Here is a 72089-nt window from a genome sequence, read left to right as displayed (position 1 = left end):
ATATTTAAAGCCCAGTTAAAGTGGTTGTAAACCCGTAAAAAAAAAAACATAAAAAAAACCCAAACCCTGTAAGACAAAGGCATAATGAGCTAGTATGCATGGCATACTAGCTCATTATGAAATATTTACCTTAGATCAAAGCTGTCGCAGTGGTCCCTGCACACCGCTGTGACCGGCAACATGTCTCCTGGCATTATTTCTGGGTTTGCAGGCTCTGGCGCTGTGATTGGCCAGAGCCGCGATGACGTCCCTCCCACGAATGTGTGCGGGAGCCGCTGGTCATGGCACAGCTGCTGAAGAAATGGCACGAGTGGGCCATTTCTTCAGTGCATATCCGCCGATGACGTTGGCACAAGCGTATATGGTAAATATCTCCTAAACGGTCCAGGTTTAGGAGATATTTACAGTACCTACAGGTAAGCCTTATTATAGGCTTACCTGTAGGTACAAGTGGTGTAACAGGGTTTACAACCACTTGAAAGGCTCAAACCTTTGCCATTGCTTTATAGCCCTGTAATGCCACATTATGATGTGTCGCTGATGTTTTCCCAGTGAAAATACTGCTTCCTCCTATACTGCAGTGTTCTGAGTAACAACCACAACATCCCTTACAACAAGCCCTCTCACTTGGGTTCACGAGAAACAAAGCAGAATGCTTGACAAGGTTGGCTACATTCTTGAAATGTATTTGGAAGTCACAGTCATTTTTAACAGCCACTCTAATGAAAAAGTGATGGTGAGACTAGTAAAAATGAGGGTTGTTACTGTAAAGTCTATCTGACTCTATATCTATTTAGGTGATTTCAATTGGGCTTTAAAAACACTGGTGCTTTAAAACAAGACAAATGAAGGATAAGGATATGTTTATTGTCATTTCAAAAAACATGTTATACATGAAAGGAATTTTATAAGGTACTTAATTCAATAATAACAATAATCAAATCAAGACAAACAATGATCAATATGTAAACCTAGGAAATAAGATACAAGTATAAATAATATTTAGATCTTGCCTTGATGAAAAAGCAAGCTCACCTGGATCATGCTGAATGAAAAGATTACGAGTGTCTTATAATACAAGCAATTGCGCTTTGAAAAAATTTGGTCCCTCTGGCTTAGTTATTTACAGGTAGCAGACACGAGGAGAGCCTGATCCCCCGGGCGGAACCACTTTCTTCCCTTTCTTTCTCTTCTTCTTAGATCTACTATTCTTTTTTCTATACTTTCTCAGTACTTCTCTTCTCTTGAATTTCTTTTTTTCCTTTTATTTGTATATGGCCCTCCCGGTATTGATAGAGGGGTCCATGGACCCAAATACATGGTCAAACAGATGCCTGGACCTGGCCCTGGGGGGGGGTACTGGATATAGGATTATTGTTGTTGTATAGAGTTTTCATTGATGTTCAGCTTTAATGATGCCCTAGGTTTTAAGGGTTTTTACATTTCCTACCTTCCTCGTTTTCCTCCCAATTAGTGAACTTCACATCATGGACTTTTAACCGAACTATGGAGCAGTTGAATTTTGTTCCTTATGTATACCAATACTGCCGTGTATGTTACCTGAGCAATTTACTGTTGTTGCTCTATTTTGTATTTCTTTTATATTTTGGAAAGTAAAACTTAATAAAAACTACTGAAACAGAAAAGTGTAAATAACAATAATATTAGTTTAACACCAAATTCCTGTTTTTTATGTGAACAACAACTACACATAAAAAGCAGCAGAATGTCCAATATGACTGCAATATTATCAATTATAACATGTGGTATTATCAATTTCAAATTACAGCAATAACCAGAAAAGAAATTATAATAATATTTGTTGCGATATTGCAGTATGTTGCAGAATTAGTCAATCCCATGGCATCTGTGAAAAAGCTGTTCCTCAGCCTAGTAGTTCTAGTTTTATTGCTACATAACCTCCAACCTGGAAGCAAGGGAACAAACAGACCATAAGCAGGATGGGAAGAATCCCTGATAATATTGAGGGACAGCTTTCTAGACCTGCTGTTTTAATAATATTACTGATGGTGGACATATTGCTGCCAACAATTCTTTTAGGTAGTCTTTACCACCCACTCAAGTGCCTGTTTATCTGTAAGAATGAGAATGACTGTGGCTGAGAAGCCTCCTACTAATGGTATCAGTTTTCATCACCACAAACTGTATGTAATCATATATGTGAAAAATAAAGACTGGATAGAGACACCACTTAAAGGAGAAGTAGAGTCAAAGCTCTTCTGGCTCTACTTCTCCTGTGGGTCACAGGAGTGCACTTTGTTCTTTACTCCCGTGACCCATATTCAGCTGAAAGTAGGCTAAAGTCTGCTGTCAGCAAACATCACTAAGCCAGTCCAAGCTCTGGAGCAATCCCGACTTTAATGTTGGAATTCACCCAGATGCTTGGGTCAGTAGCTGGCTCAGTCCTCTCCTGAGAGACTGAGCCTGCTGCTCCTGCTCCCTCCACTGCCTGGCGCTCTAGTGAGCACTGGAGGGGCAGAGCAGAGAGCCTTTGATTGGCTATCACTGCTTTCTGCTCAGTAAAGATCGAGAACTGAGCGATCGGTCTTTGATTGCACGGTTCTTGGTCTTAGAGGCAGCAGGGAACAGATGCTGCATCAGACCGATGCTGCGCCCACCTAGGTGAGTATGAACGTTTAGTTTTTTAAATTCCTAAACTTCTCTTTTTAAAGGCTACTGGACTACTTAAGTAAAAAAGAGTTTTTTTCAATCATGCATTATACAAAATTAGACAAATTAGGAAAAAGCATAGCACTATATATCCCACCAGTATCCAACACCCCTCACCCCTAAAACAAACAATGCTGTTCAAAAACATATACCCTGCCTTAAAAAATATGGTTCCTCCAAACTGGGAACAGGCAAGGGGACAGAAGAAAAATAATTAGTGCAGAAAATGAAACCACAGTGTAGTACACAAATAAGGTTAAATATTTGCACATTAAATGCCCCTAGCAAGAGGAAGCCAGATATAGAAGCTGTCCATAAATGTAGGCATATTGTTGCCAGACTCGTGCAAGACTTTGTGCTGTATGGCTTTGCAACAACATGAGGGTGTTGGATAGTTGGATACTGGTGAGATATATAGTGCTATGTCTAATTTTGTATTATGCATGATAAAAAAAGAAATCTTTTTTTTAAGTGGTCAAGTAGCTTTTAAGTGGTGTCTTTTTCCACTATTTATTTTCTATGTTTATGATTGAGTTCCTGTTTATCTGCAATTATTTTATGAAACGGTAAGGCAAGAAGTAGGAATGCTTTCCATCACAAACCTTTAAAATGAGATGAAGACTGAAGTACAAAGGCCAGCACACTTCAATCTCCCCAAAAAGTAAAGGTGTTGATAGGCCTTCTTCACTCTCGAACAACATACTTAAAAAGGTGCTGGGAACTTTTAGTCTTGCAAGAATAGTCAGATGAAGGAAAACTTCAAATAATCTGAATAGCTCTGGTGAGAAGGCTCCCAAATTGCTGCTCAACAACTGCTGTCAGGTTGTCATGGGGTCTATCCACGTTTTGTCCTGTGTTGAACACTGATAAAGGGGAAATGGCGTTGCCCCTTAAATGCGTTGTTTGTTTTTATATGACTTTTTTTTCAACATTTAAAATTATCTTGATCTCTGTTACCCAACCTTTCTGTAATTTTATGGTTTGAGTTCTTCACTATGCTGGCTGCATTATTGCTCTAGGTAAGGTTATCAAAGATGTTCACCCCAAATATTTAAAACAGGAGACTATCTCAACAGCTTCACCTCCAATTTATAGAGGTGGGAGAGTGGTGTCAGTCTTTCCAAAGTCTGCAATTGTCTCCTTTGAAATATGTAGGTTGAATGTACATAGGACACCAGGTCCTCATAAATTCATACATCTTAGAACAAAACCAGGAATTACAAATTTGAGTAAATTAAAAAATAAACACCAAATTTTAGTTAAAGTAGAACTTAAGGCAATTTGTTTTCATTTTGGAGGGAGGCTTATAACCCCCTGTCAGTCTTCTGTGTTCCATTAGGGAGATTTCCCTTCACTTTCTCTCCAATAGCAAAAACAGAGCTGGTTTCCACTTTGGAAGATTTCCCCTCTATTCCTGTTCTGGTGACAACTAAAAATGTGGGATTTTCTTCCACTTTCACTTTTTTGATAACAGTAAACAGGACAAAGAGAGCAAGAGTCATGCCCCGTACACACGGTCGGATTTTCCGATGGAAAATGTCCGATCGGAGTGTGTTGTCGGAAATTCCAACCGTGTGTGGGCTCCATCGGACATTTTCCATCGGATTTTCCGACACACAAAGTTGGAGAGCAGGAGATAAAATTTTCCGACAACAAAATCCGTTGTCGGAAATTCCGATCGTGTGTACACAAATCCGATGGACAAAGTGCCACGCATGCTCAGAATAAATAAAGAGATGAAAGCTATTGGCCACTGCCCCGTTTATAGTCCCGACGTACATGTTTTACGTCACCGCGTTTAAAACGATCGGATTTTCCGACAACTTTGTGTGACCGTGTGTATGCAAGACAAGTTTGAGCCAACATCCGTCGGAAAAAATCCTAGGATTTTGTTGTCGGAATGTCCGAACACAGTCCGACCGTGTGTACGGGGCATCAGTCTTCCTGACAGGGCGCAGCAAACCTCATAGGTTTTAATCCCTCTCCATTCTATCGAAAACTAAAAAAAAAAAGTTTTGTTTTTAGTTATACTTAAAATTTTAATGGTATATTGCAGCCATCATTAAATGGCAGCCCGTGGTCCGAACATGGCTAGTGTCAGGCCGCCGGTGTAAAGTGCCACATCTCCACTCCTCCGCTCAGCAGTCATTGGTTGCTGGGACCGTGGGCGTCCTTGCAACCTATGACATCACATGTGCGCCCTGCTGCTGACTATCTTGCGGCTCCCAGCCAGGCCATGACGTAAGACGTGACGTCACATGCGCGCCCCTGCTGCTCGTTATCTCACGGATCCCAGCTCTCACTCGGCCAGCCATGAGGCATGATTTGATGTCATATGCGCCACCCTTCAGCAATACCCCCAACGCAGCTCTTGCCCCCTGCAGCTTGCTAGCTCTGCTGGCACCCGCTTCCTGCCTGCCTGGCTTTCTTGTGCATCATCTTTAGAAGAGGCTTCCTTCTGGGATAACAGCCATGCAGACCAATTTGATGCAGTGTGCGGCGTATGGTCTGAGCACTGACAGATCCTCAGAGAGTTCTATGTCATGAGGTGCCATGTTGTACTTCCAGTGACGAGTATGAGAGACTGAGAGCGATAACACCAAATTTAACTACAAAATCATACTTGGGGGGCACACCCTAAAAATGCGTTTACATTAAAAATGGTGCTGCTATAAGACCAACAAACAGTACAAAATAGATTACAGAGAACACATACAAAAATTCAATTTAAATCCTGCAAGGCTATTTAAAAACACCTGAACGTGTTCAAGAAATATGGGGATTTGGTCACACTATATGGTCATACAGTGCTAAGCCCACTTACTTTGTCAAAGTACCCCATTATCAGCTGGTCCTACACTGGTAATAGAACGAAAGATCCTGCATCTCAACCATGGGAGACAAACTCCTCTTTATAGGAGAACTGAAGGGACTCCTCCTATGAACTGATGGACACTAATAAGAGGTAATGAAGGGGGAAAGGGTGCTCTGGCTCAAGGAACCTGATCAGAGTCCATACAAAATACATACCAAATCATACTTGGGAGGCACACCCTAAAAATGCATTTACATTCAATATTGTGCAGCTATAAGACCAACAAACAGTACAAATTAGATTACAGCACATACATACAAAAATGACATTTAAATCCACCAGTGTCCACCAGTTCTTAGGAGTCCCTTCAGTGTGGTATCGCCATACTCTGGAAGAGTAGCAGAATGTATTTTGGGGTGAAATTTGTTGTATGCATATGCTGTGTGTGAGAAATAACCTGATAATATGACAATTTTGTAAAAAAAAAAAAAATCTTCATTTTGCAAAGAATCGTGGGAAAAAATTACAACTTAAAAAAACTCACCATGCTACTTACTTAATATATTGGAATGTCTACTTTCTAAAAAGGGGTCATTTGAGGGGTATGTGTACTTTCCTGACTTGTTAATGTCTCAAGAAATGAGATACACCTAATGTACTGAAGGCCTGATCAGATGTGATCAATTTTTAGTGATTGGCACCATTGTTTGTAGACTCTATAACTTTCACAAAGACCAAATAATATACACCAATTTGGGTTATTTTTACCAAAGATATGTAGCAGTATAAATTTTGGCCAAAATTTATGAAGAAAAATTACTAATTAGCAAAATTTTATGACAGAAACAAAGAAAAAGGCATTTTTTTCACAAAATGTACTGTCTTTTTTTATTTATAGCACAAAAAATAAAAAACCCACTAGTGATTAAATAACACCAAAAGAAAGCTCTATTTGTGTGAAAAAAAGGACGCAAGTTTCATATGGGCACAGTGTTGCATGACTGAGTAATTGTCATTCAAACTGTGAGAGCGCTGAAAGCTGAAAATTGGTCTGGGCAGGAAGGGGGTGTAAGTGCACTGTATTGAGATGGTTAAACAGGGGCAGAAAAATTGGGCCTTTGGTTTTGGTGGCACCAGAACACTGTAAGCCCTCACAGTTACTCTTGTTGGGCGAAGGAACAAATAAAAACAAGCTTGTTCTTTAGATAGGTAAAAGCGATTGTGAATAAAAGTGTTAAGGTACTCAAGCGCTAAAGTGAATATATGAAACTGTAAAATGTTGTACAAAGTAGACTTTTCAACACATTGTATTTATATTTATTTATATTATGCTAATCACTGTTCAAGTTTTTGTATAGTTTGTAACAAAGTATCCACAAGTAGAATGTGACCTGTCAGCACATTGAATAGTAGGATATCCTATAGATATTACGAGCGCATCACTTTATCTATTTAAAAAGCGATTGCACAAACGTCACCTGATGTGCTTCGTCCACACGGACATCATCTAGGATGTGAATATCATGTGCAATCGCTAGGTATTTATAGAAAGACTCACCAATAAGTGATCTGTCTTCAAATTGGTCACAGGGGACACCTGGGACCATTACCACAGTAGACCAAGATGGCGTCGGCGTGCGTTCCACTCCTCGCTGACAAAGTCCGCCGTTACTGGATAAACAGACTGAAGTGGCATCAGCGTGCATTCCACGCCTGCTCACATGATCCGTCAATGTTAGATAAAGGGCGGAACTGACGTCATGCGCTCTGCACTTCCCACAACGGCACAACGTAGAGCAGATGTACGGCAATGCGCTCCACGCTTTGCTCTCACGATCGCCTGTTGACAAGTTGAAGTACAGAAGTGAGGTAGAGCGCTCCACGTCTCACACTCAATCTCCTATCAATGAATGAAAGGCTGAAACATCACAGATATGCTCAGGAATGCCATTCAAGTCTCATTGGTCTATATCATAAGTTTAGGAGGGTGGATGCACATAACATCAACCGCTCACCACGCGGTGAACCATAGACGTACACTGTTCAACCCCTCGATCCACCGCACATCTGCCCCATGAATTAAACATGGGAACCAATATCAGCAGAACGACGGGGCGAAAGGCTAAGAGGATGATAATCTCTGAATATAAAAATATGTTTAAAATTAAACAACTAACTAGAGTGTACCAAAAGACATTTATCAATGAATGGGTCATTGGACTTGGAAGGTAAATATAGAATAGTGTAAATACATAGCAGCATTGAATGTAATTGAATACAGATGAAATGTTCGTATATGGTCAAATGGTCATGATATATGAAATTAATCATGATAAATGAAATTAAAATTAAAAACCTTAAAGCAAAATTGGATAAAGTGAGAGAATAATGGAGGGACATCAAGCTTTATTGGTAAAAGCATTGATGACCCATTCTACATTCATACCGTATGGAAAATATGATTTGATTTCATATATGCAATACGTTTCATGTTTGGACACCCCACATTTAGCTGAACCTCCCCTCCATGGAGAGATCAACCGGTCTATTGCTAGAAACTGAGTACCAGTTGGGTCCTTATGATGAAAACATGCATAGTGTTTAAAAACGCTGTGTTTCTTTTTTCCCAATCCTATATTGGAAATATACTCGCTAACCCTGATTGAAAAACTGTCTGTGGTCCTCCCCATGTAGTGTTTACCACATGAGCAAATGATCAGATACACGACGTGGGTAGTGGCACACGTGATAAATGGTTTGATGGGATAAGATCTATGAGTAACATTTGATATAAAGGAGGTAGTTTTCTTTCTCCCAAGTTTATTATGGAGACAGAAGTTATATTTTTTTACATGGAAAGTAGCCCTTCAGATCACGAAAAAACGTAGGTCGAGAAGGGGGGTTAATAATATTGGGAGCAATCTGCATTTGGAGTGATGGAGCCCCCCTGTAGATTACATCAGCCTTATCTGGTAACAACGGCCCAATAATATGGTCATTCTTCAGTACCTTCCAGTGTTTACTGAAGATGTGTTTAATTTCTTGATGTTGAATGGAGAAGGACGTGAAGAGTGACCATTTAAAATCCCTTGATTGCCTATTGATTCTAGACTGGGCATTGTTGTGAAATAATTCTCCTCTGTCCAAATTTCATACTCTATGTATTTCTTGGTCAAGATCACATTGGAGCTAACCTTTTTCAAAGAATTTATCCCTAACCAAGGCTGCCTGTGTCTCAAAATCTTGGACATTGGTACAGTTGCATTGCAGCCTTAAAAACTGGCTCTGTGGGACTGAACGTAACCAGTTCCAATGGTGGCAGCTGTCGACAGGAATATACGAGTTCCTATCTGTTGGTTTGAAGTAGGTGCTCGTAATTAGTTGGTTACCCGCTACTTTGATGTCCAGATCCAGAAAATGAATATCTGTAAGGCTGGCTTCAATTGTTAATACAATACCTCTATCATTATTATTAAGAGTGGCCATATATGATGCCAGGGACTCCAAACTGCCATTCCACAGGAAGAGGATGTCGTCTATATAATGTGCCCAGAGAACTAACTCAGATCTCTTGTGGACATAGACGTCATCCTCCTCCCACATGGCCATAAATATAGATGGGCCAAACTGTGGGAAAACTTAGCCCCCATAGCCACACCCTTCTCTTGAAGATAAAATTGGCCATTAAACCAAAAATAACTGTGGCTTGTGGCGAAGAACAACAATTCCATGATAAATGATTTCTGGCTAGGAGGAAGAAGTGTATCTTGTAATAGATAACAATGAACTGCTTCAAATCCAAGTTGATCTGAGATACACATGTACAAAGACGCCACGTCAGCCGTAACCAACAGGCAACCTTCAGGAAACTCAATATAGGACAGCAATTGGATGGTGTCATACGTGTCCCTCAAATAAGAGGGTACCTGTTTGACCAGAGGCTGTAGAAAAAAATCTAAATATCGGTTGCATTGAGGAGGAAATGGGACTTTAAAATGAAGCGGTTGAAATGCGGAGGTGATGGTAAAAATATAAAGTTTTATTTATATCAAGATAAGTAATTTCGTATATTACATATATGCACAAGATATGGACATGGTGATACAAAGGTATAAAAGAACACATAAATAAATGAGGGTTAATTCATGGAAATCAAATAGATAGTATGTAACAGCAAAATGGCCTAAAAAGGCCAGCCACAGCATGCCCGGCACCTGTGTAGATAATCGCATAATAGGAATCTAAGATTGCTGGGTTCATATTAATAACATCATCGAAATGTAATATGTGTCTCTGTAGCATCCTGTAGCTCTACGCGTTTCATGGATAAGTTTCCACTCGTCAAGAGCAGATGCGACAGATTCCTGTAAATATGATAAATATGGTAAACCACACTCTGAAGGTAAAAGGTAATATTAAAAAGGGGTTAACTCAGTACACTCACCAACCCAGCAGTAAGTGCAGTAGGGGGCGAGCGAGACACGGCGAACCGGGAGCATGAACCACATCACGGGAGCTGAGGCGGTGTAGTAATACACAACCAGCTTGGGAGATGTTGGGGTACCTGAGGTCACCATGTACAAAAGTGTACAAAAGTGCTGGCATGTGAATCTGCAATTGGGGATATCTGGGAACAAATGAAAAATGTATATATATATATATATATATATATCTGCCTATTCTGGAAGTGACTGAATCTATCCCGCTGATGATGGGATGTCCAGGGGGTTTTGTGGCATGTTTATGTATCTTTGGAAGATAATAGATAGTGAGTATGTGGGGAGCTAATGGAACTAGGAAGGCATACTCTTTTTTGTTTAGAATCAAATCGAGGAAACCTCGTTTAACTTAATCCCTAAATCCCTAAATCTTTTTTGAAATGATTAGTAGGGTCACAGGGTAATGGACTGTATGTTTCGTGATCATTTAGGTTTGTTTAACATGTCATTTTCATAATCACATTTATCTAAAATGACGATGGCACCACCCTTATCTGCTGGGCGTACTACTAACTATTTTCTCTCACATAGTTATTTTAACCCAGCTTTGACAGCTCTGTAAGTGTGAACCCCTCTTTTTTTTAAATAAAAGACCTTACGGTATTAAAAGACCTTACAGTAATAAAAGACCTTCCGGTATTACACTATGTAAATCCATTTGTTTTTCATGACTAATGCTGCTGGAATGGTTTAACATTTACCACATGCTTTGGAGTTCGTTCGTTTGAAAGTGGAACTATACATCATTCATCCTGGAGGTCCACCTCCAACTTTACCGCTTCATACCCCATTGAGGCAGTCTTCTCCATGCCTGTTTGACCCATGTGCTGTAGGGTACATGCGTCCACTGCATTCGGTAAGCGTGCCAACCTTACTTTAGTCCATGATCAAGCACTTTCAAGATTCAACATTTTCATCTATGCACATGTGTTGATATTCATTCACTTCAGTTGATGATTCTTACAAAGATGGATTAATATGTTGTGTATTTGCACATGGTTTAGCTTATTACATTTTTTTTCAGCATTTTTTCCACCAAAATGGACTAAAATGTTGGGTTATTTTCTGTTTTCCATTTCACATATGGTTTAGTTTATTTTATCTCAATATTTGTTTATTCATTCACTGCCTTGAGCGCTACATTATAGTTTTATTTTTCGTCATTTCACTTTATGTCTAGTGGAGTGTTGGCTGCTCACCTATATAAAGTTTTTCCCTTGCACATTTATTCTCCCATTTTATTTATCCATCTTTAGAAACTACCCGCATTCTCCACTACGTGTGGGAGATTAGCTAGTAGGGATCACCTTTTCTGGAAAACAAGGTCAGCGTGCAGGCATTTTCTTTAAAATCTGGCGGGTTGCCAGGTTCATTTAGCAGAGGTTTGCAAAATAATGAAAACAAACAAAAAAATTAGTAAAACAAATCCTTGCTGTCCGGCGCTAAACTATACAATAGTCTCCTCTCTATATGGTGTGGGGCTGGTCCCCGTCACCCACAAAACGTGTGGTAAAGCAAACCTTCTTTTTTTAAATCCAAACAGAGCTCTCTCTCAGATTCCCTTCTGAGTCTTAGGCCAGAGCTATCCTGTGCTCTCTTCCTGCTCATTTAAAGTCCACCAGAGCGTGGACTCAAGTGGACCACAACATCCTGACTGGAACCAAGCCTGCCACAGAGGCTGGAAAAACTCGGGCCGGATTCAGCATCAGTCTCTTACAACAGAACGCATGCGAGGTGAAAATATATAGATTGTCCTCCATTACCTCACCTCGTATACCATCACAATATATATATATATATATATATATATATATATATATATATATATATATATATATATATAATATATATATATATAACTGTATCTCACAAAAGTGAGTACACCCCTCACATTTTTGTAAATATTTTATTATATCTTTTCATGTGACAACACTGAAGAAGATATAATAGTTCAGTAATCCATGTCCTTAGGCTACTTGTCTTCAGCAAACTGTTTGCAGGCTTTCTTGTGCATCATCTTTAGAAGAGGCTTCCTTCTGGGACAACAGCCATGCAGACTAATTTGATGCAGTGTGCGGTGTATGGTCTGAGCACTGACAGACTGACCCCCTACCCCTTCAACCTCTGCAGTAATGCTGGCAGCACTCATACATCTATTTCTCAAAGACAACCTCTGGATATGATGCTGAGCACTTGCACTCAACTTCTTTGGTCGACCATGGCGAGGCCTGTTCTGAGTTGAACATGTCCTGGTAAACCGCTGTATGGTCTTGGCCACCATGCTGCAGCTCAGTTTCAGGGTCTTGTGAATCTTCTTATAGCCTAGGTAATCTTTATGTAGAGCAACAATTCTTTTTTTCAGATCCTCAGAGAGTTCTTTGCCATGAGGTGCCAAGTTGAACTTCCAGTGACCAGTGCCCAATATGGACATTTTCACTTAGGGTTGTACTCACTTTTGTTGCCAGCGGTTTAGACATTAATGGCTGTGTGTTGAGTTATTTTGAGGGGACAGCAAATTTGCACTGTTATACAAGCTGTACACTCACTACATTGTAGCAAGGGGGGTAATTTACAATAGCGCCGGGAAGTGCTGGGCACTATTGCATGTAATAGCGCCCATTTTAGGCAATTAAGATTTCAACAGGCGAACGTGTGAATGAAAAAGAGCACTATTAGCAGCGAACATACGTTAACAAATTCTGAAATCAGTGCCAATTAGCGATTCTGCGGATATGCAAATGCCAATTTCTACTAAGTTATTATATAGCACTGCACGTCAACCATGATCCATGTAGGTGAAAGAAACATTTCAATGTGAGATGTGCTCTACCTCGTGTGCATCTATTGAAGTATATTGCAATTAGTATTCCTAGTTTTTTTCCTTCTTTTGCTAACGAATGCAGTTATGAATGATTATTACAGAATAATGTCTGATATTCTGTAAAGTTACAGGTATTAAACATTTAGGTTACCTATTTGTTGTTTTTTTAATTTTTTTATTTTTTTATTTAGGTGACTATAAAGCGGTAACTATTTATGTTAATTCCTTAATCATACTACACTATTATGCAGGTCTCAGCGTACTTAGCACAAGGGCTTGGTGGTCTGCTCAGATGTCCCCACGGCACTCAAGGTACGAGTTCAAATTCCAGCCAACCTACCATCCACCAGCTGTGTTTATTTTTTCAGTGCACAAGCAAATTAAAATAAGCAAACAAAGAAATGTAAACTGCCAGTTAACTAGTGTGAGATGTTTGGAATTCCGCACCATAATACTTTTGAATACTTACATAATACCACTGCATGCATTTGAAGAGTTAATATAATAGATTTAGCCAAACTAAAGTGCTTTGGCTAATTGGCATTCGCCTATTTTCAGCATATGCTGCTCTGGCTAATAGTCATTCACCTTTTTTTCACCAATGCAATCTTTTAGTATCCCTCTGTGGGATTTGAACCCATGACTCCATCAAGGCCTGAGTTTTTCAAGGTAGAAGCACTGACTACTAGGCTATTGGGCATTTACATTTAATAGTGTTTGATGTTTCTTCTCCCCAAGCTGTCTTCTCTCCGAGCCGTCTCTCCTGCCACCTCCGTCTTCTCCCGCTGCTGTGTTCCTCCATGCAGCCGGTTACCCGCTAATAATAAAAAAGCCATTCTTCTTCTGTGGCAGTCTTCCGTGGCCATCCGATGATGTCACCCAGAAAGCTCGCCCCATGGCTATGTAAGAGACGCCACCAATATGAAAATTCTATTGCAGAGAATACCAGAGGTTTTGCAGGCCATATATGGGTCGAACACTGAACAAATTTTTTTTTGGAAATTAGAAATTTTGTGCGTTTTGTAATCCAATGGTGCCACCATTGATTTCAAAATTCAACTAACTAAGCCTTCAATTTCCCCTCATGTTGCTACAGAAAAGAAATTTAGTAGCCAGGAATCTTCTTTCCTTTCCAGGTCACAGCTCATGCACATTTCTTTTTCGATTATATTTCTTGCACAATTCTCCTATCATTGATTAGCAATAGGGATGGGCTGTCTGTTCGAGTCCACATTGAGTTCAACTCGAACATTGGCTGTTCGCCGTATAACGAACAATTTGGGGTGTTCGTGGCAAATTCAAAAGCCACGGAACACCTTTTAAAAGTCTATGGGAGAAATCAAAAGTGCTAATTTTAAAGGCTACTATGCAAGTTATTGTCATAAAAAGTGTTTGGGGACCTGGGTCCTGCCCCAGGAGACATGTATCAATGCAAAAAAAGTTTTAAAAACGGCTGTTTTTTCGGGAGCAGTGATTTTAATAATGCTTAAAGTGAAACAATAAAAGTGAAATATTTCTTTAAATTTCGTACCTGGGGGTGTCTATAGTATGCCTGTAAAGTAGCGCATGTTTCTTGCGTTTACAACAGTCCGAGAGCAAAATGATATTTCTAAAGGAAAAAAAGTCATTTAAAAGTGCTAGCGCTAATGTCGGCTATTAAGGAATTGTCGGTCCCGACAATACACATAAAAGTCATTGAAAGTCATTGAAAAATTTTTAAAAAATGCGTGGGGATCCCCCAAAATTCCATTACCAGGCCCTTCAGGTCTGGTATGGATTTTAAGGGGAACTCCGCGCCAAAATTTAAAAAAAAATGGCGTGGGGTTCCCCCAAAAATCCACACTAGACCCTTATCCGAGCACGCAACCTGGCAGGCCGCAGGAAAAGAGGGGGGAAAGAGAGCGGCCCCCCTCCTGAACCGTACCAGGCCACATGCCCTCAACAATGGGAGGGTGCTTTGGGGTAGCCCCCCCAAAGCATCTTGTCCCCATGTTGATGGGGAGAAGAGCCTCATCCCCACAACCCTTGCCCAGGGGTTGTGGGGGTCTGCGAGCGGGGGGCTTATCGGAATCTGGAAGCCCCCTTTAACAAAAGGGACTCCCAGATCCCAGCCCCCCCGTGTGAAATGGTAATGGGGTACATTGTACTCCTACCATTTCACCCAAAAAAGTGACAAAAAAGATAAAAAAAACACACACACAGCTTGGCACAAGTCCTTTAATAAAAAAAAAAAAATCCAGCGATGTAATCCTTCTACGATCAACGAACGATACAGCCTCCTCCATAGTAGGCACCCGGCAGAATGACGCGCTACTCAGATGACAGTTCTTAAATAACTGAGGGCGGGGCCACCCGTCATGTGGATGGGTAACCCCGCCCCCCTCTGACGCAAGGGGAAATGCCGGGGTTACCCAGTGACATGTACGGGTGACCCCGCCCCCTCTGACGCATCACGAGAAACCCCCGTTGCGTCAGAGGGGGCGGGGTCACCCGTACATGTCACTGGGTAACCCTGGCATTTCCCCTTGGGTCAGAGGGGGGCGGGGTCACCCGTACATGTCACTGGGTAACCCCAGCATTTCCCCTTGCGTCAGAGGGGGGTGGGGTCACCTGTACATGTCACTGAGTAACCCCGGCATTTCCCCTTGCGACAGAGGGGGCGGTGTCACCCGTCCACATCATGGGTGGCCCCGCCCTCGGTTATTTAAGAACTGTCATCCGAGTCCTACGTCATTCTGCCGGCCGCCTCCTATGGAGGAGGCTGTATCGTTCGTGGATCGAAGAAGGATTACATCGCTGGAATTTTTTTTTTTAATTAAAGGACTTGTGCCAAGCTGTGTGTTTGTTTTTTTACCTTTTTTTGCCACTTTTTTGAGTGAAATGGTAGGAGTACAATGTACCCCATTACCATTTCACACGGGGGGGTGGGATCTATGAGTCCCCTTTGTTAGAAGAAGACATTTTTAATAAAGGGATTATGAAAAAACGGCTATTGTCTTTTGTCACATTTCACTGCTTTTTTTTGGTGAATGGGTACAATGTACCCGATACCCATTCACATAGGGGGAGGTCCAGGATCTGGGGGCCCTTTTGTTAAAGAGAGCTTCCAGATTCCAATAAGCCCCCCCGCCCGCAGACCCCCACAACCACCGGGCAAGGGTTGTGGGGATGATGCCCTTCCCCCCATCAACATGGGGACAAGGTGCTTTGGGGGGGCTACCCCAAAGCACCCTCCCAATGTTGAGGGCATGTGGCCTGGTATGGTTCAGGAGGGGGCCGCTCTCTCGCCCTTCCTCTTTTCCTGCGGCCTGCCAGGTTGCGTGCTCGGATAAGGGTCTGGTGTGGATTTTTGGGGGAACCCCACGCCATTTTTTAAAAAATTTTGGCGTGGTGTTCCCCTTAATATGCATACCAGACCTGAAGGTCCTGGTAATGGAATTTTGGGGGACCTCCACGCATTTTATTGTTCAATGACTTTTAATGACTTTTATGTGTATTGTTGGGACCGACAATTCATTAATAGCCGACACTAGCGCTAGTACTTTTAAATGACTTTTTTTTCCCTTTAGAAATGACATTTTGCTCTCAGACTGTTATAAACACGGGAAACATGCGCTACTTTACAGGCTTACTATAGACACCCCCCAAGTACAAAATTTAAAGGAATATTTCACTTTTATTGTTTCACTTTAAGCATTATTAAAATCACTGCTCCCAAAAAAACGGCTGTTTTTATAACTTGTTTTTGCATTGATACATGTCCCCTGGGGCAGGACCCAGGTCCCCAAATACTTTTTATGACAATAACTTGCATATTAGCCTTTAAAATTATCACTATTGATTTTTCACGTTCGAGTCCCATAGACTTTAACGGTGTCCGCGTGTTCGAACAAATTTTTTGCCTGTCCGCATGTTCTGGATGCGAACCGAACCAGGGGGTGTTCGGCCCATCCCTAATTAGCAATTCATTAATTTTTCAAAAAAAATTTCCAAACATGCTGATCACTAAAATTTGATGGGCGCACAAAAATGGTACCAAATTTGAACAAAAATTTTTGATTTTTGGAAAAAAAATTTTGTTATTTGACCCATGTATGGTTGGCTTTTGACTTGTATCTCAGCGTAGATTCCCAAGAAAGGCAGTAAGCCAATCGCACAAACAGTTAGTAAGATTTCCGGAGTCATTCTGTACAAGACATGTATATAGTGCATTCCCAGCTTGCAATAAATAAAGGAAGCAGTATCTCGGCTTTTTTCACAGTTTTAGAAAATAACAACTGAGTGAAATAAAAAGGACATTCATTTGACCATTAAATGACGCTATTACTTGCATAGGATTTATATGTTACACTATCTAAAAAAAAAAACTTTTACAATGTCTCACAACAATCTCTGAAAGGGGCTCATCAGTTGGTTTAACACCTTTTTCATCTTGAATGTAGGAAATCTTGTTATTAGTACGAATCTCACACTTCAAACATGAAAGAGGAACTCCACCCTACCTGGCTAAAATAAATGTTTCCTCCTCTAATAATTATCCCTATAAACTACAAAAAAATTATAATTACTAGTTCATGGGGTCCAGCATTGTTTTCCTGGTAGCTGAAGTTCTCCTTGTGTTTCTGTTCCATGCTGCCATCATGGAGTTCCTATTTGGGGGCACCTACTGCTTTTAAAGCACATGCATGCCCAATGTGCACAGACATTTCACAGATCCTTGACAGGTATTTGAAAACCGACAGAAACCTGCAATATGTCTGCACATGCGTGGGACCCTATGTGCATGCACAGACAATCCACGGGTCACTGCTAAGTATTTGGGGCCTGGCATAAAACTGGGGTATGTCTGAACATGCAGGTTCTCTCAGCATGCATGTGCCCCTAACAGAGACGCCACCTCCGGGGATGGGTGACGTGGACATTCCAGGAGGCAGGTGAATCATAGTTCATCTAGAAGAGGAATCAGAAAGGAAAAAGTTGCACCAATATTTAAGAAGTATTTATGTAAAATAAGAGTATCACTTAAAACATAAATTAGAACATGTATCCATATATTTATACCTTAATATCAATCCATTTTCAAATTAAAAACTATGCATATGCCAGAAAAAGCAATGTGGTTACAAATCGATTTTTGGGTGACGGAGTGCATCCATATAGCATTAGACATACTTTTGAGTGGGCAGTAAAGGACATGAATGGTCATTGGGGGCTGTTTATATCTCCTAACATGTGATGGGACTGCCACATTTATAAAGCAGATAGTGGACGTGATGTGGAAAAGCCATGTATCAGGAACCTCAGGCTGACCGTGCTTTATTCCATGCGCATGCCCATGCTCGTGAGCATAGTTGTGCTCATGCTCATACTCATTAGGGTATAACTGGATTCAGAAGAATGCAAACATGTTAAGGCACACACAGATCTTGACACCCACTGGCCTATTTAAACCTGAGGCCTGCTTAGTATCCTTGCTGGATGGTCTTCAGCTTTACCCTTGTGACTTATGTTCATGAAACTGCTTGAAGCTAACCCACCTACGTCTGACATTTTTTTTTGGATTCCCCTTGCCTGCTTATATTTGCTACTAGTTCACTGTACTGACCCCTGTCTGTGACCAGGACTATGATTGTGATTCTGTACCTATTTGCGTGGCTTTTACCGAACTCAGTTTGTGACCTGAGTCATCGCTTCTGCTCATTCAAACTCAGCATCTCCAAGTTCAAGTTTGCTGCACCACCTTCCTGGCACTTGCACTTTTTTGCTACTCTAGCAGTCCCTGTCTCCACCACCAGCCAGGGGTGCCAGGGGTGCTTGGATAGGAATTGTGCAAGAGGCCACCCTCGTCATTTTTAGCTCCATTAACAGGTTAGTGACACTGACAACAAGTTTGGAGCCAATAGAGAACAAGATTCATCCTATGAAGGACTTTCAGCCATTTGACTCTCTGCCTGATATATCTCTAGTTGGAAAATTTTGAATGGCTGCACCCACTAATGCCTTTTAATAAATGTAAAATTAAGTGGTGATACTATGCTATTTCAATATCCAGCTCCCATGTTCCTCCTAAAGGTAGGTGGCGTATGGATTTCATATTGCCCTGTCTCAGTAATTTCCAATAAGATCAGGAGACTTTGTGGTTAATACCAGGTCAATAAAAAATGAAAACACAGAATTTTCAGTCATATATAATTACTTTTATTAAACTCATTGTGCTGTGATATACAGTATGTATTGTGTTTTTTTTTTAAATGGACTGATCTTCAAGAATAGCATATATGGATTTATTTTTAATTTATGTTCTAAATAAAGTGATATCCTTATTTAACCATCAGTCTGAATTATTCTACCCTATAAAATCCCACTTTTTGTTAAAATTTTGCTATGGTCTAATATAATAGGATGTGGGCAGAAATATTCATTTAGAAATATCCAACCCCATGATTTTATTAAGTTATTATTTAAAAATGTATTCATGAATGTTGCATACACAAAACTCAGCTTGTCATTTAGGTTTAGTTTCCCTTTAACTTAAATTGCTCTTTAATTTCGAAACTATGGCTTTAACTTCATAAATTGTATGATCAGCAGATAAAAACAGCCCTGCAAGTAAAACCACTGCAAATCTGTTTGCACCCATGTGATCTGCAAACAGCCTAGTTATATTAACCAATGGTTGACACATGTAAATTCATGCAGTATATATTAGACCTTTGGAAGCAACTGATAGTAATCAAATTACCTTCTAAAAATGCTAGTTGCCTGGCTGTGTCTGACTTAAAGTGATTCTAAAACCTTAAAGTGTTACTAAACCCAGTAATATGAAAATAGTTTATCCGCCCCCCCCCCCCCCCCCCACTATATACCCTTTTGGCTGATCTGTATACCATGGTCACATGATAAACTTCAGGCTTTGCCCAAGTGCTTAGTGTTCAGGTAGGAGGAGATTTCCTCTACAGCCTGTGTCCTCATGCTGTTATGGGAGGCGGTTCATCCATGAATAAAGATGTGACATCCCACCCACTGTGTTCTTTTTTAGTTACTGGGCATGGGGGAGGAGGAAGGGACTGGACTGTCATTTAGGATCTGTATACACACCCAAATGTGTGATGTCAATATTAGGTGACCTGAAAAGCTCAGCTCAACAAGGAAATGTTCTCTCCAGCAATAGAGCCCAAACTGAGCATGTGCAGCTTTACTACTCTGACTGTGTCTTATCTGGCCTTGCCAAGAGAGACCCTGCAGGAGGGGGAGGATCTGTCCATACAGGATCAAAGAGCCTTTTTACACAATACAGAGGATTAACCCCTTAAGTTCCACAGTGAGTATACCAAGCATGCTATTCTGCATATACAGACAGATTTTACTGTTTTGGGTTTAGTAATACTTTACATTTCTTTCACCTTAGTGCATTTCTTAGTGCATTTCTATGTATTAAGTTAAAAAAACCTTCTGTGCTGCAACCCCCCTCCCTTTTCTCACCTGAGCCGATCCAGCGATGTGCAGGACAGCAGAGGCTCCCACCACTGTCTCCCACCTCATTGGCTCCCGCTGCTGTCAATCAAATGCTGGGACATGGGAGCACTGGGCCAAGTCCCCCTGTCTGTGTCAAAATAGATGAAAATGAAAAAAAAGTTTAAATATTAACAGTTAAAAATAGAAATATACTTACCTATTTTTAGACGGCTCTGGTCTGGTCACATGATCTGGCTCCCCTGTGAAAGCCAACACAGCTTCAGAGGAGGGAACGCATACAATGGATGTACCATTGAAGCTTATGGGTGATGTCACCACTCCAGGCTTTACTAGCTGTTATTGAAGCGCTCTCTCCTCTCCCCTGCAGCCTCAGCTGACTGACACAGGAGAGAGCACATGATCGGATTGGAGCAAGATGAAAAAATAGTTAGGGTTAAGCTGGAATTCTACTTCAATTAGACCTGAATAGAGTTAGTTCTGGGGTTAAACAGGAACAAATTTTATTCCTTTTTTTTTGCCGGTAGGGTTTATTTAACTGACATCCTATGGAAATCAAATGTCACAATAAAGTTATTACCCAATATTTCTGAATGAAGTGAATCTTCATTGCCCCAAACATTCTTCAGAAACTTCACAAGCTGCTGCTGTCATACAGAGCAAGTCCTGGCAAAGGTGACGGGGAAGGGGGGATTAGGGAAGAGCTTACAAGCCACAAAAGAAGGTCTCATAGGTCCATTTAGGCCCCAGAGCCTCAAATTGGCCAGATCCGATATAGATGTTGCTAAGAAGATGACTATATTTTGCAAAAATAATCATTATGTTATATGATAAAGTGTACCCAAACCCAAAGCCTGTTTTTAGTTTTAAATAGAGTGGAGAGAGGTTAGTACCCTTGCCAAATTTGTATTTCTGTCTGTGTTGCTGCTAAGCAGATTTACCCTCTCTATTTGTCCTGGTGACCATTGGCTTTTTTAATTTATCTGTAGAACAGAAATAGCTGAGAAATACTACAATGGGGACACGTGTTCCAATGTCAACTGTTTAGGAAGAGATTTCTTCACTATGGAGAGATTTGTTCTCACTTCCTGTTGTGTTTACAGGACAGTACACGAATGGAAATTTCTTGATTGGGACGAAGACAGAAAGAAAAATTACATGGAGATTTTAACCAATCCCTATTCAATTAGAAAATGTATAAGAAAATAAATAAATAAATGTACATATATCTTAAAATGACTTATGACTTTGTAAAAAAACAAAAAACAAAAAAAAAACTTAAATATCTAATTGCCCTCCAAGTGTAAAGGCCTCCTCCAAGGATTTCAGACTCCAATAACGAATTTAGCTTGGCTCGGTTAGCAGTAATGTCATGCTTTCCATTACAGCCTCTACATACTACTACAGGTGAATCAAGATTGTGACAACATTGTTCAGACTAAAACTATGCCTAGACAGAAGCCAGGAGTCCTGGTGGCAATGTCTTCTTAACAACATGTCTTACAGATATAAGAAACCATATCTATTTCACCAGCCTCCACCTATAACTGATGCATCCAATTTAGATAGACTTTTCCTTAAAAAGCAACTCCACTTTTGTTGAGAAAAAATCAATCCCTTCTGGATGATAAATGTAAATTGTAGGGGTTTTAACAAACTGTTGCAGAGTCCTACCTGTTTCTGTTCTGAAGAAAAAATATTTTTTTGTATGCAGAGTGAATCTAAATAAGATTGACTTTTTCATTATCAATCAGCAGTGCCCTAATGAAGAAAATCTAGTGTCTGCATCCCTTTAAAAGTGATTAACCTTTTGTAAGTATCTCACCAAATATGACATTTGTGTTGCAAAAGATGCCTAAAACCGAACTTATATTAGTGCAGACTTCTGGTAAAGTCAGTGAGCCAATCACTCAAGCAGGAAATGACATGTTTTGGGGGTGTTCTATTCACCAATGGCGTATGGAACACCTCCATGTTGTCACTGAACTTTTCATTACATTAAATTACATTACATTTTTAAATTAAAGCACTGCAGATTAAAAAGGAAAGGTCATTTTTAATACCCTGCAATTACTATATGGCTTGTGTAGAAATTGTATATGGTATATATATTTTTTTTATTTGCTACTTTTTTCTCATCAAAGTGGAGTTACTCTTTAAAGAGCAGTGAGGACTAGGAATTGAAAAAAAAGTGGGGACATTTAAATTACAGTTAAACTGTAATGATGGGGAGTCATCTTACGTACTGTATTAAGCTGGACTTCAACTTGTAGAATTTCATTAGAAAATTGTCATTTTCAGAACTTAAAACTTTTTTTTTTTTTATTTAGGAAAAAGTAAGGGAGGGTCATAACCCCTGTCTATTTATTTTTTGCCATATGTGTCCCATTGGGGAGATTTACCTTCACTCCCTGTCCCATAGCCAAAACAGGAAATGAGAGAAGATCCCTGCAAATTAAGGGGGGCCCTTGGTAACCTCCAGGTCACCAGAACTAGTGTCCCGATTGGAAGATTTTCCCACTATTGCTTTTCTGGGGACAACCCAAAATTTTGATTTTCTTTTACTTTCACTTTAAATAATAATGATGAACAGGACAAATAGAGAGAGTGAATCTCTCTAATGGGGGCACAGACAGCAACAAAAACCTAATAAATGTTATAATCCCTCTCCACCAAAACTAAAAACTAAGTTTTGCCTTTAGTTGTACTTTAAATTTGATTAACTAAGAGTTAAAGAGGACAATTTGACAATCAGTTTTAACCACAGCAATTGAAAAAAAAAATTAAAGGACAAAGATGGAAAACTTGAATCTAATGGTATGAAATGAGTTTCTAATTGTTGAATTTCCCAGCTGAGAAAAATCATACCTGGTCTTATGTGCATAAACTTGTCAAAGTTAACATGAAAGTAGAATGTTTGTTCTAGGAAAATCGAGACAGGGCCCTGATTCACCGCCAGCAACAGCCATGCTGGCCAAGGGCCCCTCCCACCATCCTCTTGCTCAGGGATGAGAAAGGGTACACACACACAAAAAAATAAAAGGTCAAGAAACTCCGACATCTTTGGCCACTTACATTTTACAGGCCTAAGGCCCACCTCCAAAAACAAGGAATGTCCATGCGTTCAACCTTTCAATGATTTTATTGTAGCAGATGCATAACGAACAGTTTTTTTACAACAAACCCTTCATCTCCAGTCTTTCAGTCCAGACATAAAGAATTCTGCACAGTACAATGTCTAACATTAACATTAGGTGGTCCGCCCAACTCTCCAATTGTTCTCACTGTAGGTATCCCCCTAGTTGGGCTCTCCAACAGAGAGCCTGCCAGCCCTAAAAGGTTCACTTCCTAAAGCTACAAGCATACATGGCTTACATGGCAGTATACTAAGGGTAGCCTCTTCCTATCCCCTCACCCCAGGCTCTTCCGACTCTAGATTATAAAGGACAGACTAGCCCCACTCACTATGTCCATCCAAGGGATAGGTTTCACTAATAAAGGTACTAACCCCTGCTTACAGAGGTGACACTCGAACGAAAAGTCATATCCATGAATCAGTTGAGTCCATGAAGGCACCATTGAATGGGCGGATGAGTGATTTTTATACTTTCTTATACAAACAAAATTCTACAAGTTTTCCAAAAAAATTCTACAGAAAATGAGGCCAGCTTTCTTTTGACCTCCTCCAGTGTTGACAGGACTATTATTTTCGAATCCACTCTATCATGTGTCTCTGCTATCCTATTTGCTGCTTTTTCAGCATCTTTCATCTTCTTTCTTTGGCCACTGGGTGGTCAATGGTGACATAACTTCAACACACGTCTGTAAGAGTTACATTGTCCTGGAACTGGGTACTGGTCTCTGCGCTTTTGCTACAGGTAGTGTACAAAAACAATTGTGAGAAGTCAAGGAAAGTATTTTTTGGCAAAAAATATATGAGAAGTCTCTAATGCCAAATAAATTCTACCTACTACCAAGTTTTTTTTTTATTCTGTGTTGGGCATGCTTACCTGTACTGTGTATACAGGTGCACAATAGCAAAGCAGGCCAGCAGCCAGGCTAAAGAGATTATTACATGATAGTCAGATATGGCAAATTACAGAAGTGAGCTGAACTAGAAGAAACAATTAATAGTAGTAAACTTATCAGTGATTGTTAACCTTAAAGTTGAAAACTGTAAATGAGCACATAAAATAAATCTTGACTGAAGTATTTGAAGCTGATTTAAGGAAGTATATTTTGAAAAAATATGGCCACTTGCCCCTTGAGCTAAATGCCAGCTTCTAGGATAATGAAAGCCAGTCACAAAACGGCTTTAAAACTGAAATCTAGGCAGAAATAAAAGTGACAAATTAATGCAGCAACATGTTCTCTAATGCATATGTAGCGCTTAACCCTGAAGGAGCTGCTTATGTTTGGGTCCCATGATTCTGGATGTCAATAACCTTCCTGGCAATGCCAATACCCTCTGGCACACCAAATTTCGATGAGGAAAATTTATTTTGGAAAATATTCCCAATGAGCAATAAAATACCGAAAAGCAATAACAGTAAACAATAACAATTAATAAATTCTCACATAAATGACTTGAAGACCAAATGTCTCTGCCCCTGAACCCTAAAACCGGAAGGTCCTAACTAAGGGGTGGTATTGTGAAATGAAGACCCATCAGTCTCTCCACAACTCTCCCACTGGCCAATGTATTGGAAATTATTGGGGCCTGGAAATGGATTTGGGAGTGCTCAGAATTTATTTATTACAGGTACTTATATAGCACAATTATATAGTCAATAAATATAGTCAATTACCCAGTACTTTACTACATTCATATCAGTCCCTGCCCTCAAGGAGCTTATAGTCCAAGGTCCCTAACTTACATTGATACATATACAAGAGGCAATTTACCTACCATCATGTCTTTGGAGTGTGGGAGGAAACCCAGGCAGGCACAGAGAGTACATGCAAATTCTGTGCAGGTAGTGCTGCAGTTGGGATTCAAACTGACAACCCTAGTGCTGCTATTCAGAAGTGCTAACTACTCAGACACTGTACTGCCAACAGATTTGATTGGAACCCACAATACCAGGTTTAAAAACCCAAACTGTATCCTAAAAATAGGTGACACTGTTCCTTTAAGAAGTGGGTAGGAAGTGATGGCCAACAGCCTCTCACCACCAAACAAAATTTGATTACACCTCCTTCTGCTCTCTGTTTGAAAACAGTGACATCAGCTGTGACTCTGTACTCAGCGATGATGATCTCCTACGGAACTGGTGATGGTGATCTCTCACAGCTGTGAACTCTGGGTAGATTTGCAGTAGAGTCTTTCTCTCAGTTTCTAGCGATTACCTTTCAGTTCCTCATGAAACTGCCCCAAACCCAAGGCGTCCATCCGTTTCCTTTACTGCTGTAGCTCTCTGGTCTCCTGGAACTTGTAGATCTTTCCCATCCTTGGCTCAGTAGGAACATATTTCCTGGAAACTACATTTCCCATAGTCCCACGAGGTTCCCAGCAATCCTTTTCCTTCCAGTCTGCAGAACAGCCACAGTGTCCTCTGCAACATTGGGTGGTAGATTATTATTATTATTATACAGGATTTAAATAGTGCCAACAGTTTGAGCAGCGCTTAACAAAATGAAGGCAGCCATTACAGTTACATTACAATTTGGTACAAGAGGAATCAGAGGGCCTCAGAGATTGTTTCTCCTCTAGCTCACATTGGCTGCAGCACTGCCTTGCATGGCTCCTGTGTTCTCTCTCTCTCTCCTTTTCTTCTCACTAACAGCTGAGGAGAGTTTGGGTTGCTGGGTTGCTCTGATGCCCTTTAAAAAGGTTGCACCACTTCTGCCGCAGACTTGCCTAAAGAACCGATCCCCTCTATCTTCTTCCTGCAGCAGCTGAAAGCCTGATTCCCCCTCACACACACACAGTCCCCCTGCAGCTTTCCCAGCTTCCCCCCTCCTCTTTACCGCTGGCTGCTGCGGGGGGTGCTTCAGGATGGAGCGATCACTGACTCTGTCCATTGATATCTGACGCATAGTAAACAGTGTTTGCTTTTGTGAATGAACAGGAAGCTCTATACAGAGCTATTCCAGTCCAGCTGAAGCTGCAGATATAGAGATTGAGGGCTGTGTCTTTAATTTCCTTTCTCTGTCTTAAAAGTGAAACATCACACGTCTACTTAGACCCCTGATATCTCACCAAAGCTCCCTTCATGGGAAACAGTAAAAAATAAAAAAGAATTAAATTGTAAAAGAAAAAAAGGTAAAAAAAAAAACAAATAAATAAAATTTACTTCTGAAACCAGTGGTGGAAATACCAGGGTTGCAAAGGTTGCACTTGCAACTGGGCTTGGAAGGAATGGCCCTGGGCTCAGAGGGAAGGGCCCCAGCCACAGATAAGGGAGGTCCTCATGGTTTCTTGCACTGGGGCCCTGAAGGTTCTAGTGACACGTCTGCCTCAAAGGCTTCCTGATTAAGAGAAGTAAAACATCCCCGAGTTTCCTCCCGGGCCAGTTCCGACCAAGCTGCTCCAGCTCCCCCCTGCAGCCCCTGGGGCAGAGTTAGTGCAGCAGGCGCTGTCAAGCCCAACCTGCCCGGTGAGCAGAGAGTACCTGGAGTCAGGGCCGGATTATTGTAGGGGCTAATGGAGCTGCAGCCCTGGGCCCCTACCTTAGAATAGGCCCATACTTGGCAGCTGTCTAGTAAGCTGTTCTGCCATGGTCTTGTCCCGGTTTCTGAGAAATCAGAGCCGCCGGGGCAGCTTACATCAACCTTTGTAATTTCTGCATGTCTGCACAAAGTTCATCAGTATCAGGGATCTGCTGCCCATGTCTGCACATTGGGATTTGAATCTCCACCCACTACTTCACTCCCCGGCAGAAACAGGCGCTCTCCTGCAGGATAAAATACTCGGGGCAGAGCCTTCTGGCTATTGCTGTTTGAGTGGGCGGGATAGGGATGTGCCAGGCATCTGCGATTGCGCCCGCCAGGAAGAGGGAAGAGGAAAGAGAGCTCTCAGGGAGCTGAGCTTGTCTGGAGGTGAGCTCAGCTAGTATATCATGCATTAGCTTGCAGGCACCTCTGTGCTAAGTCTGCTGAGTTACTGCAGCTTAGCATAGAAATACTGTTAGACCAATGAGAAGATGGCATCTACTTTTTCATGAAGGACTGTGATAAGCTGGGCTCATCAAGGATTGTCATTGCCCATAGGTTTACACTGCCCCTACTGATCCCCTTTTACTTTGTCCTCCTCACTCTCTGCACTGTGCCCTGCGCTCTCCTAACCCCCTTTACTGTGCCATACTGACCCCCCCATACTGTGCCATTATGACCCCCACCCATACTGTGCCATGCTGACCCCCACACATACTGTGCCATGCTGACCCTCCATACTGTGCCATGCTGACCCCCCCTATACTGAGCCTTGCTGACCCCCCCATACTGTGCCATGCTAACCCCCCATACTGTGCCATGCTGACCCCCCATACTGTGCCATGCTGACCCCCCTACTGTGCCATGCTGACACCCCCCCCATACTGTTCCATGCTGACCGCCTCCCATACTGGTCCATGCTGACCCCACCCATACTGTGCTATGCTGACACCCCCCCATACTGTGCCATGCTAACCCCCATGTAATTTGGCCTTTTGACCCCCCCTGTAATGTGCCATCTAGCCCCCCTGTCCTCTGATCTGCTGATCCCTCTCTACTGCTATGGTCATGCCTAGTCCTCTGCCCTGATCTCTGTTTACTGCCCTACATCCTACTGACCTGTGTATGCTACCCTACATATTACTGACCTCTGTACACTGCCCTACATACCTACTGACCTCTGTACGTTACCCTACATCCTACTGACCTCTGTACACTGCCCTACATCCTACTGACATCTGTACACTGCCCTACATCCTACTGACCTCTGTACGCTGCCCTACATCCTACTGACCTGTGTACGCTACCCTACATATTACTGACCTCTGTACACTGCCCTACATACCTACTGACCTCTGTACGCTACCCTACATCCTACTGACCTCTGTACACTGCCCTACATCCTACTGACCTCTGTACGCTACCGTACATCCTACTGACCTCTGTACACTGCCCTACTTCCTACTGACCTCTGTACACTGCCCTACATCCTACTGACCTCTGTACACTGCCCTACATCCTACTGACCTCTGTACACTGTCCTACATCCTACTGACCTCTGTACGCTGCCCTACATCCTACTGACCTCTGTACGCTGCCCTACATCCTACTGACCTCTGTACACTGCCCTACATTCTACTGACCCCTGTACACTGCTCTACATCCTACTGACCCCTGTACACTGCCCTACCTACTACTGACCCCTGTACACTGCTCTACATCCTACTGACCCCTGTACACTGGTCCACCAAAACACCAGGCCCATGATGCTCTTAATCCGGCCCTGCCTGGAGTGGAGCTTCAGCCTGGGATGGGGTTTGGGAAGAGGGAGGGAAAATGTAGAGTGGAAGGGGGGCTGAGTCGCTGCACCATGCGCCTCACCTCTGGGTTGTTCTTGACCCCTGGGCCAAAAGTAGCCAGTCAGCCCCTTGTGATGGCAAACAGTGCACCCTGCCATCCAAACCCCTCCAGCAGACTGAGAGTTAATACTAGCCCTTTACCGCAAGCATCCTACACAGACAAGATGTTGACATAAAAGCCAAAGGAATGACTCTTTATTAAAACTCAAACATATACTTTATACCCCCTGGGAGGTCATTCCTAGGAGTAGACAATGGCTCAGCAGGAGGGATTCCCCTGTCAGCACTGTCTGTGTTGCAGGAAAGAAATTTGCAACATGTATGGCCAGCCTAACAGTTATCTTAATTAAACAGTAAGCTAATTAGCAACTAGTCACCTAGACAAGCCTAGGTGACTCAGGTCAGTGCCCACCCAGACAGTTCAGCGCTTGGTTGTACTCTGTAAAGTGGCCTGTGTGGTATGCACTTCTGACCCCTGTACTCTAGGCACTCAGGGGGATTTATCAAAATTAGTGCAGCCAGAATCTGGAGCAGATGTGCATAACAACCAATCAACTTATAGCTTTCATTTTCAAAACTTAACTGAACAAGTTGAAGATTGAAGATGATTGGTTGTCATGCACATCTGTTCCAGATCCTGTCTGCTCCAGTTTTAATAAACTCCCTTCACTGTGTTTTACATTTCATACCCCTGACCTCTGCACATTATGTATTGTACATTACTCCTGAAGTTCTTCTGTAAGGTTGGCTTTGTGTAGAAAAGCATATGTGATGGAACAATTTAATTTCATTACAAGTGTGTTGAGGTTTGTACCTCTGTTACATTCTCGCTTGTGGCACAGTTATTAAAGTATATTTTGTGGGTAAAATTACTGTGGCATACAGTGCCTTGAAAAATTATTCATACCCCTTGAAATTTTCCACATTTTGTCATGTTACAACCAAAAACCTGAATGTTTTTTTGGGGATTTTATGTGATAGACCAACACAAAGTGGCACATCATTTTGGAGTGGAAGGAAAATGATAAATGGTTTTCAAAATGTTTTACAAATAAATATCTGAAAAGTGTGGCGTGCATTTGTATTCAGCCATTGTTAAAAGAAAGCCATAGGAAGTTCAGTTAGCGAGAAGCCATGTGGAAGAAGGTGCTCTGGTCAGATCAGAAAAAAATTTGACTTTTTGGCCTAAAAACAAAACTCTATGTGTGGCAGAAAACTAACACTGCACATCACCCTAAACACACCATCCCCACTGTGAAACATGGTGGTGGCAGCATCATGTTGTGGGGATGCTTTTCTTCAGCAGGGACAGAAAAGCTGGTCAGAGCTGATGGGAAGATGGATGGAGTCAAAAACAAGATAATCTAATGCCCTGTACAAACGATTGGAATTTTCATGGGAAAAACCTTGGATGTTTTTTTCCGACGGAATTCCGCTCAAGCTTGGCTTGCATACACATGGTCACACAAAAGTTCTCTAAACTTTCAACCATCAAAACGTGGTGGCGTACAACATGTACAACGGCACTAGAAAAGGGAAGTTCCACACGAAGCGATGATTCTGAGCATGCGTGTTTTTTTGTGCGTCGGAATTGCATACAGACGAACGGAATTTCCAATAGGAACTTTTTCCGACGGAAAAATAGAGAACCTGCTCTCAATCTTTTGCTGGCGGAAATTCTGCCAGCAAAAGTCCGATGGAGCATACACAAGGTCGGAATTTCCCACCAAAAGCTCACATCGGACTTTTGCTGGCAGAATTTCCGATCGTGTGTACGGGGCATTAGAAGAAAACCCGTTAGAGTCTGCAGAAGACTTGAGACTGGGGTGGAGGTTCACCTTCCAGCAGGACAATGACCCTAAACATTCAGCCAGAGCTACAATGGAATGGTTTAGACCAAAGCATATTCATGTATTAGAATGGCCCAGTCAAAGTCTAAACCTAAATCCAATTGGGAATCTGGGGCAAGACTTGAAAATTGCTCTTCATAGACAATCTCCATCCTATCGGACAGAGCTTGAGCTATTTTGCAAAGAAGAATGGGCAAAATGTCACTCTCTAGATGTGCAAAGCTGGTAGAGACCCCCCCCCCCCCCCCCAAAAAAAAAAAAAGCAGCTGTAATTGCAGTGAAAGGTGGTTCTACAAAGAGGGGCTGAATACAAATGCATGCCACACTTTTCAGATATTTATTTGTAAAAAGTTTTGAAAGCCTTTCATCATTTTCCTTCCTCTTCACAATTATGTGTCACTTTGTGTTGGTCTATGACATAAAATCCCAATAAATCACATTTAAGTTTTTGGTTGTAACATGAAAAAATGTGGAAAATTTTAAGGGGTATGAATATTTTTTCAAGGCACTGTATGTGTGCTGAATACAGGAAGACTAGGCTCAGGTATTATTTAACTATGCCCACTGTTATTGCAATTTATATATGTCCAAAAGTTGGCTTGGTGCAAATTAATAATTCAAAAACATTTTTTTAGAGGAGGGGGGGGGGGGGTGGGGGCGCTGGAGGGGATGTAAAAAAACTATCAGCCCTGGGTGCCAGATATGCTAGGTACCCCAATGCTAAAAAAAAACCCCACATTTTTTAAATAAATGGCTGACATTATGGGGGTTATTTACTATAGCGCCGCAACGCTAATTACAGCGAATTAGTGCTAATTGGTGCTAAACCAGCATTCACTATAGCGTTTGTGAAAAAATACTCCCAAAATCTAATTTACTATAGCTCCCTGAAAACAAATAGCACCCAAACCCTTACTCTGCCAAAACCTGGAACAGAGGCGGTTCTAAGTTTTGTGAGGCCTTAGGCAAAACTTAGACATGAGGCCCCATTTACGCCCATAATAGGAAAAATAATGAAAATGTAACTGTATTAGTAGGGTACAGGGTAAGTGGACAGTACATGAGGCAGGAGGGTACAGTACAGGGAGGGTGAGTGGACACAGTACAGGGGGTAGGAGGGTACAGTACAGGGCAGAGCAGGAGGGCACAGTACAGGGGATGGGTAAGTGGACACAGTACAAGGGGGAGCAGGAGGGCACAGCACGAGGGGAGGGTAAATGGACACAGTACAGGGGACAGGAGGGCACAGCACGAGGGCAGGGTAAGTGGACACATTACAGGGGGTAGGAGGGCACAGCATGAGGGGAGGGTAAGTGGACACAGTACAGGGGGCAGGAGGGCACAGCACAAGTGGAGGGTAAGTGGACACAGTACAGGGGGGAGCAAGAGGGCACAGTAAAGGGGCTAAGTAAGTGGACACAGTACAGGGGGTAGGAGGATACAGTACAGGGCGGAGCAGGAGGGCACAGTACAGGGGATGGGTAAGTGGACAGAGTACAGGGGGCAGGAGGGTACAGTATAGGAGCAGTAATGAATAATACAGATTGTGTCTCCTCAAGCAGAGCTGCGCAAGAAAGCTGCTCTCACAGATCCCACCTATTTTGGCAAGCTGTCACTGGGCTAAATCTACACCGGAATGACAACTCCCCCTCTACCTTCCCCTCCAGAGTTTTTTGCTCTCTTGCAGGGGTTAAGGAAGGACCCTGAGGTGGAGTATCATATTACTGCTGCTGCTTGTGTGGGTGGGATGGGTACTGCACCAATCACATGGGATGAATTGGAGATGAGGGTCAGCAGGGATTGGTGTAATACACATTCCACCTACACAAGCAACAGCAATAGTAAGATGCAGGGCCGGTGCTAGACTATTTTGCGCCCTAGGCGACACCAGCTACTTGCGCCCCCCCCCCCCAAAAAATAAGACCTCTTAACCGCTAAAATATAATTTCTATACCTCTATACGGTATAGAAAGGGCGCAAAACAGTCTAGCACCGGCCCTGTCTATACCCCCCTGTGATGTTTGTTCCCCCCCATTGAACTGCCGTACACAGCAAGCATAGTTGGCAACATTAACAAATTTTTTGTAGAGAACTGGGCGACAGCAGAGGGCTGGGTGACAGCAGGGGACTGGGCGACAACAGAGGGCTGGGTTACAGCAGAGGGCTGGGTGACAGCAAGGGACTGGGCGACAGCAGGGCAGAGGACTGGGTGACAGCAGGGCAGAGGACTGGGTGACAGCAGGGCAGAGGACTAGGTGACAGCAGGCATAGGACTGGGTGACAGCAGGGCAGAGGACTAGGTGACAGCAGGCAGAGGACTGAGTGACAGCAGGGCAGAGGACTGGGAGAAATTGGGTTGAAAACTGCTCTGCCCAATATCTCACAGTCAGGACAGTGCTACAGGAAAAAACAGATATCGTCTTGATCTTGTCAGATAACTTACTTCTATGTAAAAGTATAAAGATAGAATAATAAAGTTGACAAAGATCAAGATGATATCTGGTCTTTCCTGTAGCACTGTCCTGACTGTGAGATATTGGGCAGAGCAGTTTTCAACCCAATTTCTCCCAGTCCAGTGGCTGCATAAAAAACAAAACAACATTTTTAAAGCCTTTTTTACCTCCATGTTGCTCCACCCAGAATGACCTGCGATTATCCCTGAGGCCGGCCGCTCCACCCCCTGTGACAGGCGGGAGCACCCCTTGGCTGGCCACACCCCCCAACGAGTCTCCACCAGTGACAATGAAGGAGGCAGGCCAGCTTCTCGGCATCAATCAGAGCCCTGAGCCGCCGATCAGCTCTGCAGCTGGGGGAGCTGGGGGAGCCGGGGGAGGGATCTGTCAGTGTATTGCATGTGATAGTTCCCTCCCCGCACTCCTGCACGATCCCCGGCAGCAGACATTCCCTCTCTTCCTCCGGACCTCCAGTACACACTCCTGCAGACCCGCCACACAGGGACAGCGGCTCAAGAGGTTACATCCAGCAGGGATGAGGAGGTGACAGGCCATGGCTGCGCCCTAGGTAGCAGTGTGCACTAGGCGGCTGCTTAGTCTGCCTAGTGGTAGCGCCGGCCTTGGTAAGATGCTCCACCTCGGGGTTCTTTCTTAGCCCCTGAAAAAATGGGAGTGGGAGATGGGGCTGGGAACCATGGGGTAAACAAAACAAACCCATCAGAGAGATAGCAAAAACATTAGGTGTGGTCAAATCAACTGTTTGAAAGATCCTTAAAAAGAAAGAACACACCAGTGAGCTCAGCAACACCAAAAGACCCGGAAGACCACAGAAAACAACTGTGGTGGATGACCGAAGAATTCTTTCCCTGGTGAAGAAAACACCCTTCACAACAGTTGGCCAGATCAAGAACACTCTCCAGGAGGTAGGTGTATGTGTGTCAAAGTCAACAATCAAGAGAAGACTTCACCAGAGTGAATACAGAGGGTTCACCACAAGATGTAAATCATTGGTGAGCCTCAAAAACAGGAAGGCCAGATTAGAGTTTGCCAAACAGCATCTAAAAAAGCCTTCACAGTTCTGGAACAACATCCTATGGACAGAGATCAAGACCAACTTGTTCCAGAGTCATGGGAAGAGAAGAGTATGGAGAAGGAAAGGAACTGCTCATGATCCAAAGCATACCACCTCATCAGTGAAGCATGGTGGTGGTAGTGTCATGGCGTGGGCATGTATGGCTGCCAATGGAACTGGTTCTCTTGTATTTATTGATGATGTGACTCCTGACAAAAGCAGCAGGATGAATTCCGAAGTGTCGGGCAATATTATCTGCTCATATTCAGCAAAATGCTTCAGAACTCTCGGACGGCGCTTCACAGTGCAAATGGACAATGATCCGAAGCATACTGCGAAAGCAACCAAAAAGTTTTTTAAGGGAAAGAAGTGGAATGTTATGCAATGGCCAAGTCAATCACCTGACCTGAATCCGATTGAGCATGCATTTCACTTGCTGAAGACAAAACTGAAGGGAAAATGCCCCAAGAACAAGCAGAAACTGAAGACAGTTGCAGTAGAGGCCTGGCAGAGCATCACCAGGGATGAAACCCAGCGTCTGGTGATGTCTACGCGTTCCAGACTTCAGCTGTAATTGACTGCAAAGGATTTGCAACCAAGTATTAAAAAGTGAAAGTTTGATGGATGATTGTTAATCTGTCCCATTACTTTTGGTCCCTTAAAAAGTGGGAGGCACATATACAAACTTGTTATAATTCCTACACCATTCACCTGATTTGGATGTAAATACCCTCAAATTAAAGCTGAACGTCTGCAGTTAACGCACATTTTGTTCGTTTCATTTCAAATCCATTGTGGTGGTGTATAGAGCCAAAAAGATTAGAATTGTGTCGATGTCCCAATATTTATGGACCTGACTGTATGTAGAAATACAGATTCGCATATCTGCAAATAAACGAAAATAAAAAATTTGAATCGTGTGTAGCACTAACTCTCTGCGGAGCTGCTGGTTTAAGCGGGTCTGTTACCTTCACTCTGCTTCCCTCTGTTTCACCGGCACCGGGTCTAGGGTTCCGTTGAGCTTACTTCTGATGACAGGACAACCGATCTCCTCGGTTGTCCAGCTTCGTCACACAGGACCGTCAGCTCAGGACCATTCCTCGGCCGCGGTGGTAGGCTCCAGACAAGCCTCTGGACCCACTCCTGCGCCATTGTATCGTGGGCCTCCCGATCGGAGGACCATGAGGTAGCTCCTTAACGCATACCTGTTGGCCAGGAGGGCCAGCAGGTGGCTGTAAAAACGAACCCCAAAATATGGCGTCTGTCCCATAAATACCCTCGCCCAGAACGCAACTCGGAGGACCACCTCCACCGAGCGTGCCTCCGGGACAGAGGAGGATCTATTCGCTTCAACACGTTGCCTTTCCAACCCTGACCAGTGGTAACAGCGACACCCACCGGTCAGCATGGAAACATCCACAACGTCAGCCAAGCTGGAACAGAGGCGAACTTTTAACCTTCCTAACACACAATTTACTAGATTTACCTAACATGCGGTAGATTGCAAATCTACCAGCGCTACATACTCCCCCCACTACAATAGACGTTGTCCCCAACGTCTGTCCCGACACAGTAACAGTAACTCTCAAGCCTGAGAGTAAGCATTTGAGTTTCTTATAACTTTAGATAAGCAAAGAGAGAAAGAAAGGACAGTTTAAAGACACTATGAGACTTATATCTATAAAACATTATGTTCACAGCCGTAAACAAAACCACAGTATAAGGGTACACAACCTCACTAACTAACTAGATGAAAAGCCTCCCAGCTCTATATATGATCCGATGATCCCTGAAAAGGAAACATAGTTAAACACACACATATACATCCTATACAACAGTAGGAGCAAAGTCTCATTAAAAAAATGAAACTCTCTTCCCACAATCTACATTAGAGAAAAATATATACTTTAGGAGTCCATCCCTACATAAGAACTTTTTTTTTCTATAAAAGAAATCCGGCTAGCAAACAAGAAGTCCTTTGATTTAAACACAGCACAGGATCCATAGATCTTGACCACACAGACCTCTTTACCCTGTCACTATCTAACTAGGTAACTTCAAAGTTCTATTGTCCATAATTACCAGTAAAACCGAGGATCTGGCAAGGTTAACGATATCCCTTCTTTATCCACAGTGGTAATAAAGTACACAACGTTGTCCTTTCCTGGTCTGCAAATTACCACTTTATCGGCATAGATGTGCCGACCGAAGTTCCAATGTACAAAGCATCCGCTGAAACGTTCATACATCCGGACGGAACATCCAGTCTTTCTTAAGGGCTTAGGCACAGACAAGTAGTCCCAAACAGCCTCACTGTACCAAAGCTCCCGATTAGCTTCAATCTCCCGCATAACATCCTGGGGCACATAGGGAAACTCCAATCCATACTCTGCGGCAACACGCTTGTTTAACATCCGTTGCAAGCGAGCAAGTTTTGGCAAAGATCTGTCTCTCTCCATACCAGGCGGTACACAAGAATTTAGTGACTTTCTCACCATAGACCCAGCCGGTGTCTGTAGTGAATTAGTAGCCTCTGGCAAAGTCCCAGCAACAGTACTGTGTGTTTCCACACAGGGTGACGTCTTCCCAGAACTCATGGCAGTCCATTCAGAAAAAGTCATTGTGGAGGCAACATCTTCGCCTTGTGACCACAATAGCTCTTGCGACATGGTTTCAAATAAGTCATCATCCCCGGAAAGATCTGACATGGATTCTATTTCCGAGTCTCTCAATTCTTCAGCTGGCAAATATTTATTTACAGTCCCCAACAGCGGCTTACCCGTTCCGGACGTAGACTCTGGTAGCTCCGGCTCAGGCATCCTCTGGGGTAGGCCTCGGCCACGGCCTCGAGAAGCCTTTACATAGCCCACCTTCTTCTGAGCAGGCACCACAGGAGCAGGCGTAGTGGACTCAGGAACCAAAGTAATGTCTCCAGGCGAGACAACAGCAACAATGTCTTTTTCTGGAACATTGTCAGTAGCAACAGGCAAAGTGGCAGCCCGTCGCTCCCTCTCTGTAGCAATAGCAGCTTCCACTGTAGCGATACCTGTCACCCAATCCATCCGATAGGCATGGGGTGACATGATAGGCTGCTCCACCACAAACAGGTATTCTCCACACTGTGGACATCGGCCGAATGGACGAAGATGCATGGCCAATCCTTCGCATCGATGGCAGGTCATGCCCAATCCCTCAACATCTCCCGAGGTATACAGAACAAACCTCCCCTGCAGCTTCAATCGAACTCCAGTATCCGTGAGCAAAGTCCCAGATTGCACAGTATTCATCACGGTGCTTGCAGGGAACACTCTGGATCCCACAACCGATTGCAACGCCGAAAAAAACATGGCCACACTCTGATCTTCTCAGCAAGATCACGAGGCCTCTCTTTCCCTCTGGCGCCAAACACATACAGGCGTCCCACGCAGTAGCAAGTAGGGTAACTCCTCCCACTTGTCTTTTCAGTCACATAACTCCCGGGCCTTTCTCTGTCGCCCAGTGTCTACGCACTTAGAAACAAAGTCCTGCAGTGTAACCTTTCCTCTTCCTGAAAAGATTTTCTTTCAAAGTCCAGCTCTCTCTGTAAACTCCCGGTAAAACACTCCACTGGGTTGCAGCAACTGACGGTCAACAAATCCCGGACGACGCCCCCGTGTGTAGCACTAACTCTCTGCGGAGCTGCTGGTTTAAGCGGGTCTGTTACCTTCACTCTGCTTCCCTCTGTTTTGCAATACTATTTGAAATGCGCTCCCCTCATGGGACACACTCCTTGCTCATCTGGATAGGCCTCTCTCACCGGTCTAGCAGCCAGCACGCAGCACGAATCAAAGTCTCTACCACAGACTTGTTTGGGAAAAGAATCCGTACAATCCTCTGCCACAGGATGTATAGATCTGCTGTAGTGAAAGTCAGTCACAGTGCTTGAACCTTTAAGCCGAGTCAGCAACACTATGCTGTATAGTTACTTTTGGATACGTCCTCCAACCGAGTCACCAGGCCCCTCTATAGACCAGCATACGGCGTGATCTCTCCAAGATGGGTCCTCCCCTGGGATCTCCTCAGTTGTCCAGCTTCGTCACACAGGACCGACAGCTCAGGACCATTCCTCGGCCGCGGTGGTAGGCTCCAGACAAGCCTCTGGACCCACCCCTGCGCCGTTGTATCGTGGGCCTTCCGATCGGAGGACCACGAGGTAGCTCCTTAACGCATACCTGTTGGCCAGGAGGGCCAGCAGGTGGCTGTAAAAACGAACCCCAAAATATGGCATCTGTCCTATAAATACCCTCGCCCAGAATGCAACTCGGAGGACCACCTCCACCGAGCGTGCCTCCGGGACAGAGGAGCATCTATTCGCTTCAACATGTTGCCTTTCCAACCCTGACCAGTTGTAACAGTGACACCCACCGGTCAGCACGGAAACACCCACAACGTCAGCCAAGCTGACACAATTTACTAAATTTACCTAACATGCGGTAGATTGCAAATCTACCAGCGCTACACGTGGTTGCGATCAAATAATCGCAGCTGTGATCAAAAGAGCGTGGTTTCACCTTCTGACCCGAAAAGAGTCATTGTTATCACCTGGAAGTTCCTGTGCTGCTCAGGCTCTCCATCTAGGTGGACATGGCAAGTTCCCTCTTTATCAAAGAGGAGGTGCTGCTCATTTCTTGGGTAAGTGTAGGATATGTGCTTACTCAATGTGGGGGTGGACGTGGTAGTTAGATTTGGTGTTGGTGTGGTTCATTGATTTGTTTGGCATCACCACACATTTGCCCATGTGCACACATCACTTCCTGCATTTGTTATGCTGATGTAAATCAGGAAGGACTATGCAAATATAAATGAGAGCTCCTTTCCAAATATACAGTAAAACCTTGTTTTGTGAGCATAATATGTTCCGAAAACATGCTTGTAATCCAAAGCACTTGTATATCAAAGCAAATTTCCCCATAAGAAATAATGGAAACTCAGATGATTTGTTCCACCTGTGCTAGGTTGCCACAAATGGAAGCCTCCAGAAGGGGATTAGAAGCAAAATCCAGCAGAAGCTACAGGGTATAAAAGAGAAGAGAGGCACCTCTAAGTGTAGCAATATGGTTACATTTAATGAAGGTACAACATTTAGCAACTCACATGGTTGATGATTAAAAGAGGCACATCCAAGTATGCAGGCATCCGGGGTAAAGTCTTCCCAGTCATGCAATTATGACCGGGAATACTACCCTGCAGTAGAGTGATCTGAAAGCGAGGCTGGAAGCGCTCATGGAGCACAGTGTGGAAGGGATGACGTCGATGGCGGTGCGGAGGATTGTCTATGTGGACAGCTTTACCCGGATGCCTGCATAGATAGATGTGCCTCTTTTAATCATCAACCATGTGAATTGCTAAATATTGTACCTTCATTAAATGTAACCATATTGATACACTTAGAGGCGCCTCTCTTCTCTTTTATACTCGGTTGTGACATGACGCTATATGTATATCAAGACATTGCTTGTATATCAAGTCAAAATAAATTAGAAAATTTTGCTTGTCTTGCAAAATACTCTCAAATAAAGTTACACTCAAACCAAGATTTTGCTGTATATGACTTGTTTCACACTTGGGCAACTTTTCCAGCAAATTTGGAACTCCGAGTTTCATGACAAGTTGTACCCCATGATTCTCAATGATAACGATGATAAGCCAGCCGCTGTGTCCTTTACAAGGCAAGGGTTGTGGGGATGAGGCCCTTGTCCCCATCAACATGGGGACAGGGTACTTTGGGGGATACCCCAAAGCACCCTCCCCATGTTGAGGGCTAGTGGCCTGGTATGGTTCAGGAGGGGTGGCGCTCGCTCACCCGCCCCTTTCCTAGCCTGCCGTGGCTGCTTGCTTGGATAAGGATCTGGTATGGATTTTGGGGGGACTCCACGCCACGTGTTTTTTTACATTTTGGTTCAGGGTTCCCCTTAAAATCCATACCACAGCAGAAGGGCCTTGTATGGATTTTGGGTGGGGGGGCCTGGAAGCCAGCCGCCATGTCATTAACAACCAATGAGTCATCAGCTGTCAGCGGCTTCTCCACTGAAAGTAAAAAAAAATGTCGGCAAAAAAATTAAACAAAAAATAACAGCAAAAAAAAAAAAACTGCGTGGGGTTCCCCCAGGTCTAAACCAGGCCCTTCGGGTCTAGTATGGACCCCGAGGGGACTCCCCCACACCAAAAGTAAAATAAAATGGCGTGGAGTCCCCGCAGGATCCATACCAGACCCTTATCGGAGCAAGCAGCCCGGCAGTTCAGGAAAGGGAGGGGACGAGCAAGCGCCCCCCCCCCCTGAACCATACCAGGCCGCATGCCCTCAACATGGGGAGGGTGGGTGCTTTGAGGCAGGGGGGGGCTCTGCACCCCCCCAAAGCACCTTGGGTATGGGGTACAATATCCGACCTTTATTCGATAAGGGCCATTTTATTTTTAACTTGGCGTAGAGTTCCCCTTAATAGCCATACCAGACTCGAAGGGCCTGGTATGGAATGATGGGGGAACCCACGCTGTTTTTGTCTGTGATTTTCTACGTATATTGCCGGGATCAGGCAAAACATTACAGCCGCGTGCAATTTTAAATGACATTTTTTACTTTAGAAATGTAATTTTGCTGCGGTACAGTAATAAACATGGGAAACATGCGCTACTTTACAGGCAGACTAAGGGGACCCCCCGGGCACGATATTTAAAGGAATTTTTCAATTTTATTGTTTCATTTTAAGCAATACTAAAATCACTGCTCCTGAAAAAACAGCCATTAAAAAAAAAAAAATTCCATTGATACATGTCCCCTGGGGCAGGACCCGGGTCCCCATACACTTTTTATGGCAAAGAACTTGCATACAAGCCTTCAGTGAGAACTTTGAATTTTGCAGGTTCGAGCCCCATTGACTACCACTATTCCCGCATATGCTGTTCTGACAGGCATGTTCACCGGCAATAGTGCGACTTTCCATTTGCATGTACTCCCAGTTTCCGAGAGTTAAAGTCCTAATTGGCCTTATTTTTCGGGACTGCAGGATCATATATTGGCGCTATAGTAAATGACCCCATATCTGTTTAATTCTGACAATAATTGTGGTGTTATTAGAATCCATATGGAAATTGGGGTGGATACGTGATATTGTCAGGAAATGTTCCATCCGCTGGTAATATCTGTCATTTGGCATGCAGTACTGAGGTCCACCAGCAGGTGTCTCCTGGCAGTTTGGAACTGTCAGGAGAGCTTTCCCTGCTGATGTTATGTCATCTTTGGGCCGCAGTACTGGCGTCCACCAGCGGATGGATCCTGGCAGTATGGAGCAGACAGTACCTCCTACAATCAGGTGTCACTTGAGGCCAATCACAGGCCTATAAATACCCGGCAAGCAATCACATGTTTGCCTTGGTTTCTTCCTTGTGCCCTGACCTGCTAGCTTGTGATCCTGATCCTGATCCTGATCCTGAACCTGTTCCTGTGCCCTGAACCTGTGACCCGTGTATCTGATCCTGTCCCACCTGTTACCTTGCATCCCTGCCTGCAGTCTGATCCATCCATCCTCTCCCTGTCCTGTGTTCCTGACCCCATCTGCTGATCTCCCTGTGTATGACCTTGGCCTGGCTTACGTTTATGTCTCCGGAACATCCCCTGTCCTTCTGCTGATCTGCTGTGTATGACCCTGGCCTGGCTATTGTTTATGATCCTGGTATTTGCACTTTATTGTACTTATCTGTCTGTTATTTGTGGGTCTCTGGCTGTTGGTTGGTTATTGCACTGTGTCATATTGGAGGTGGTTGCACTATATTATTCACTTACTTTAATAAATTATTATATTTTCACTTATATACGTTTTGGTGTCCTCTGTCGCAGATCACACAGTTCTGGTCACACCTGTTCATGACAGTAAACCAAGGCCATCACTGACTAGAAGTGACTGCGCAGAGGAACCATTGTAGTGCTGTTACTGCTACTAAAATGCAATCAGAAACAGTTGTTCTCCTTGCTTCACTGGTGTTGGAGGATAACAATTACTGTCGTCTGGTATTGAAAGAGTGGGCCAGTGATCAGCTCCGTCTGGCCCATTCTCTGGTTGATCAGGGTAGATTACTGTTTAAAAACGTTCAGCCCCTGTGTGCTGAGCTAGCCTTATCTAGCAGTCCTAAAGGAAGTGACGATTTTTCTCCCCCCTTCAGTAGTGATCAGGTGGAGTCTCTGGTATGGCTGTTGGAGGATGATGCTGTATACTTTCTGGAGCATTATTCAGCTTGTCCTAAACAGGTGCTAGTGGATTGTATAGATTCGGTGCAGTCCCTGGTTAGACAGGCAGTATGTGAACCCACGTTTGTTCAACCTGTACTACAGGCATGGTCAGACTTATTATTTCCAACCGCGGTCAGCTCTTCACAACCCAGACCTGCTATTAGACACCTGCCTGCCCAAGAGTCTTTTTCCCCTTCACCCATGGCAACCTCCATTTCAGCCCAATATACCCTGCTTCCCACCAAATATCAATACCCTGTCTCTACCCGCTGCACTTATCCTGCCTTTAACCTGCCTGCCTCTTCTCTGCTACCTACAACTTCCCCACAAGAACTTCCTCTGGCCACTGTTCCCTCTTCCTTGCCATATCCCAGACCTTCTCTTCAGTATGCCTCACCTCCTACCTACAGTCCTGCAGTCACCTACAGATCTCCAGCAGTTAAGCCAAAGAAGAAACTGAAGTTCTTTCCAACCCACATGATCCTGCCAGTAACCCAACCTGCCTCCACACCAACCAACCTGTCCGCTGCCCAGCCTGATGTGTTCCTGTCTGCTGCCCAGCCTGATGTGTTCCTGTCTGCTGCCCAGCCTGATGTGCCACCGTCTGCTGCCCAGCCTTATGTGTCACCATCTGCTGCCCAGCCTGATGTGCCACGGTCTGCTGCCCAGCCTGATGTGCCACAGTCTGCTGCCCAGCCTGATGTGCCACCGTCTGCTGCCCAGTCTGATGTGCCACCATCTGCTGCCCAGCTTGATGTGCCACCGTCCGCTGCCCAGCCTGATGTTCTCCTGTCTGCTGCCCAGCCTGATGTGCCAGTGTCTGCTACTCAGCCTGTTGTACCAATGCCTGTGCCCGCTGTCCAGTTTGAGGTCCCAGTGCCTGCTGCTCAGCCTGACATTCCAGTGTCCATGTTCCAGTCTGATGCTCCAGTGACTACTGCGCAGTCCGATGTACCTGTTGTTCAGCCTGTTGTGCCGGTACCTGCTGTTTTGCCTGATGTGCCAGCTCCTCTGTCTGCTGCCCAGTCTGAAGCTCCAGTACATGCTGCCTGGTCTGATGTCTCGGTACCCGATTTCCAGTCTGATGTGCCCGCTTCCCAGCCTGATGTGCCCGCTTCCCGGTCTAATGTGCCCACTTCCAGCCTGATGTCTCGGTGCTTGCTTTCCAGCCTGGTGTCTCTTTGCCTGCCTTTCAGCCTGATGTCTTGAAATTAGTATCTCAGCCTGAAGTTTCAGTGCCCGTGTCTCAGCCTGAAGTTTCGGTGCCCGTGTCTCAGCCTGAAGTTTCGGTGCCCGTGTCTCAGCCTGAAGTTTCGGTGCCCATGTCTCAGCCTGATGTTTCGATGCCCGTGTCTCAGCCTGAAGTTTCGGTGCCCGTGTCTCAGCCTGAAGTTTCGGTGCCCGTGTCTCAGCCTGAAGTTTCGGTGCCCGTGTCGCCTGAAGTTCCGGTGCCCGTTATCCAGTCTGTTGAACGGGTGCCCGTTACCCAGTCTGTTGAACGGGTGCCCGTTACCCAGTCCGTTGAACAGGTGCCCGTTACCCAGTCTGTTGAACGGGTGCCCATTACCCAGTCTGTTGAACCGGTGCCCGTTACCCAATCTGTTGAACCGGTGCCCGTTACCCAATCTGTTGAACCGGTGCCCGTTACCCAGTCTGTTGAACCGGTGCCCGTTACCCTGTCTGTTCAACCGGTGCCCGCTACCCTGTCTGCTGAACCGGTGCCCGTTATTCAGTCTGCTAAACCGGAGTCCATCACTCGGCCTGTTAAGCCAGTACCCGTTATTCGGCTTGCCGGACCAGTGCCCGGTGTCCAGTTCGCTGAGCCGGGGCCCGTTACCCAGCCTGCTGAGCCGGTGCCTGTGATCCAGCCTGCCCTTGCGGTGCTCGCTTTTCGGCCTAATGTTCCAGAGCCTGCTGCCCAGCTCGATGACCCGGAGCCTGCTGCCCAGCTTGACGACCCAGAGCCTGCTGCCCAGCTTGACGACCCGGAGCCTGCTGCCCAGCTGGACGACCCGGAGTCTGCTGCCCAGCTCGACGACCCGGAGCCCACTGTCTGCTCTGATGTGCCCGCTGTCTGCTCTGATGTGCCCGCTGTCTGCCCTGATGTGCCTGATGCCCAGCCTGAAGTGCCTGTTGCCCAGCCTGACGTCCCCACATCTGTTGTTCTGCTTGATGCCATAGACTATGGACAATTACAACCAGTTGGAGCGTCCGGAGGCCGCTCCTTTGAGGGGGGGTACTGTCAGGAAATGTTTCATCCGCTGGTAATATCTGTCATTTGGCATGCAGTACTGAGGTCCACCAGCAGGTGTCTCCTGGCAGTTTGGAACTGTCAGGAGAGCTTTTCCCTGCTGATGTTATGTCATCTTTGGGCCGTAGTACTGGCGTCCACCAGCAGATGGATCCTGGCAGTATAGAGCAGACAGTACCTCCTACAATCAGGTATCACTTGAGGCCAATTACAGGCCTATAAATACCCGGCAAGCAATCACATGTTTGCCTTGGTTTCTTCCTTGTGCCCTGACCTGCTAGCTTGTGATCTGATCCTGATTCTGAACCTGTTCCTGTTCCCTGTGCCCTGAACCTGTGACCCGTGTATCTGATCCTGTCCCACCTGTTACCTTGCATCCCTGCCTGCAGTCTGATCCATCCATCCTCTCCCTGTCCTGTGTTCCTGACCCCATCTGCTGATCTCCCTGTGTATGACCTTGGCCTGGCTTACGTTTATGTCTCCGGAACATTCCCTGTCCATCTGCTGATCTGCTGTGTATGACCCTGGCCTGGCTATTGTTTATGATCCTGGTATTTGCAATTTATTGTACTTATCTGTCTGTTATTATTTGTGGGTCTCTGTCTGTTGGTTGGTTATTGCACTGTGTCATATTGGAGGTGGTTGTATTATATTATTCACTTACTTTAATAAATTATTATATTTTCACTTATATACGTTTTGGTGTCCTCTGTCACAGATCACACGGTTCTGGTCACACCTGTTCATGACAGATATGCATGTCTAGTAGAGTGTTGTTTTGTACACATAATGTAAGCCATTTATTTTTAACTACTTCAGCTCTAAAAGGTTTACCCCCCCTTCATGACCAGGTCTTTTTTTGCGATTTGGCACTGCGTCGCTTTAACTGACAATTGCGCGGTCGTGCAACACTGTACCCACACAAAATGTATGTCCTTTTTTTCCAACAAGTAGAGCTTTTTTTTTGGTGTGGGGTTCCCCTCAGGTCTATACCAGGCCCTTCGGGTCTAGTATGGACCCGTAGGGAACCCGCCACGCCAAAAGTTAAAAAAAAATGGCGTGGGGGTCCCCCCAAAATCCTTACCAGACCCTTATTCGAGCAAGCAGCCCAGCAGGTCAGGAAAGGGAGGGGACGAGCAAGCGCCCCCCCCTCCTGAACCATACCAGGCCGCATGCCCTCAACATGGGGAGGGTGGGTGCTTTGGGGCGGGGGGGGCTCTGCACCCCAAAGCACCCACCTCCCCATGTTGAGGGCATGTGGCCTGGTACAGTTCAGGAGGGGGGCGCTCGCTCGTCCCCACCCCCTTTCCTGACCGGCCGGGCTGCGTGCTCAGATCGGGGTCTGGTATGGACTTTGGGGGGACCCCACGCCGTTTTTTCCGCGTAGGGGGTTCCCCTTAAAATCCTTACCGGACCTAAGGACCTGGTATGCCTTGCGCTCGCCGCAATAGAAAAATGTGTTTTTCCTATTGCAGTGAGCGCGAGATGCAGTACCCTGCCCTTGCGTCGCATCTGGTCCGTTGGACCAGCATACAGACGAACAGGCTTTCCGTCAGGAACTGAGTCCGGCAGAGTTACGAAGGAAAGATTTGAAACATGTTTCATTTCTAGGTCCGTCGGACTTTTGGGAAAAAAAGTCTGCAGGAGCCTACACATGATCGGATTGTCCGGCAGACTCTGGTCCGCTGGACCAAGTCTGCTGTAAAGTCCGCTCGTGTGTATGCTGCATTATGGACCTCAAGTTGCATAAAATGTCGGCCAAATGTGAAAGGAACCTAATGAGATTCATTGATAACACCTTTGAATTAGGCCCCATTTGCACTTGTGCGACCAATGCCTGTGTAATCTTGCATTACATGGCCCTCAAATTGCATTTGGAAATTGCAAGTCAAACCAGAGTAGTGCAGGGACGAATTTGACCCACTTGCAGGATGCACAAGTGAAAATAGGGCCTAATTCAAAGATGTTATCCATGAATCTCATTCACACTGCTGCGACCTGAAAGTTACACTATTTTGCTGCCACTTTGCTGCTGCAACTTCTGGGAATGCCTGTGTAATATTGTGCCCTATGTACCTCAAGTCACATGAAAGTCACACCAAAGTAATACAGAGACTACTTTGAAGTTTTTGCAACTTGAAGTAGCACAGATATGAATGGTTATCATTGAGAATCATGGGGCACAACTTATCATGCAACTCGAAAGGTCCAAATTGGCTGGAAAAGTTGCCCAAGTGTGAAACAAGTCATATATATTTTAATAGAAAGGAGCTCTCATTTATAGTTGCATAGTTCTTACTGATTTACATCAGCAGAACTAATGCAGGAAGTGATGTGTGCACATGGGCCAGAAGCAAATGTGTGGTGATGCCAAATAAACAAATCAATGAACCCCACCCACACCAAATCTAACTACCACCCCCACATTGAGTAAGCACAAGTACATATCCTACACTTACCCGGCAAATGAGCAGCACCTCCTCTTTGGTAAAGAGGGACCTCGCCATGTCCACCTAGATGGAGATCCTGAGCCGCACAGGAACTTCAAGGTGATTACAATGACTCATTTCCAGGGCAGAAGTTGAAACCACGCTCTTTTGATTGCAGCTGCGAATATTTGATCGCAACCACAATTAGAATTTTTTATTTTCATTTATTTGCAGACACGCGAATCTGTATTTCTACGTATAACAATATTTGAAGGCAAACTTAAGGGAGTTTGATAAGAAATGGTGTACCTGGGATTGCAGCAGGTGAATTACAAAGACAAAGACCTAGTTTGAGCCTTGGTTCACACTGACAACGAGAGGAAATCATGCAAGTTCAGCTGAACTCACACGATTTCATTCCCGCATGTCAGTCCCGACTGCAGGGGGAATTTCAGAGACATCTGTGCAGGTTTCTGCACAGATTTCAATAAAAATTGCACCCCGAAGTCGCTAAAAGTAGTACAGAAACTACTTTTGGAAATTGTGGCGCTGATTAGAATGGTGCAATTGCTGCCCATTTGGCATGCGATTTGTACATCACTTAACCAGGTACCAAGCCAACAACTCTCCTCTCTGGTTACACATAGCAACCTCCTTCTTTATAACCTTTTGTTGTAGTGACATTACACAGGCTTCTAATGTGCTATTACAAACCCAGGTCCTTTAGAAAGATACCAGGACCCTACATGCACCCCTTGAAGAACTTCAGACCAAGCTTGAGCGGTTGAAACAACTTTTACTAATAATACAGCATGTATGACAGGGTAAAACGTCATTTTCCTAATTGACTCTAGTAGTTGCTGCCCCAGCATACCTGCACAGGATAAAGCAAAGCTCCACCCAAAAGGGGAAGCTCTGCCTGTTTGCTCCCTTCCCCCTTTTTTTGTGGGGGGTGGGGAGGGGGAGTGGGTACCTGGTTTTGACAGGTATCTGCTTCCACTTTCGGTTCAGATCGAGCTGGAAATTCAGCCCCCCCTCCTTCCCCCTGCAGTCTTCTGGAAAACACCACAGGTCCCACAAGACTACAGGATCATTCACAAGGCACAGCATGACTCATGCATGCGCTGTAGGAAGCTGACTGTGAAGCCACAAGGCTTCACTTCCTTGTTTCCCTAACTTCAGATGTAGACACCTGCATTCGAAGCCGATTGAAGAATCAGGTCAGGTGAAGACATTGCTGGATCCAGGGGCAGGTAAGTGTCCTCATACTAAAAGTCAGCAGTTACAGTATTTGTAGCTGCTGACTAAGTTCTTAGTTCTTTTGGGTGAAGTCCATACTTGGCACAACTCAACTGGAAAAGTCGAAAGTTCAGGTATCTTACAAAGTATCGGCGTTCCGTTGAAAAACCACAAGTCTCAGCGAGTTCTTGCAAAGTTGCTGTTCTCTTGCTCGCTTCCCAACCTCTTGGGACCCGGACCTATTCCCTTTTATATCTCATGGGACAGGAGGCTGGATCCCAAAAATGACTCTCACTGTTTTAGTAAATTCCCTCCAAGGCATTTAGGGCCAGTTCACACCAGAGCCATTGTGATGTGTTAGGTAGCTTTGCTCTATACAACCACAACACAATAGCAAGGGAAATAACATTGCTTTAAATCATTGTTGCTCACACCAATATACCTGCATTGCCTGGCATTGCATTAAAATGATGCATGTATTTTTGTGCAACACAACACTGTAGCAACGCCAGGGCTTTTTTTCAGCGGGAATGCGGGGGAATGCAGTTCCGGCACCTCCAGCACTGAATGTATCTAATGGCAAGGGGGGCTGGGGTGTGCTGCAGGGTCTATTGATGCTGGCTGCTGGAAGATCTGTTGTCGCTGGAGGAGATCTGTTTTTGTGTGGTGGCCTATTGTTGCTGGGGGGGGTTCATTGTTGCTGGGGGAGGTTATATTGCTGGGGGGTCAACTGCTGCTGGAAGGGATCTACTGTTAAAGGAGGGGTCTATTGTTTCTGGCTGCTGGAGAGTCTATTGATGCTGGCTGCTGGGAGATCTGGTCTTGCTGCCAGGGGTCTATTATTGCTGGGATGATATTTTGTTGCAGGGGTCCTATGTTGCTGGGGGGTCTATTGTTGCTTAGGGGTATACTGCTGCTGGCTGCAGGGGATCTATTGTACTGCTTTTCTTGTTATTACCAATTTCCATACAAATTACTTTAGCATAGCATGACATAATCATACTTGGCTCAGTATTCTCTGAATGAGACGGTGCTAGGAGGTGGGTAAGGGGTGGAACCAAGAGATGTTGCTCGGAGGTGGGTAGGGGGCAGAGACAAGAAGTGACTCAGTAGGTGGAAGTTCCAGCACCTATTCTCTGAGAAAAAAAACCCTGCGCAACGCTATACAGTGTATCCCATTGTAGCACAAGATGTATGCACACGATTGTGCAGTAGAAATAAAGTTAAAAAAAAATGTTCACAAATAAAGTTAAAAAACTAGATTTCCCTTTCCTGTCACCATATTTCTGAGGCTACGTGATGTCATATGCCATGAACATAAAATAACGCAGCTCATATCACCGCAAGAAAAATGCACTTAAACTGCAAGTAAATACATCACAAACGCATCAGGAATACACATTAATGTGTTACAATATTGCACTTTAACGCCTCTCAGCGCAGATGCTGTATTGATTACAATGTGGTGTGAACCAATTGGAGTATAACTGAGGCCCAGTTCATACTGCCGTGACCTGAAAGTTGTATGACTTTGCCAGGCGACTTCGACGTGACTTTGAAGCAGTTTCCGGGAACGCTTGTGTAATCTTTCTGTAATGTCGGATTCAAATCACATCAGTTAGGATGAGGATCTGACTTGGGTGCAACTACCATTGAATTCTACATACCTCCCAACTTTTGAACCTCAGAATGAGGGACACTTGAGGAAGGAAGTAACCTTGCATAGCGCGCTGCGGCAAATGTGGGCGTGGTCAAACTTTTGACAGTGGGAGGAGCTTAATGGGCATCATTAAACAAAACTTGGGCTTCCTTGTATCTATAAAATATGCTTTTATTATTGTTCCACAAGCAAGAGTCTCTTGGATACATACATACCCCAGCACATTCATTTAAAAAAAGGATAAAAGAATGCAGTGTTTGGAGTGCATTACGTACAAAGTGCAGGGTTGTAGGATGAGCTATATGCAGAGTGCAGGGTTCTGGCATGAGCTATATACAGAGTGCAGGGTTGTAGGATGAGCTATGTACAGAGTGCAGGGTTCTGGCATGAGCTATGTACAGAGTGCAGGGTTCTGGCATGAGCTGTGTACAGAGTGCAGGGTTCTGGCATGAGCTGTGTACAGAGTGCAGGGTTCTGGCATGAGCTGTGTACAGAGTGCAGGGTTCTGGCATGAGCTGTGTACAGAGTGCAGGGTTCTGGCATGAGCTGTGTACAGAGTGCAGGGTTCTGGCATGAGCTGTGTACAGAGTGCAGGGTTCTGGCATGAGCTGTGTACAGAGTGCAGGGTTCTGGGGTGAGCTGCATTCAGAGTGCAGGGTTCTGGAGTGAGCTGCATGCAGAGTGCAGGGTTCTGGGTTGAGCTATGTACAGAGTGCAGGGTTCTGGGATGAGCTATGTACAGAGTGCAGGGTTCTGGGATGAGCTATCTAAAGAGTGTAGGGTTCTGGAATGAGCTATGTAAACAGTGCAGGGTTCTGGAATGAGCTATGTGCAGAGTGCAGGGTTCTGGGATGCGCTATGTGCAGAGTGCAGGGTTCTGGAATGAGCAATGTGCAGAGTGCAGGGTTCTGGAATGAGCTATGTGCAGAGTGCAGGGTTCTGGAATGAGCTATGTGCAGAGTGCAGGGTTCTGGGGTGAGCTATGTACAGAGTGCAGGGTTCTGAGATGAGCTATGCACAGAGTGCAGGGTTCTGGGATGAGCTATGTACAGAGTGCAGGGTTCTGGGACGAGCTATGTAAAGAGTGCAGGGTTCTGGAATGAGCTATGTAAACAGTGCAGGGTTCTGGAATGAGCTATGTGCAGAGTGCAGGGTTCTGGAATGAGCAATGTGCAGAGTGCAGGGTTCTGGAATGAGCTATGTGCAGAGTGCAGGGTTCTGGGATGAGCTATGTGCAGAGTGCAGGGTTCTGGGATGAGCTATGTGCAGAGTTCTGAGATGAGCATATATACAGGGTGCATGGTTCTGGGATGAGCTATATACAGGGTCCAGGGATCTGAGATGAGCTATATACGGGGTTCTGGGATGAGCTATATACAGGGTGTAGGGTTCTGGGATGAGATATATACAGGGTGCAGGGTTCTTGGATGAGCTATATACAGGGTGCAGGGTGCTGGGATGAGCTATATACAGGGTGCAGGGTTCTGGGATGAGCTATATACATGCGGGCTTCTGAGACGAGCTATATACAGGGCACAGGGTACTGGATGAGCTATATACAGGGTGCAGCAGAGGCGTAATTAGAACCTTCAGGGGCCCTGGTGCAAGAAACCATGAAGGGCCCCCCGACCTCCAGCCTGGGCCATTCCCTTCGAGCCCAGAGCCCTTCCCACTGATCCCATCACCCTTCATGGTCCCACAGCAGATTGGGCCCGGCCATGGTGGCAGAAGGCCAGGGCCTAGTTGCAAGTGCAACCTTTGCTGGTAGTTCCGCCAGTGGTGTCAGTGTGGACTGTGAATGGTGTCAGTCAGTAGGACATGGTCAGTAGAGCAGTGGAAGTGGTCAGTTTTGCAGAGAAAGTGGTCAGTATGGCAGAGAAAGTGGTCAGTAAGGTAGTGGACATGGTCAGTAGGGCAGTGGACATGGTCAGTAGGGCAGTGGACGTGGTAAGTAGGGCAGTGGACGTGGTCAGTAGAGCAGTGGACGTGGTCAGTAGGGCAGTAGACATAATCAGTAGGGCAGTGGACAGGATCAGTAGTTTTTTTTTATTGTTATTTTATTTTTGTTATTATTTTTTACCATTATATTTTATCCATTTTATTTTTTAGGGTTTTTTTTACAGTTTTTGATGGGAGTTGGTGGCAGTGGAGGGCAGTATGATGGGGTGGAGGGCAGTATGATGGGAGGGGGTGTCAGTGGAGGGCAGTATGATGGGAGGGGTGGCAGTGGAAGGCAGTATGTTGGGGGCGGAGGCAGTGGAAGGCATTATGATGGGAGGGGAGGCAGCGGAGGGCAGTATGATGGGGTGGAGGGCAGTATGATGGGAGAGGAGGTAGTGGAGGGCAGTATGATGGGAGGAGGCGGTAGTGGAGGGCAGTATCATGGGAGGAGGGGTTAGTGCAGGGCAGTATGATGGGAGGGATGGTAGTGGAGGGCAATATAATGGGAGGGGGTTTAGTGGAGGGCAGTATTATGGGAGGGGTGGTAGTGGAGGGCAGTATGATGGGAGGGAGAGCAGTATGATGGGAAGGGTGGTAGTGGAGGGCAGTATAATAGGAGGGGTGGCAGTGGAGGGCAGTATAATTGGAGGGGGGCAGTATGATGGGTGGGGGTGGCAGTGAAAGGCAGTATAATGGGGGGGTTAGTGGAGGGCAGTATAATAGGAGGGGTGGCAGTGGAGGGCAGTATAATAGGAGGGGGGGCAGTATGATGGGATTGGGGCAGTATGATGGGAGGGGTGGTAGTAGAGGGCAGTATATTGGGGGGGTAGTGGAGGGCAGTAAAATGGGAGGGGGGCAGTATAATGGGGGGGTAGTGGAGGGCAGTATGGGGGGACTGTACAGCATGACTGGAGAGGGGCAGTGTATGGGAGGGAGCAGAGTGACCATGAGTGTACTCAGAGTCAGGGCAGTGCAGGGAGCATTTCTCCTACCTTTATTCCAGCGCAGGAACAGCCTTCGTGGAAGACCCGGAGTCGGGGGAGGAGTCAGGGGCGGAGCCGGGGGCGGAGCTTAGGCGCAGAGAGGAATCCTCCTTTGGCTAAATGCTGGGGTTCCACTCAGGGAAGACCAGGAGTCGGGGCGGAGTCAGGGGCGGAGCCGGGGGGCGGAGCTTAGGCGCAGAGAGGAATCCTCCTTTGGCTAAATGCTGGTGCTCCACTCAGGGAAGACCCGGAGTCGGGGGCGGAGTCAGGGGCGGAGCTTAGGCGCGAAGAGGACTCCTCCTTTGGCTAAATGCTGGGGCTCCACTCTCCTCCTTGTCGTGACGTCACTGGTTGTTAGACGCCAGGCGGGCCATGCCTAGCAACCAGTTGTTTTGGCAGTGAGCCAGGCAGCGTCTGGGGGTGAAATGAAGCGGTCTCGGCCAAAACTAGTACAGCGGGCATTGAGGGACAGCGGCAATGCGGCGGCAATTTTTAGGGGGGCATCACATCGGCCAGTGGGGCAATTCCGGGACATTGTATTGTCCCGGATTGAAGGTGCCCGGGACGCGGGACAGACCTCCCACAGCGGGACTTTCACGGGCAATCCGGGACGGTTGGGAGGTATGATTCTATCTGCTGAAATCAGACAGGTTAGTTCCAAAGTTGGACCAGTTAAGTTGGCTTTCATAGGGAAACATTGATTTTTACATGTCATGCGATATTTGCTTTCAGTGTCAACCTGGCCTAAAGGCAAAACTTTTTTTTAGTTTTCGATAGAGACCTTAGAGGGATTAGACCCCCTGTCAGTTTTTATTGCTGTCTGTGTGCCCGTTAGGGAGATTCATCCCCTCTATTTGTCCTCTTTACCATTATCATTGAAAGTGAAAGTAAAAGAAAATCCCAAATTTTGGGTTGTCCCCAGAAAAGTAATAGAGGGGAAATCTTCCAATGGGGACACCAGTTCTAGAGACCCGTGGGTCCCCAAGAAATTCCTTTAATTTGCAGGGATTTCCTCTCACTTCCTGTTTTAGCTATGGAGCAGGAAGTGAAGTGAAATATCCTCAATGAGACACAGATGGCGAAAACAAAATTTGACAGGGGTTATAACCTTCCCTTGCTCTATCCAAAATGAAAAAAAAGTTTTGCCTATAGCTCTACTTTAATGATGAAGGAGAAAACCCCAGTGTTCAGCATATAAAAGGGAAGCCACTGGAGCAGTACCTGGAATATCACGGCTCTCACTGTGTACAAGCTTGGACTATTGCAATGATTTACAGCAGTGGTCATCATCCCTGTCCTCAGGGCCCACTAAGACCCCATTCACACAGGGGCAACACGACTTGCAGGTCGCCTCAGCGAGGCGACCTGCAAACGAATGCCCGGGCGACTTGCAAAACGACTTCTGCATAGAAGTCTATGCAAGTCGCCCCAAGTCGCCCCCGAAGTCGTACAGGAACCTTTTTCTAAGTCGGAGCGACTTGCGTCGCTCCCCTTAGAACGGCTCCATAGTACAGAACGGGAGGCGACTTGTCAGGCGACTAGGTCGCCTGACAAGTCGTCCCTGTGTGAATGGGGTCTAACAGGCCAGGCTTTATGTATTACCTTGGGGAGATGCAGACTAGAATACTGCAATCATTTGCTGCTCAGTGATATCACCTGTGATGTATTTCAGTTATCTTGCAAACCTGGCCTGTTAGTGGGCCCTGAGGACAGGGTTGATGACCGCTGATTTACAGCATCTCCAGTGGCCTTCTGCATATGGATACTTACATGGAGCCAAGCTGTAAGTATGCAAAAAGTATAACTGACGCAGTTAGGCTATAAATGACTACTAAATTTGGTCTGGGCAGCCAAGCCTCAATGACCTCTGGTCACGAAACAGTTAAAAACAAGTTGGCATCTGCCTCTTCCATATTGTTCTCCTGGTGGGTTCCCTTTAAGACATATAATATAGTGAGTTATGGTAATCCCATTTTTTTATAACATCAAGCCGAATGTTTACCCAGGAACAAACGTGTCAACTCTACAGCGTTCGGCTCAACAAACAGAATTTTAAACACAGGCAGCTAAAAATGAATTTGAACTCAGATCAGAAAACTTCACCCACAGGAAACAGCCATCGCCAACTCTTGTTACTTTCGAAAACCTCTCCAGATCCCACTGCTCCCTCTCTACGGCGGATCCCATAGCATAGAACAGAAGTTTATTATTTTATTTTTAGGTGACAAGAAGGGCAGAGAGAATCTAGTCTGAGACTGAGGAAATCACAGCACGCTGTTCCAAGGTTTCCTCGTTAACCTTTGTGGTGCCAGGCTAAGTACGAGGCTTTGCCGCTGCCCTTGGCGCTGCAGGGGTTAAGATGTCTTTTTTTTTTTTTTTTGCAGCAAAACCAAATGTGAATGGATTGAATCGGGTTCCCTAATGAGATGGCTTTGGTGTGTTTACCCCAAATAACGCAGCCTGAATGCTGATCCCTCACATAACCTCACACACTCTACATTCGAAAGACTGCACTTCCCATTGGATCTCCAGGAAACACCAGTTCTTTTTGGCTGGAACCCCCACAAATCAGGGACAGCCATATCAGGCTCCCCTGGGCACCCTGCATGTCATTAAAGTGCAGTGCACGGCTTTGTAGCACTCTTCCTCTCATTGGGCGACCTGGAAAACACTGGGGAGAGTGGTTTGAGGTGAACAGAGGTCTGGGTATAAATAGCATGTGGTTACATGACGGGGAGATTCAAAAAAGTCATCTCTAAATTTTCCGCAGACTTATAGACCACAGGCTTCTCCTGCTGGCTTTATTTTACAGTAGGACATACAGTGGGATATACATAGACCCACTATCTGTCTTAGACACAGAAGCACACACATCGCCTGAATGAGCTTATACTACATTCACAGATAGATAGGTCCCCAGAATGCTCAATAGAGGGACTCACACTTTTAATGCAATATTGAAAAATATACCATTAAAGTCAACTTCTGAGCAAATATATAAATCATCATGTAATGCTGGTATGTATTCATTAAAATAACATTAAGGCTACTTTCACACTGGGGCAGTGCGGGCATTAGCGGTAAAACACCGCTAGTTTTAGTGGTGCTTTACCACTGTTATAGCGTTGCTATTGTACTGCTAACGGGGTGCTTTTAACTCCCACTAGTGGCTGAGGAAAGGGTTGATAGCGACCAAAAAGCGCCTCTGCCGAGGTGCTTCTGCAGCGGAGCCCATTCATTTAAATGGCAGGGATGGTGGAGGAGTGGTGTATACAGCAATTCCGCACTGCCCCAAAGATGCTGCTTGCAGGACTTTTTTTCCTGTCCTGCAAGCGCACCGCCCGGTGTAAAAACACTCCGGCTTTCACACTGGGGTGGTTTGAGAGGCGCTACTCAGGTGCTTTACAGGCGCTAATTTTAGCGCAAAAACACCTGAAAAGTGCCCCAGTGTGAAAGGGGTCAAAAGCCTGTTTAGTGTGGGGCAGTGATCTCCAAACTGTGGCCCATCGCTAGCCCTTATCTGGCCTTTGGGGCACTATTCCTCTGACTGACACTAACAGTGAGGCATAATTCATGGCACTGATCCCAACAATGGGGTATTATTCTTCCCAATAATACCAATGATGGAGCACTATTATTTATTTCAGGTACTTATGTAGCGCCGTCAATTTACGCATATACATTGTACATTCACATCAGTCCCTACCCTCTAGGAGCTTACAATCTAAGGTCCCTAACTCACATTCATACATATTGGGGACAATTTAGACAGGATCCAATTAACCTACCAGCATGTCTTTGGAGTGTGGGAGGAAACCGGAGTACCTGGAGGAAACCCACACAGGCACAGGGAGAACATACAAACTCCAGGCAGGTAGTGTCGTGGTTGGGATTTGAACCAGTGACCCTTCTTACTGCTAGGCGAAAGTGCTACCCACTACACCACTGTGCCGCCCGCACTATTAGGCCTCATGCACACTGGACATTATAATAACGTTATAAAAACTTCAGTAGCTTTGCAGTGATTTTTTTCAATGTTTTTCAGCGTTTTATAGCGTTTTATAGTTTTCCAGTGTTTTTTTTTTTTAACTACTTACCGACCAGCTGTTATACTGCGGTAGGTTAGCTCCCCTGCGGGAATCACCATAGCTGTACGGTGGATGCTTTAAGGGCTATAGGGGGCACATGCGGTGTGAAGCCGGAGCCGATGGGCATGGCCCGCTGCCGCAATGTCCGCTTGCGACCCGCTTTTGCTCCTGAGAGAGACAGAACGGGGATCTGTCAATGTAAACAGACAGATCACCGTTCTCTCAGTGAAGTGGAGAGAGATCTGCAGTTTCTAGTAATCAGGAACAGCAATTTCTCTCTGCTCCCTGTCAGTACACTCTCCCCGCAGTTAGAAACACCTCCCTAGGGAACACTTAACCCCTTGATCGCCCCCTAGTGTTAACCCCTTCCCTGCCAGTGACATTTATACGGTAATTAGTGGCTATTTTTAGCTCTGATCGCTGTATAAATGTCAATGGTCACAAAAAAATTGTCAAAAGTGTTCGATCTGTCCACCACAATGTCGCAGTCCCGATAAAAATCGCTGATCACTGCCATTACTAGTGAAAAGAAAATTTATAATAAAAATGCCATAAATATATCCCCTATTTTGTAGACACTATAACTTTTGCGCAAACCAATCAATGTACACTTATTGCAATTTTTTTTTACTAAAAATATGTAGAAGAATACATATTGGCCTAAACTGATGGAGACATTTTTTATTTTTTTATTTTTTGGGGGGATATTCATTATAGCAAAAAGTATTGTTTTTTTTCAAAATTGTCGCTCTTTTTTTGTTTATAGCGCAAAAAATAAAAACCGCAGAGGTGATCAAATACCACCAAAAGAAAGCTCTATTTGTGGGGAAAAAAAGGATGTCGATTTTGTTTGAGTACAGTGTCGCATAACTGCGCAATTGTCAGTTAAAGCGACGCAGTGCCATATTGCAAAAAATGGCCTGAACTGTAGGGGGGCAAAGCCTTCCGGGGCTGAAGTGGTTAAATCAGTGGGATCCAAAACATTAAAAAATGCTGGTGAGTTGCATTTTTGAGTGTTTATCTTAATTTATTGTAATTTCCCCTCTCAGAACCTACTAGTTTTGAAGGTTTTTTACAGCCAAAAACGCCCCAGCCAAAAACAGTTAATAACAGCCTATGTGCAGTGGCGGCCCATCCATAGGGGGTGACCGGGCACCACCCCCCTCAGGCAGTCACGAAAAATGTAAAGAAGGACTCCGCTGGGGGCACCTGATGTAAGGAAGGACTCCGCTGGGGGCACCTGATGTAAGGACGGACTCCGCTGGGGGCACCTGATGTAAAAACGGACTCCGCTGGGGACACCTGATTGCATCTGGTGGCAGGCGACATGCTCAGGACTCCCACTGATTCTGTATTATGGTGAGTTGAATGATTTAATTTTATATTACAATGTAATAATAGAAATAATGCGCTTCAATCATCCTGACGCCATAACAACCAAACACCAGGTGTTTGGAGTATCTTTATCTGCTGATTGTTAAACTTTCTAGAATACACATATTTCTATTGCTGTGTAGGATCTGGGCCTGCTGTCCTTCCCTCTCCCTCCATCTCTCGTTCATCTCAGACACTAACCACACTATCTTAGAGCCACGCCCACTATTTCAATAAATCCACACCCATTTTCACCAAGTGGGAGCGGTCAAAAAGGAAGGGCGGGGTCTGGCGCCCCCCATCCTAAAACTTCACCCGCCGCCACTGCCTATGTGTGCATGGACACATAGGATAACATGCTTTAGAGTCTATTGACTGTAGAGAAAAACATCTGAAGCCAAAAACAGCAGCTGTATAAATGTCCAGTGTGCATGAGGCCTTACTCCCAATAATACCAATGATGGGATTATTTCTCCCACTGACACTGACAATGGGGCACCATTTCTCCTGCCGATACCATTGATGCAGAATTATTAATCCCACAGATACCAATGATGCAGCACTATTCCTCTGACTCATGCCAATGATGGGGCACTATTCATTTCACTGATGGCAATGATGGGGCACTGTTCCTCCCACTGATACCAACGATGGGGCACCATTTACTTTTAGTCACATGCAATGTGCTTTTGACATTGTTAAAAATGTGACTACTCCAGGGGAGTCGATTCCCAGCACCCTCCCTACTAGGACATCATAGCTGTCTTCCCTTCCAGGAGTGGCAGCACAAAGTAGCAGTCTCAGGGGTTTTGGATGTCTAATAAAGAGAGGCTTTTAAAGGTAAATTACACTCATTAGGTAATAACCAGTTCCCGCCCGGCGGGTGCTTTCTAGTTCTGGGAGGATGTACCCATACATTCTTCAGAGACTGCTCCTTGTGCATGCCCACCAGACACAGTCGATTACTGATCACAATACCAAGCTGCTCAGAGTGTAATCAATAACAGCGATCACAGTTACAGTAGTAAGCAAGGATATCATTCATGATGCCTTGCTTACCACTGTGATGATCTCTGTGGTTTGTCATAGTGATCACATGGTACTCGGGCCAATCACAGGCCCTGTATCATGTGATTGCTGTGATCCATCACAGTAGTAAGCGAGGTTTCATAGATTAAACCTTTGCACAGTGCTAGTGATTGCTTACTACAGTGATAGAAGTGATAAACTAATAATAAAAATGGAAAAACATTTTTATATATATATATATATATATATATATATATATATATATATATATCTATACTTTTTTTATATTTATCAGTTAAGTCCATATATATTTGGACGCAGGCACAATTTTCATACTTTTAGCTCTGTATGCCACCAGAAAAAATTAAAATGAAACAATCCAAATGAATTTGAAAACGCAGACTTTCAACGTTAATTCAAGTTGTTCAACATAAATATCAAGTAAAAATTCTAGGAACTGCGAACATTTTTATACACAGCCCCCCAATTTTAGGGGCTCAAATGTAGCAGGACAAATGAATATAATCATAAATAAAAAGTAAATTTTTAATATTTTGTTGAGAATCTTTTACTGGCAATGACGGCCTGAAGTCTGGAACCCATGGACATTACCAAAGACTGGTTTTCCTCCTTTCTGATGCTTTGTCAGGCTCTAACTGCAGATGTCTTCAGTTGTTCGATTGGTTTGAGATCAGGTGTTTGACTCGACCATTGCAGAATATTCCACTTCTTTTCCTTCAAAAGCTCCTGGGTTGCTTTTGCAGTGTGTTTCGAATCATTGTTCATCTGTACTGTGACGTGCCGTCCAATTAACTTTGCTGCATTTGGCTGAATCTGGACTAACAGTATATCGCTAAACACTGCAGAATTCATTTGTCTGCTTCTGTCTTCTTTTCTTCTTTTCACATCATCAATAAACACCAATGACCCGTTGCCACTGGAAGCCATGCATGCCCATGCCATCACACTGCCTCCACCATGTTTTACAGATGACACTGTGTGCTTTGGATCAAGAGCTGTTCCAAGTCCTCAGATATAAATATGTATAAACCTTGTGAGCTGCCAAAACTAAAAACTCAAAAAACAAAAAATTCCAAAAGCCCAGAAAAATAAATAAAAAAATACTATGAAATAGCTGCCAGCACTCACCACTTTCTCAAATTGTGACAATGTAAACATATATACCCAATGTGCAGCGCTACGAATTATGCAATATACTAAAACTCTAAAAATGGTAATATAAAATAAACAGATAATAGGATAATTAAGTAAAATATCCCCAATTATAGTGCAGGTGCTCATTAGCAGATGAAAAAAGTGCAAGTGCCCAGTGTGTGTTATACATAGTCCTCAATATTGATAAGCAAGAAAAAGTCCATAAACATATCAAAGAAAAAAGGTCAAACAAATGGTGTCTTCATGCAATGTGCACTCTCCCCCTTCAGGCATGCCCTCACCTTTAAAGCGGAGTTACATTTGTATTTGGGGCTACCCCGGGGTACCCCGGTAGCCAGGTGGGAACAGCATACCATATATGTCCCAAAGTACGGAGATTCTGGATCAGGGTCTATAACTTCATATATACCCTCACCCAGACCCAGCCTCAAAAACCCATAGAAGGTTTCTTACATTCATTTTCATATCAGCCAAAATCACAATAGCAAGAAACTGTAATGCCCCGTACACACGGTCGGATTTTCCGATGGACAATGTCCGATCGGAGCGTGTTGTCGGAAATTCCGATCGTGTGTGGGCTCCATCGGACATTTTCCATCGGATTTTCCGACACACAAAGTTGGACAGCAGGAGATAAAATTTTCCGACAACAAAATCCGATCGCGTCAATTCCGACCGTGTGTGGCCTGTTCCGACGCACAAAGTGCCACGCATGCTCAGAAGAAATTCAGACACGGGACAGCTCGTTCTGGTAAACTTAGCGTTCGTAATGGATAAAGCACTTTCGTCACACTGCAATGTTCAAAATGGTTTAATATAGCGCACTCTCTTCTTCTTTATAATGTGACAAGAATTAAGTCGTTTTGATGCTCATATTCACACACACTTCTCACAAACTTTTTTCGTTACTATTTATCGGGATTCCCTCAATATATTTTGATTTCTCACATCTGACAACATATTTTTTTTTTTAGGTTTTTTTACTTTAATGTAGAATCTTTTTTTGTGTTTCTCTTTTTATTTGTTTTTTTTTGGTGATTTGGATTTGTATTCCCGAAAATGTTTGTGTGTTTTTGGTGACAAGTTCCCACAACACCACTAATATGTTGTTCTATTTAATCTGTAGGAGATTGTTTGTTGTTGTTGTCTCTTGTTAATTTCACATTTTATGTTAGAAATGTACCTGAATCGTCACCAACAAACTGTCCTTTTTGGATGAAAACACACACAGGAGAGTAGAATTTCCCTAAAAAAATTTTATTAAGGGCTCACAACTAAACAAAGAGGGAGGCAACGCTGGAGAAACTGCAGAAGTGGGTGAAGCCTTGGACCCCCAGGGCAGACATCAATTATTTAAAAGCAAAATTGGTGGCCTGAGGAGTCCATATCTAAGGGAGGGCAGTCTGGTCCAGAAGTCCCAGAGATCCGGAAAGCAGCAGATGACATCTGTGTCCCCAGGCTGTGGTCATACGAGAGACTGCATCTTCTGTCAGACCAGACTGAACCAAGGGCAATCACTCTTTGGTCTTCCTTCCACGCTTCCTTACAGGCTTTGGCTGTGGTGGTGGAGTTGTGGCAGCAGGAGGAGGAGGAGGAGGAGGATCGTCCCTCTCCATGACATCTGTCTTGTGTGTCAGTTCCCCACTCTCCCCCTTACGTAGGACTTTATAAATCAGGTCCTCAGAGATCTTGCGTTGGCCCTCCTACATGCCCTGCAATTTTGTGGCAGCCATGCAGGCAAAGGCCTCTTCAGGACTGGGGAAGGCTCGGAGGGACGCCGAAGCCTCCTGGATCAGCCTGTATGCTGAATCCTGCACGGGACTCGGAGTGGCCTTCCTGGCCCTTTTGTATGGCAAGCGGAGGGGAGGAACCTGAGACTCAGTCAGGCTGCGACTGGTCCCAGGCTTCTCTTGGCTGACACTTAGCCCCGCCTCCTCCTGGCTGCCACTAATCCCCGCCTCCTCCTGGCTGCCACTAATCCCCGCCTCCTCCTGACTGCCACGTTCCACAGCCTCCTCCTGGCTGAGGTCTTCCTGTGTATGAAAAAGGGACATAGTTTTAGTTTTTTATTCATCAATCACACACAATTTTCACCTCCTGACTGCTGCAAATTGAATGTTAACAAATATAACAGACTATCCTTCTGAGCCCAGCAGTTTTCATTCTTGTCCCAATTTTGGGTGCCCACTACTGTCTATTGATATGTAAAACACTTTTTTCAATCAGCAATTAGTGATCAATAATAACATCTAATAAACATAATTTATTTATTGACCAGAAATCCGTAGAAGAATGCTATACCTGACTCCAGCTGGGCTCCTCCACTTCTTCCTGGCTGGAAGGCCCAGGTTGGACATCAGAAGCCTCAGCTGAAGTGGAAGGAAGAGTGGAAGGAAGAGTGGAGAGGGATTCCCTGACTTCAGTGTGGTCTGACAGAAATCGCAGTCTCTCATAGTACCACAGCCTGGGGACATAAACGTCATCTGCTGCAGCTCCGGATCTCTGGGAATCCGTGACCTTCTTGCGCTCCCTAAGATAAGTGCTCCTCAGGCCACCAATTTTAGCTTTTAAATAAGGGATGGTTGCTGTGGGGACCACCGGCTTCACCAACTCCAGCAGTTTCTCCAGCGCTGCCTGCCTCTTCTGTTTGTGATTATAGTGGGGATGTCTGACCTGCCACAGACAGGGCAGCTCTCTGTACTTGTCTATGAACAGGGGCAGGAAATTGTGGTCGTTGAACCCATCCATTTTCTATGCAAGACACAACACAAGACAAAGCCTAATGTCAGGCCAAACTCCCCTAATCTTGTTACAATATAGGCTTCAATTTCAAAGCAGTATAGGGCCAAGTTTAGATCCTACCTTCGTTAGCACGATCGGCGTCTCCGATGCTCCTTCCTCCGCTCACAGATCGTACGTAAGACGCGCGCGTTACGATTTATACACACTGCGCATGCGTATAACTCCGCCCGCCCCTGACGTTCTTTCTATTCTATTCCCCGCCCCTTTTCGTTCGGCGCAGTGGAGGAAGAGCACATGGCGGAGAGACAGCAGGATCCTGAGAATTGGAGCAACGAGGAGGAGGAGGAAAGGCCGGAGCCTGAAATGTCCCGATCCAGAAGGAGATTAAAGGACTCAAATATGTCCTTTGGGGAGATGTTGGAAATGGTGGACATCCTGAAGAAGGCTGACTATGATGGAAAGTATGGGCCTTACCCCAACCCCAATGTCCGAAAGGCCAAGATCATGGAGAAAGTGGTCAGGAGTCTGCACCGGAAATTCGGGGTACGACGATCGAAAGATCAGCTCAGGAAGCGGTGGTCGGACCTGAAATTACGAGAACACGAGCAGTACAGAAAGATCCGAAGAGTGCTGCAAAAAAGTAAGTATTTGTGCTGTGTTCCTATTTTTTTTATGTTTATTACGTTCGTGCTGCTCCATGTGCTTTTAGGAACTGTTGTACAGTTTAAAATGGCAACTTTCATGTTCATGGGCACATTATTCGTTCGGATCACACTTTTTTTTGCGGACTAGAAAATACCATTGTTTAGGCCATATGCATTTGGCCACCATTTTGAGGCCCTATACTTGTCTTCAAAGAATTGGGTTGTGTAGATGGCTTTGTTACTAGAATGAAATGCAAACTAGATTGTGTGTAAGGAGAGGACACTGAGCAGCTGTTTTCACATCTGGACACTGGAGCACTAGTGTGGGACACAAGAACACCATTTTTATTAGGGGGGCCACACAGGTGCTCCAGTGTATACTATAGGGGGGCTACATCTGTGAAGCTTGTACTAAACAGGTAAAGTATTGCAGGTTGACAAAGGACACTAAAAAAGCTACATCTTGGAACTCTGCTAAAATATATAATTGTACCCCACTTCCAAGCAATGTTTCATCTTTATAGTTCTGACATTAAATATCTGTGTGCTAATTATACAATTTTTGTTTTACATAGGGGAGAAAAGACTCGGAGGACACCCCTCATCCGAGGAGACCAGAGCCCCCCCCCCCCCTCTGGAAGAAGGGGAAATCCCCCCAACACAAGATGAGCAGGAGGATGAAGACGTGGTGGAAGTAGTTACCACAACAGGTGAGTGTCTGCGACCACAGGCTCAGATAAGAGATGGATGGCGGCATATTTTTTAGACCTAATTTATTTTGGGTTCCTCTCTTTTTAGGTGATCGTGAGGTTGTGGATGAAGATCCTTTCACATCCGAAAGTGCCCAGATTGTGATCGGGGAGATCATGGGGTGTAATTTACAATTGGAAAACATCAAGCAAAACATCAATGATGTTATTCCAAAATATAAAAACATCATTGATGTTTTGGGGCGAGTTTAAAGCCCCTCCAAATCACTTTCTTCTTTTGTCTGCTACAATGTGCGAAATGTTTTTGTGATTTTTCCCAAAGCCAAATTTGGAGGATGCACACAGTGTGTCAACATGTGCTATCTGCCATCACGGGAGATCAATGGACGCGTTTTGGGGGTGCAACCCCTTCCTCAATAATAAAGTAGCGGTGAGGAAGGGCTTTCTCCCCCAAAACACGTCCCTTGATCCCCCGTGATGGCAGATAGCACATGTTGACATTGTGAAATTTGTGTGCATCTTCCAAATTTGGCTTTGCCAGGGGTGATTTCCCCCCATCTGAACGCAATATCAAACACAGTTCCTAAATACTCATGTCTGATATTGCCTTCAGGTTCTACCAAATGTGAACTTTGTAAGATCAAGATTTGTGTCTTTCTTGTGGGTTTTACACAGGCCTGTTTTCTATAAAATGGACATTTTGATTTTGGATAATGACACCACAAAAATTGTTATACAACAAACATGTTGGTTTGTCAGAAAAACCTTTGGTAAATGCACATGTGATTGTGCAGGTAATAAAAAGATTGTTCATCAAGAATGTGTGGATTATTGTCTCAACGCTACAACACTTTTGGGGTGATGTAATTGTTGTTTTATGAGAAAATGGGGGTTATTTCCTAAGGGGAAATCCACTTTGCACTACAAGTGCAGTTTCAGTGCAGTTGCAAGTGCACTTGTAGTGAAAAGTGTCTTTGCATTTAGTAAATAACAGCCAACAGTGCTTTGTATAAGGTTACCCAATCACGACATTTTCTGCACTCCACACATTTCTGTCAGGGTCAGCTAAAACAAACACAAGCAGTAAATGTCCACAAAGAAGAGCCTGGGGGGAGATGCCTGTCGAGAACTTCAAGTCCTGCAGACTTCTCCCTGTGGCCAAATACCGCAAGGTAGCGACCAACCTCTGCTCCGGAGTGATGGCTTGCCTCATGCAGGTATCCTGCCTGCTGATATAGGGGGTCAGCGAAGCCAACAAACGGTGAAACACGGGGTCTGTCATCCTGAGAAAGTTCCTGAAATCATCAGGATTATTCTCACGGATCTCACGGAACAAAGGCATATGAGAGAACTGGTCACGCTGAAGCAACCAATTCTTGGTCCATGAACTCCTCCCCACCCTGTTCATGGACTGGACTTGTGTCAAGGTCAGGACCCCAACACCAAGCCCCCGCACAGCACGAACTCTACGAGGAGTACGCATACGAAACATGGCTAGAAAACGGTCGGCTGCTCAGAACGAAGTAACAGAACGCACTGAAGAACAGCAAGGCCTGTGAAGAGCGACCTGAAAAACAGCAACGAGCGGGCAAGATCACACAGAAAACTCTGATACGAACTGACTGCACGCACTGAAGAGCAGATACAAACCCACAAGCACAAACTGAACGTCAGAAAACGATCTGAAAGCCACGAGTCTGAAAAAGCGCGAATCGTCTCTCACCAAACTTTTACTAACACGAGATTAGCAAAAGGAGCCCAAAGGGTGCCGCGCTTGGTTCTGAACCGGCCTTTTCTAGTCTCGTCGTACGTGGTGTACGTCACCGCGTTGTTGTCGATCGGAAATTCCGACAACTTTGTGCGACCGTGTGTAGGCAAAACAAGTTTGAGCCAACATCCGTCGGAAAAAATCCGAGGATTTTGTTGTCGGAATGTCCGAACAAAGTCCGACCGTGTGTACGGGGCATTAGTCTGCAGCCCTACCATTTGACCAACTTAAACGCAAAATGTCTTGGCTTATGTTAAATGAAAGATTAACAGTGGTTATGCAGGATAAAATGAAGTTGTTTAACAAAGTATGGGCCCCATGGATCAGATACCTAACAAACAACCCCCGGACAATCACGAACCAGGACCCATCTTGAATGAAATGTCAAGGAGCGTGGAGCCCCCCCCTGCCTTTTATTTTCTCTGAATCCAATTTTCCTTCTGTCTATTATCTATCCCTTTTTCCCCTCTGTAAGACCCTGACCAAATGGGGTCTGGATGGCGCCCCTCTGTGGTTTGGAGAGCCAGGCTCCCCCAACAGGTAGCTGGGGAGCTGGTGTTTCCCGGCGGGGGGAACATACTCTGGGACCTATGTTATGGAGTAGGCATAAGGCCACATAGTATAGTGTAATGTGTAAGGTGGGGAATCCACTGTATAGTTTGGTGCATAAACCATAATTGCTTAAGCAGATAAGGCAAAGTTTACACCAGAACTTTTGATAAATGGCCTTGAAGCAAGGAGAGGTATATTCCTCTCGCTTATACTGTATGTTTGATGGACTATAAATACTGTACAATGTTCAAAAGGAGGCTGAGGTCTTTTAACCTGTACTGTGAAAACTTTAATAAAAACCATTTAAAGAGAAAAGCAGGGTTCCACCAATTTTTTGGCTGCTGACTTTTAAAATATGGACACTTACCTGTCCAGGGCGCCCACAATGTCCTCACCCAAAGCCGATCTGTCCCTCGGCTCTCGGGTGGAGGAGCCGCCATCTTCGGTAATGGAATCAGATGGTAAAGCGATCCCACTGGTCCCTGCTGTCTTCTGGGACCTGTGTGTCTCCCAGAAGACAGCGGGGGGATGGAGGAGGTGCTGGATATGGTGTAGATATCCGCGGATACTGCGGCTATCTATGCCCGGAAGTGGGAGCAAATACCTGGATTTTACCGGTATCTGCTCCCCCCCAAATGTGACACTGGAGGGGGGGGGGGTTCCAAAAAGCGGAAGTTCCGTTTTTGGGTGGAACTCCGCTTTAAGGGCTTTCAAAACAAGCCTGTAGTAAATGGTAACAGCTTAGATGGTCATCATCCATATAGTGGCTAGTTAATGGTAAACACAGATCCCATATTCACTCCACCTCCTGGTAAGAACGCTGATCAATAAAGCCAGCTCCGTCTGATATTTTCAAAGATCACCTTATATGCATACAGGGAATAATAGAGGCGTGCAATAGTGTAATTCCTTTTAAAAAGATTTAATGGCAACTAAAAACTCATCACATTACACTCACATTTAATATATTTAAAAACTGCATTGAGCTGTGCTGGTGTGAAAGGGTGAAATGGTCTCCTGTATTCCGGTCTGCAGTCCCAGCGTACGGTGTTTCCCCTGTCCTATTTTCTTCACAGCACTTCCTAGTTCCTTGTGAATCAGTCAGCCAGACTAATCCTACCGTCTTCGTCACACCTCGTGACTTCATCTGGGAGCAACTAAACCTATTATCACAAATTCACCAGTACAGTATTGCCTCTGCCTGCCAGCTGTATGAACCCTGGCCTGTTTATAGACCACCTTACTGCCTGCTGCCTGGACTGATCTTTTGACTGTTTGCTGACCATGTCTCTGCCTGTACCTTATCTGACAGATATGCACATCCCGCTAACTACATTCCTGAAAGACACCAGGACAGTGGACATGGCATTCCTGGGGGGCAGCCATGTACCAGTAGGCTAGGCTTGCTTGACTTAAAGGAACTGGGACTGCAATAGGTGATGCTACACTAAGCTATATTCCCTGACCACTCGTACAGAGGTGACCATTACAGTACAATTCGTTTTGATACAACTGGTTGATTTGTGTGATACACAAGATACAATATCCAGTACATAATCACTCCAGACAGTGAAAAAGTCTCACACATGTGGTATTGGCATACTCATGAGGAGTAGCAGAATGTATTTTGGGGTGTAATTCTAAGTATGCCAATGCTGTGTGTGGGAAATAGTTTATTAAATTGACAACATTGTGTAAAAAAAAATGAATTTTCATTTTATTAATGCATTTTCCAAAAATGTGCCAATAAAATTAAGTCTTCAAAAGACCAACCGGGCCTCTGAAAAAATACCTTGGGTTGTTTAGTTTCCAAAATGTTGTCATTTTGTTGGTGTTTCTACTGTCCTGATGCTGCAGGGCCTCAAAAAAATGTGATAGGTAGTCAGACATTTAGATGCATAATTTATGTTCCTAGGAAGTCTGAAGGTGCTCCTCGGCTTTCGGGCCCCTTTATATGGCTAGGCTATAAAAAACATGTGGTATCACCATACTCGGGAAGAGAAGCAGACTATGTTTTTGGGTGTAATGCATTTTCCAATAGCTTGTGGCAAAAAAATGGCATTTTCAAAAGACTCACTGTGCGTTTTAGAAAACTCCTTGGAGTGATTGCTTTCAAAAATGAGGTCATTTTGTGGGCGTTTCCACTGTCCTGGTGCTCCTTGACCTCCAAAAATGTGATGGGTAGTCAAGAAATTAGATGCGTAATTTACATGTAATTTATGCTCCTTGAAAGCCCAAAAGGTGCTCCTTGGATTTTGGACTCCTCTATGCATCTAGGCCAGTGATGGTGAACCTCGGCACCCCAGATGTTTTGGAACTACATTTCCCATGATGCTCATGCACTCTGCAGTGTACTTGAGCATCATGGGAAATGTAGTTCCAAAACATCTGGGGTGCCAAGGTTCACCATCACTGATCTAGGCTGTGAAATAGTCTCACACACGTGGTATCCCCATACTTTGGAGGCATAGCAGAATGTGTTTTGGGGTGTAATTCTAAGTATCCCTATGCTGTGTATGAGAATACATTTGTTAAATTGGCAACTTTGTGAAAAAAAAAAACTTTAAAAAAAATGCCTTAATTTTTAAAAAAATTATGACAGAAATTTACCACTTCAAAAAAATCACCATGCCTCTTACTAAATACCTAGAACTGTCTACCTTCCAAAAAAGTCATTTGGGCGGTATTTGTACTGTCCTGGCTATTTAGGGCCGCAAGAAATGAGATAAGCAATCAGTGGATTTTTTTTATATTGCAATTGAGGGCACCGTATATTCACGGTCACGTGTGGCTTTGTCACTATTATTTAAGTATATATATATAACATTACACTTTCTTTAGGCATGCTTTCTAGCTTACAATAAAACATTTTTTTTGTGCCTTTCCCATTACATTCTTCACGGCCTTTGTCACTCTTCTTCTCAGGGGGCCTGCAGTGGGGGGCCCTCCATAAATGTCCCGCCGCCTGGCTGTCCACCCACCCTCAGCTCCCAAGGGGAACCTTTGCTCTACAGGTTCACAGCACTAGGATCCAGATAACATTGCTCTACCTAGCCACCGATATATGGCCTTTATTCTGCAGATTGGGCAGATTTTACTTTCGCTTTCACTGCTATGTGAGTATATTGTATGTAGGACATTGGATGCTGTTTGCCTTTTGAAAATTGACACACTTAGTGAACCATATGTTTGTTTTATCTTATTTAACATGGTTCCTCCACAGATGTACACTTAAACCAACTTTGGCTGTCTCCTGATGAAGTGGGCGGTGTCCTGTGAAATGCATAGAGATTACAGCTTCAGTAATGCAACAGTGATCTACTAATTACGTTGGTATTCAGAATGTACATTGTTTAAAAATCTTATTTTATGCCGTTCCATATTTATGTGGAAATATAAATGTCATGTGTATTTTTTTATTCCTTTTTGTTAACCCCAATAAAATGTGTACTTTTTATATAACCCAGTTGTATTTTTGAATGAGCACTACTCTCAAAATCCCATGGGCAAACAGTTTTGTTTTTGGGACTGAATGCTGCTCAGGTTTGAACATATGGTAGCTTCCTTTGTTCCTTCAATCAGTACATCTGGACTAATCAATTTTCAAATATACTGTATATACCATAGTTTGTAGACTTTATAACGTTCACACAGACTAAATAATATACAGTGATTTGGGTTATTTTTGCCAAAGAAATGTAGCAGAATATATTTTGGCCCAAATTTATGAAGAAAGATTGTTTATTTGCAAATTTTTTAACATTTTAGGTATTTTTTCATTTATATACCAAAAAATGAAAAACCCACTCGTGATTAAATACCACCAAAAGAAAGCTATATCTGACTAAAAAAATATAAAAATTTCATTTGGTACAGTGTTGCATGACTTAGTAATTGTCACTTACAGTGTGAAAGCACCGAAATCGGAAAACTGGCCTGGGCAGGAAGGGGGTGAAAGTTTTCCATAATGAGCTGGTTAAATGCATGTAAAATCTCATGGGAAGATTGTTGTTAAAATGAATGGTCTAGCAACAGGGTCTATTTAACTGCAGTATACAAAAGTGAGGTCAGCAAGCTGGCTCTGCTGTCTGGCAGGGCTGTGCATATTTCATTACTGGCAGAACATGATAAATCCTTAAAATGGCTCCCATAAATGTATTTCAATTGTGCAATCTGCCTAAATTTTATAATAATATTAAGATCCACACCAAAACTAACTGACTTCAATGGACAAGGGTGCTTCAATGAAATGGACGGATTATGCCATTCAACAACAGCAGGAACATATGTACAGTGCTACCCCCTTAGGAGCTGCTGGATAGGATGGGTCTGTGTTTTTGCCTCAACCTTCTCAAGAACTTCAGCCCCTCTGACACACCAGGTTGAGTGTACAAACTCAACCTACGTTATTAACTGCATCCAATTCGCATAACATGTGAATGTGGCGGGCTTACAATGTAGCCGGTTTACACATGTGTGGGGCAGCCGCAGTGCGGTTTTGAAAAGGGTCCTGTGCATTTTTGGGTCTGGTTCATGTGTGAATTCCGTTACAAATTCGTACCTGAACTGGTGAACAGAAAAGCACCGGACTGCAAAGCATAGCCACATATACAGTATGTGAGCCCAGCCTAAGTGATTAACAATAACAAAAACAGCAGATGCTAGCGCTTAGGATACCGGTATACTGGCTCGCAATCAATTAGATTCAATAAAAACGAATAAATAAAAGCAGGGCTAGAGATGGATATAAAATCAAATATAAAAAGTCCACAAGTAAGGATAAAAAGTCCAATCAATTATGGAAGATAGTGGATCTTGAAAGCTGATAATGATGGCGGAGTCTTTTAGGTAACAAGCACTAAGGGCAGCTCTTCTCAAGAGTGAAGCCAACTCAGGATATCAACATGGGAAAAAAGCACAGAAAAGCGCCTCCGAGTGCATAATACAATAGAAGTATCCAACACTTACATGTAGGTAAATACAGATGTGCTCATAGGAGATTAACATCTCATGATGGTTTTGCCGGTGTCTAGAGCATGTCCAGAGAAGTCCC

At 44.4% G+C, this 72089-nt stretch overlaps 1 long non-coding RNA gene across 1 annotated transcript; it reads right to left on the bottom strand.

Moving 5' to 3' along the window:
• Positions 1-23498: 23498 nt before the first annotated feature.
• LOC141102568 (uncharacterized) lies at positions 23499-53020 on the bottom strand. The gene is made up of 3 exons (XR_012235152.1): positions 52963-53020; positions 25649-25854; positions 23499-24171 (listed from the first exon to the last, which is right to left on the bottom strand). It is a non-coding gene; the product is annotated as an uncharacterized lncRNA (long non-coding RNA).
• Positions 53021-72089: the final 19069 nt, after the last annotated feature.

This window comes from Aquarana catesbeiana, linkage group LG07, assembly GCF_042186555.1.
Source record: "Aquarana catesbeiana isolate 2022-GZ linkage group LG07, ASM4218655v1, whole genome shotgun sequence".
NCBI classification, from domain to species: domain Eukaryota; kingdom Metazoa; phylum Chordata; class Amphibia; order Anura; family Ranidae; genus Aquarana; species Aquarana catesbeiana.
Note: the sequence above shows the minus strand (reverse complement) of the source record. Positions and strands in the feature narration are given on the sequence as shown.